The sequence below is a fragment of the Pyrus communis genome, chromosome 11 (genome assembly GCF_963583255.1).
Source record: "Pyrus communis chromosome 11, drPyrComm1.1, whole genome shotgun sequence".
Classification (NCBI taxonomy): domain Eukaryota; kingdom Viridiplantae; phylum Streptophyta; class Magnoliopsida; order Rosales; family Rosaceae; genus Pyrus; species Pyrus communis.
The window spans coordinates 19,097,337-19,168,890 of record NC_084813.1 but is presented as its reverse complement, the minus strand read 5'-3'; the positions used below and the strand labels follow the sequence as shown (position 1 = coordinate 19,168,890).

General features: G+C 39.3%; 6 protein-coding genes and 1 pseudogene across 6 annotated transcripts; 4 read left to right on the top strand and 3 right to left on the bottom strand.

Moving 5' to 3' along the window:
- Positions 1–7,073: 7,073 nt before the first annotated feature.
- Positions 7,074–8,033, bottom strand: LOC137709139 (3-hydroxy-3-methylglutaryl-coenzyme A reductase 2-like; annotated as a pseudogene).
- Positions 8,034–22,241: 14,208 nt separating this feature from the next.
- On the top strand, positions 22,242–22,889 carry LOC137709138 (uncharacterized). The gene has a single exon (XM_068448262.1). It carries the CDS (start codon positions 22,242–22,244, stop codon positions 22,887–22,889), a length of 648 nt encoding a protein of 215 aa, XP_068304363.1.
- A 5,124-nt stretch (positions 22,890–28,013) lies between these two features.
- Positions 28,014–29,117, top strand: LOC137708587 (nuclear transcription factor Y subunit B-3-like). The gene has a single exon (XM_068447700.1). The coding sequence runs from the start codon at positions 28,092–28,094 to the stop codon at positions 28,737–28,739; it is 648 nt and encodes a 215-aa protein (XP_068303801.1). The 5' UTR covers positions 28,014–28,091; the 3' UTR covers positions 28,740–29,117.
- A 1,334-nt stretch (positions 29,118–30,451) lies between these two features.
- LOC137709137 (putative FBD-associated F-box protein At5g56700) lies at positions 30,452–31,883 on the top strand. Its single transcript, XM_068448261.1, has 2 exons — positions 30,452–31,579; positions 31,686–31,883. The coding sequence occupies exons 1-2, from the start codon at positions 30,452–30,454 to the stop codon at positions 31,881–31,883; spliced, it is 1,326 nt and encodes a 441-aa protein (XP_068304362.1).
- Positions 31,884–35,068: 3,185 nt separating this feature from the next.
- Positions 35,069–37,670, top strand: LOC137708657 (fasciclin-like arabinogalactan protein 2). The gene is made up of 2 exons (XM_068447778.1): positions 35,069–35,687; positions 36,892–37,670. The coding sequence occupies exons 1-2, from the start codon at positions 35,169–35,171 to the stop codon at positions 37,546–37,548; spliced, it is 1,176 nt and encodes a 391-aa protein (XP_068303879.1). The 5' UTR covers positions 35,069–35,168; the 3' UTR covers positions 37,549–37,670.
- A 377-nt stretch (positions 37,671–38,047) lies between these two features.
- On the bottom strand, positions 38,048–40,210 carry LOC137708328 (thiohydroximate-O-sulfate sulfur/sulfate-lyase (nitrile-forming) NSP5-like). Its single transcript, XM_068447384.1, has 2 exons — positions 40,077–40,210; positions 38,048–39,182 (listed from the first exon to the last, which is right to left on the bottom strand). Exons 1-2 carry the CDS (start codon positions 40,104–40,106, stop codon positions 38,226–38,228), a joined length of 987 nt encoding a protein of 328 aa, XP_068303485.1. The 5' UTR covers positions 40,107–40,210; the 3' UTR covers positions 38,048–38,225.
- Positions 40,211–53,564: 13,354 nt separating this feature from the next.
- On the bottom strand, positions 53,565–57,101 carry LOC137708710 (nudix hydrolase 2-like). The gene is made up of 9 exons (XM_068447843.1): positions 56,856–57,101; positions 55,972–56,186; positions 55,804–55,869; positions 55,411–55,548; positions 54,805–54,882; positions 54,660–54,710; positions 54,535–54,569; positions 54,303–54,411; positions 53,565–54,143 (listed from the first exon to the last, which is right to left on the bottom strand). Exons 1-9 carry the CDS (start codon positions 57,013–57,015, stop codon positions 53,934–53,936), a joined length of 1,062 nt encoding a protein of 353 aa, XP_068303944.1. The 5' UTR covers positions 57,016–57,101; the 3' UTR covers positions 53,565–53,933.
- Between the last annotated feature and the right edge of the window lie 14,453 nt (positions 57,102–71,554).

Below are 71,554 nucleotides of genomic sequence, written 5' to 3'. Positions count from 1 at the left end.
CCAATTTCAACGCCATAAGGCCATTGGACCCCGATGATCTATTATGGATATAGTGAGCAACTTCAGCAGCAACCAGATAATTATCAGAGATCAAACGCCCCGGAATAAAAGCACTCTGAGTAGGCGCAATAATACATGGGAGAATAACTTTCAACCGATTCGCGAGAACCTTCGCCACAATCCTGTAAAAGACATTGCATAAACTAATAGGTCTTAACTATGTCAACTTCGTTGCATCCTTTGCCTTGGGGATTAACGTCACGTGAGTAAAATTAATTTTCCTCAAAAAATAACCCGAGAGGACCATGTTTCATATCGTCTTACACATATCCGCACCGACCACGCCCCCCCCCCCCCCCCCCCAAAATGTTTTTGATAAAATCTAGGAGAAATACCATCAGGGCCATGAGCTTTCGTTTGATGCATTTGAAAAACTGCACATTTAATCTATTCATCCGTGAAAGGGCTATAGAGCAAGGAGTTCATCTCCTCCGTTACCGATGGTAAGATGTACCCTAAGATCTTGTCAAGATTATGCACTCCATTAGAAGTAAAAAGCCAAGAGAAATAAGACACCACTATATCCTCCATCCTTCCTCGATCTCCATGCCAAACCCCATGATCATCCACCAAACCGTACAAACAGTTTTTTTTTTTTTTTGCCTCTGATTTGCCTTCTGATGAAAATATTTAGTATTCTGGTCCCCAAGTTTAACCCAATTCTCCTTCAACCATTGTCTCCAAAATTGCTCTTCTCATTCAAGTAATCGATTTAATCTGCCTATAAGTTCCTTTTTTTGCTCAATAGATTCCTTTGTAAAAGGGTGGTTTAAGAGAAATGTTAGCTTATCCTAAAATTTCCTAATCTCTCTCGGTCCTAACCTGGCATTACTACAAGCCCAGTTGGTTAACTGCATTTTTGTCCTTTTAATTTTCTCTATGACCTGGTACATTGGTGAACCATTCACGACATATTCTCACCTATTTCGTACCACTTCAACATACTCCTCATGCATATTCCAAAACTCCTCATAACGAAACTGCTTTCTCCCTTAAACTACCTTACGGCCAGACCAATTCAACACCACCGGTACATGATCGAACATGGATTTCTTCAAATGATACACACTGAACCGAGGAAACATGTCAACCCATTCCTGATTACCCAAAGCCCGATCTAGCCTCACCTTTATTCCACCTAAACCACGCAAAATTATTCCTAGAAAAGACAATATCAATAAACCGACAACTCTACACTGCATTACGAAACCCCTCCATCTATCTATCTTGTTGAACATTACCTTATTCCTGCTCATTAACTTGGAGAAATTCGTTGAAATCTTGTATACATAACCAAGGCTTGGAGTCACTATGGCAAAGAGACTGTAATAGCTGCTAATATTTATATTTATCAGCCGTAGCCAGAAAACCATAGAAAATTGTGAAACGCCAATAATCTAAGTCGTCTGGCACACCCACATCAAAATCAACATGTTCTGAGAATAAGACCGTAAACATAAATTTATTTCCTCTTTCCATAAAATGCACAAACATGTAGAGTTACCTCTACTATCAACTGTAAAACTATGATCAAATTTCAACTTTAAACGTAAATGGTCCATGTGATGAGAATTACTTTTGGTCTCACATAGGAACACTTTAGTGGGATCTTGACTAAAAATTAAGCGTTGAAGCGTATAAACTACACGAGGGTTCCCAAGCCCTCGACAGTTCCAACTTAAACAACTCATTGCTGATGGTAGGCTTGAGCTCTGTTAACCTCCACCGATAAACTGAATAACTCTAAACTGGGCACCACTTTCCTTCGAACACCTGGCCTTGACGCCATATCGTCCTCCTTTCGTACCAATCTTTTACCAAGTTCAGGCAACATTGCATCACCACCCTTATGGACATTGGCCTGCACGCTACTAGATTTCACTCCCCTCTCACCAGCTCGATACTTCCTACGATGTTTCTTCATCCTTCCCTTATGAAGATGCTCAATAATAGGCATTAAGTTAAGTAGGTCAGAGCCCAAGCCTGACACTTCCTATTGCGAACAGCCTTAGCCCACTCCAGTTTGTGCACATTCTATATTGTTCCCCTCACTATCCACTTGCTGGCCCATACCAACCTTATGTCCACCTAGAAGCCCATTAAACTCCTCCCCATGCGCATTAATTCTCTCTCTCTCCCCCCCCCCCAATTAAATTAAAGGATGGAACTGGAGAAATATCCCTACCCACAGTTGGTGGGTCATTCAAATTGACTCTAAATAACGTCAAACCACATCCTTCCTAATTTGTAGGAGTTGACTGTATTAAATAATGGCCAAATTGCCAATCATCACCTCATCAGGACTAACGGCAATATTCAAATCTAGCAGAATAATGGTTTCATTAATGCTATTATCCTTCTGCATATCTCTCTGCCATTCACCCACTGACCATGCCTCTATAGCTACTGGTGCACCTTCTTCCACCGAGTCATTACTAATCAAGCTTTCAACTTCCTCGACATGCACATGGGCTTTCATAGACCACCTATGCAATGACTCAAACCCAAAACGGTTACCTTGGGGGTGACGATAATCATCTCCCAAAATATCATTCTAGAACCAATGGCCATACGACTTCGAAATGCACTGCTTCTCCATATGACCAATAATCCCATATAAGAAACAAGTTATTGGCAATTTCTTATACCGCAAATTGACCCGAACCTCTATTCCCTGAATAGAGAGCAACAGACTTCGACGCAACGGTGCAACAATATTCAATGCAACTCTAATACGTAAAATACTACCAAATAGCTCCCCCTTCCTACTCTAATTGGTTAAGACATGATCTCCAATCTGATTCCCGATAACTTGTCCCATATGGCGAGTCATATACGAAAAAGGTAGTCCCTTGACCTGCACCCAGAACTCTTGAAACACCAGCGTAATACTTGTTGGATGTGCCAGGTTTCCTATCTCCGCCAACACCAGCAAGGCACCATCATATAGCCACGGCTATCCCTTTAGTACCATCATCCTTTCCCGTTGACTATCAAATCCAAAAGAGAATAACCCATCATCTAACTCGACTATCATAGCTCTTGTCTTAGGGCGCCAGAGATTTAACATTTGACGTTTGTGTAAACACGAAAAATTTCCTGAAACAAGAAACAAGAATACTGTGTACAAAATATATTTTTGTGTTTAATGATTTTGGGGTTACAATCTCTTTGTAATTTGATTCTCTGATTCTATCTTCGTAGGGTGTAGGTTTGTGGATGAGCTGTTGATCCAAAGGGCCGTCGGGGCTTGATCTAAGGATGAACAGTTGATGAATGGATCTTCAAGGGGCGTTGGGCTTGATCTTGAAGAATGGGTGTATGAGTTTGTTGAGGTTGTTGATCCAAAGGGCCGTTGGGGCTTGATCTTAGGATGAACGGATGATGAACACTTTCTTCAAGGGGCCGTCGGGGCTTGATCTTGAGTCGGTGGAAGTTCTTCAAGGGCCGTTGGGGCTTGACCTTGAAGGAGGATTTGACGAAGAACGAAGAGTGTTTTCTTGATCCTTCGGGATTTGCTTGAGAGCTTTAGAGTTTCAAGGCTTCAAGGTTTTGGTGTGATGTAAATTCCCTTCTTTTTTTCTTTTTTTTTTTCCTCCAAAATGAATGCCTTGGCTTCCTATTTATAGAATTCCAAAACTTGATTTTTGGATTTAAATAATCAGATGAAATAAATCATTTCTGCCAGGTATTGACACGTGTCCTATTTGATGACTTTTCCAATTTATTTCGATTTTTCGTTGAGTCACACACTACATGTAAAATTTATGTGACACGTGAGCGTTGAAATTTTAATTATTGGTCAACATTCATTTCACTGAAATTTCGATGTCTACAAATGCCCCCACTTCAAGGCGCGTCGTAGACATGTGCTTGTCACGTGTAGAAGATGTGTTTTGAAGTCCCTTAATGTAGATGTCAACCCAAGGGCCGTCGGGGCTTGATCTTGAATTGGGCTGGAAATTTCTTCAAGGGCCATCGAGGCTTGATCTTGAGTTCGACTGGAATATTTTCTGGTTTCCTCCAATCGTTGATTTTCCACAGGCTTAATCTTGAACTGGGCTGGAGGATTCTTTTGGTTTCCTCCAATCGTTGATTTTCCTTTGTGCTACTCTTGAACTGGGCAGCAGGATTCTTTTGGTCTCCTCTGAAGGTCTGAGCTTACTCCTTTTTTTTGTTTCTTTGTTCAATCTCTCCAATTCGTATTGAAGAGGGTTAGAGGATAGCTCAGCATATGCAGTTGTTGCTTGTCTCCACATGCTTCAATGTATCATTTTCACTTGCCTTACTTGCTCCCCTTTGCAGAAGTGGTCCCTTCTCTGGAAGTGTATCAACCGTTGAAGATGACTACTCGAGAGCAACGCTAGGTAAGCAACCAGGGAATAGATTCGAGGCAGTCAGTTCCAGATCGGAAGACTGACTCCAAGTGCCGGCTGATTGCTTCTTTCACTTTGCCATGCGAGTAAGAACAAGGACAAAGGAAAAGACAGGGAAAAAGCATGATATGAGATACCTTTGCTTTCGAGGAAGCAGCGAATGAATCAGCATATATATTTGTTGTGCTTGTCTCCACATGCTTCGATGTATCATTTTCACTTGCCTTACTTGCTCCCTTTGCAGAAGTGGTATTTCCTTATGCAGGTTTAGCATATTCTCTTGTAGTATTTGTCCTCTGATGCAGGAGTGGAATGCAAACCTTGCATTTGAATGGACCATCACTTCTTGGTGGCAGCGCAAGTTTGAGTGGAGGTTCCGACATATTGCTTTCTCTGTCATTGTCCTGGCAGGTGAGAACAAGGGCAAAGGAAAAGACAGGGAAAAAGCATGATATGAGATACCTTTGCTTTCGCCCTTGATGATATGAGATACTTTAGCTTTTGAAGAAGCAGCGAATGAATCAGCACATATATTTGTTGTGCTTGTCTCCACATGCTTCGATCTACCGTTTCCTCCTGCCTCATCTGTACTCCAGGCATCTGGTGTCTTCTTCGGGGAAGAAGAAAAAATTGAGTATTTCGAGAGGCTTTGCTGGGAGTGCGCCCTCAGAGGTGAGGAAGAGTTGGGCATTTTTTTTTTTTTTTTTGCAGGTCTGTCTTGCCATAAAAGATGAAGGTCGACATATATAGGGATAGCAAGTGGTGGTACTGTTCTTTTACCATTGTCGACAAAAGTTTTGATCCAGCAAATCAGAGTGATGACTCTTCGATTTCTGAACGAACGCCTCTTTGATTTCTGAGCTAGCGCCTCTTTGATTTCTGAAGAAACGCCTCTTCAATTTCTGAACGACAAGGAGTAGTGCGGATGTGGCTCTGTCAGAGATCTTTTGACAAAGTTGCACGCGTTTTCTGAAAAGCAGAGAAAGCGTCGCCAAACTTCACGCTTGTCGGCAAAAGTGTGTAGTTGCGATGATGACCTCCACGTGTTTTCAACTTTGTCAGAGATCTTTTGACAAAGTTGAATGCGTTTTCTGAAAAGCCGAGAGAGCGTCGCCGAACTTTACGCAGGAAATTCCGGTTTTTTTTTTAATCGGTGGTCGTGTCGCCTTGGCTTTTTATAGAGGTATCGATCACCTCTAACATGCACACTTTGAAGATTGCCCATTCTTGAAAATCGTCTCCGGCCCTTTGAGATTTAACTCCATCCACCCTTCTCTTTGAACACCTTTGAAAAATGGCTAACCCATCTAACCTTTGCTTAGATTTGAGTCTCAGCAGCGACCCGGTTGCGCCGCGTCAGGCTAAGGTATGGTGCCCGTCTTTCTTATCTTCTAATGGTCCTCTTACAGGTGAAGACTCCATGATGACGGATGCAACAACAGCTACGATAGTAGCTAGGAACCTCCTCACTCCTAAAGATAGTAGGCTGCTTTCAGGACGGTCCGATGAGTTGGCCGTTCAAGAGTCCCTAGCTCTCAGCGTTCAGTGTGCGAGCTCTGTGTCCAACATGGGCCAACGCCTACTTGCTCGCTCCCGTCAAGTTGAATCGTTGATGGCAGAGGTGGAAAATCTCAAGCAAGAGATCAAACAGCTTAAGTACGAGAATAGAAGTTTGCACGTGCTTGCAAATAACTATTCGACGGACATGAAGAGGAAGCTTGATGAGCTGCAAGAATCTGAAGGTCGGATTCAAAGTGACCGTCAAAGGTTTGCGGCTTATCTCCAGAGGCACATTTTTCCTGGGTCATCTAGCGTTCCACCAAGTATTGAGGCCTCGAATGATCTATCTTCGATGCCTCCTGCTTCGATGCCTCCCGCTCTGATGCCTCCCGCTCCTAGAGTTTTGCTAAATAATGGGGCTTCACGTGAACATCCTTTGTGAAAGTTCCATCTTTTTTTTTTTTTTTTTTTTTTGTATGCACTTGTAATTTCTCGGAGATCAATGGACATGCTTTATTTTATTCAGTGTATTGTGCTAAATACAGATAAAACATATACATCACCAAGATGTTTTTTTTTTTTTTTTTTTTTTTTTTTTTTTCACTTGATGCCGTCCATCATCATTCCCTTTTATTTTATTTTATTATTATTTTTTTTTCTTTTCTTTGCTTTTGGTGGTGCTAATCCACCAAGATTCCACCATTTCTTCTTCTTTCCAGACTGGCGTGTCCCTTTTTTTTTATTATTTTTTTTTTTTACCTTCATCATTGCTTCCCAACATCATCATTGCTTCCTCTTTTCCTTTTTCTTTTGACTTGCTAATAGTAGCATGCATCATTTTTTTTTTATTATTTTTTATTTATTTATATATATGGTGCTCTGCAAGGCTGGGTTTGTGGGTGAAAACCCAGGCCGAGTTCGAGAGAAGACGGAGGAGGAAGGGGTGTCCGTGTTGCTGAAGCTGATCGGTAGAAGGAGAGGGCTCGCAGAGGAGGACGAAGACGGACAGAGAGCTGGAGTCGAGCTTGGAGGTAGTGCAAAGCGTCGAGCTTCACGATCGGCTAGTCGTTTGACAGCGGTCGCTGAAGTTTTTCGCCGATTTTGACCACGGTGGCCGGAGTGAGGAGCTTGAGGTAGTTAGTGGATGCTGTTGCTGGCATGTGCATTGAAACCACCGAGAGCTCCAGCCATTGCAGACCCAGTAAGGTTCTTGAGCATGTTAAGTTCACAGAGGGACGCCACGTTGGTTTTCAACACCTTCTGCACCACATCGCCCTTGATCACAGCATCGCAGTCCACTGACTTGCCGCGACCTTCAATCCAGTTCACTGCAGCGGGCTTTTTGTCTGAGCAGTAGTTGCCCGAAATTCCAATCACATCCATGTCAGGGAAGTCATTCTGGAGGAAATCCAAAACGTTTTGCACACCTTTGGAGACCATGTTCATTCTCATAGCATCACCAGTGCTGCAGGTGAATCTCATGTACAAGTTCTTCCCAGCAATGGCACACTTAATTGTCTAAAGCCTACCGAATCTGCTCGACCTGTTGAAAACCGTGGACAAGGTGTCATAATTGTTGGGGTCTTCCAAGTAGAACTTCAACTCGGCAGCTCTCTTAGCAGAGTTGAACCTCACACAAGATGCTCTGGTCATCCTATCTCTCAGCAACACACTGGTGGCTCCGCCGGACAAGTTGATAGCTTTGCAGCCACGGTTGGTGCTGGCAACCAAGCAACCTTCGGTGGTGGCCATTAGCACAGAGAACTCTCTGCTGTCGAGCATAAGAGGCCCGACAATCCCAACCGGAATCTGAACATACCCAACTGGCATCTCGCAGCACTGACCCAAAATTGACTCGTAATCGAAACCCTCCAATGGAAGACCAGTGAGAGACTTCCCTGTAATCCACTGCAGCGTCTCGCGCCTGATAGCTGCCGCCCTTTTGCAATCTCCGAGCTTTGACTCCAGAGAGTACGAAGGGATGGTTCCTGCCACGACGGACTTGACCACCTCCTCATCTTCCTCCGTCAACGACTGGGTGGTGAAATCGCAGGAGGTGACGGCGAAGATGTCAAATGAGAAACAGATCTTCCCCATAATTGGATTGGGATTAGAGAGGGAGTGGCTTTCTTGGAGGACCCAGGAGGCCTTTGCTTTGGTTGATGTGCATCTTTGCTACTTCCCCTGCAGCCGCATGCAGCAGATCCCAGGTGGCCGGCTGCGACTGGGCGTTAGGGCTTCCGCGGCTCGAGCCCTGTCCGCATCCGTAACCGCTGTCGACTGGGGAGAACCAGAAGCGACCCAACCCTTTGGCTTCTTGGAGGCGAAAGCAAAGTCGGGGTACTTGAACTCGTCGTCGAGAGTGGAGCGAGCCATTTGGCGGGTCAACACAGTGAGGTAGTCTTCCTCGTCGCTCTCAGTCTCACTCGACTCGACCGGTGAAATGAAATCCGATGAAACCCCAAAAGTGCCGCCGTAAGGAAACTCAAACGGGAACAGAGCTTTCGGAGCATCAGTATCAAACCCATACCCGCCACTTTTATTGGTCTTTGAGTTGAGCTCCATGGCCGGTGCGTCGTCGTTTCTCCCCGGGTTGTGAAGGCCGCTGAAGCTGGTGTTCTGCTGGCGGAAAGCTGCGTTGTTGAGCCACGTCAAAGCTCCGGAGAGCGGTGGCTGGTCCTCCGCGAAGGAGTGGAAAGCCATTTCGTGAGGGGTCTGCTGCTGGTGGTGATGAAACGCCATTTTTTCGAGTTGAATTGTGAGAAATCAGAGAAAAGAGCTTAAAGCTTAAGGCTTTTTCAGTGCATATAAGAAAAGCACAGTTTGGGCTTTGAAAGCCGGGCCCGGGCCCGGGCCTGGTGGGAGAAGAAGCAAAGCTCCTTGCACAGCAAGCTCAAAACAATTGTGTGTTTGAGAAGGGATGGGCCTGGCATTTGGGTTCCTCTTTTTGTGGGTCTCAACTTCTGTTTTCTTTGATTTGGCACAAGTCTTAAGTGTAGAAGGACTCCTTCTAACATGTATACATTTTTTTTTTTTTTTTTTTTTTTATAAATTGGGAAGAAACTATGATTTAATTTTTTTATACAAAGAAAATTGCAATTTTTTTTTTATTTTTTTATACAGGTTCTCACTGCATTCATGGCTTTCCTTGTTGTTTTGACGGATTACCCAGGTTTACAATTGGTGGCGGCTTCTTGTGAATTTGCAATTGGTGACGAAGTGAGCAGGTCGTGGGTGCAACCGTGTTCTTTGCCTGGTGCTTGTTGCAGTACGTCACTTCTTACCGTGTGGTGCTGTGCAAAAGACTGTAGCGGGATTTCGTTGTGTAGTGCCTTTTGGTCACGGTTTTCCCTCGGTGGTGACGTTGGTGTGATGCTCACCCTTGTAATACGGCTTTGTAACCAAATCATTCCTTTAAAGAAATAAAGTGTTTGCATTCTTGAATTTGCTCTTTATTCTTCAAAGTGTTTGTGTTTTTTTTTTTTTTTCTTTTTCTGATGATGTGACTGTACTTGAAGTTTTGAAGTTTCAAGTTGCCTACGTACCCTTGGTTGAGGAGGGATCAAGTCATGACGTAGTTCAAATGAGTGATGGTTTTGATGATGATTTTGCCGTACACAGTTTATGCTCTTGCGGTCCAGGAGCGTGGTGTGTTTGCTTTAGGGGTAGTAGCGCTTCAAAAATCTGCCGTTGATGGGGCTGATCTTCAACCCGTCTTCTGCCATGATTAAGTAGGCGCCATTGGTGTAGATCTCTTGTATTACGTAGGGTCCATCCCACTTTGATGTGAACTTGCTTTTTGTCTTATGAGTTGTAATGATAGGCCTACGCAATGCCAGCACGAGATCTCCGGCTTGGAAAAACCTTGGGCGGACTTTCTTGTTGAATGCCTTGGATAACCGTGCTTGGTAGCATTCCAAGTGTTGTTGAGCTTCGAGCCTTTTCTCATCCAGTGCTTCCAACTCCTGAAGGCGCAACTTTGCATTTTCTTCATCAGTCAAGCCTTCTTGTATAGCCATCCTTAGTGAGGGGATTTGACTTTCGAGCGGTAGAACAGCTTCTACGCCATATACGAGAGAATAAGGTGTAGCTTGGGTAGGAGTCCTATGTGTAGTCTTATATGCCCAAAGTGCTTCACTTATTCTTTCATGCCAGTCTTTCTTTGTTCGGCCGATTACCTTTTTCAGGAGGTTGCACAGCGTCTTGTTGAATGCTTCCGCGAGGCCATTGGCCGGAGCATGATACATGGAAGACTTGTGCTGCTTGAACTTGTATTTGTCGCAAAGCTCGTCCACGAGTCGGTTGGAGAACTGCTTTCCGTTGTCAGTGATAATGTAGCGAGGCACCCCATATCGGTGGATGATATGCTCTTTGATGAAACGAACAACAGTTTCCTTCTTTACTTCCCTTAAAGGTATGGCTTCAGCCCACTTGGAGAAGTAATCTGTTGCAGCTAGGATGTAAGCTTCCCCCGCAGATGACTTTGGCGTAATTGGTCCTACAACGTCCAATCCCCATGCGTCGAACGGCCATGAAGCAATTGTAGGGTGTAATGGTTCAGGCGGTTGATGTATGAAGTTGGCGTGGAATTGGCAGGCTTGGCACCTTTTGGCGTGTTCCAGGCAGTCCTTCACCATGCTCGGCCAGTAGTAACCCATTCTTTTAAGCCGGAAATGTAGCTTTGGTCCAGACTGATGTGCCACACACACACCTGAATGTGCTTCTTCCATGGCTTGATTAACTTCTTCCTCACCTAGGCATCTTAGGAGCAGTCCTTCAAAAGAGCGTCGGTAGAGTGTTCCTTTGTAGTAAAGGAAGCGAGGTGCTCGTCGACGTATTTCAGAACGGTGTCTAAGATCATCTGGAAGCTTTTCGTGCTCTAAGTAGTCGATCAGCGGCTGTCTCCACTCTTCAGCATCGACTGGAAGTACTGAGATGACATTTGTATCATCTAGTGACATTTCATTAACGAGCGGAATCACCCATCTTTGGCAAACTGGCACGTCTGCAACTTCATCTTTTCCTAGTGTCATACTCGAGGCTAGATTGGCGAGAGCGTCTGCCATTTGATTTTCCTTTCTTGGCACATGTTCTAGTGTCACAGCTTCGAACTTTTGTAGCAGTTGGGTCGCTAGCCGGAAGTATGGGACGAGATCATTTTTCCTCACCTCATATTCAGTTAAGAGTTGATTGATTATGAGCTTGGAATCGCCATATACCTCAAGAGCTGTGATTTCCATGTTGATCGCCATTTGGAGCCCGATGATCAATGCTTGGTACTCAGCAACATTGTTGGAGCATAGCTCATTCAGTTGGAAGGAGTAAGGTAGTATTTGCCTTTGTGGCGACATGAATACTACTCCTGCCCCCGCTCCGTCTGCTCTTGCGGATCCGTCGAAAAACATCGTCCATGTCGGGAAGATGTCGATGTAGAACACCTCCTCGTCAGGCAAGTCGTCCGGGATTGGATGATCGGCAAGGAAGTCTGCTAGCGCTTGTCCCTTGACGGCTTTAGCTAGGACGTAGATGATCTTATATTGATTAAGAAGCAAAGCCCATTTAGCGAGTCGCCCTGTCAAGACTGGCTTAGTCATAACGTATTTGACAGGGTCGGCTTTAGCAACCAAGTGGATGGTGTAAGCATGCATGTAATGTCTGAGTTTCTGAATGGCAAACACCAAAGCGAGGCACATCTTTTCTATTGGGGAATAGTTCAACTCAGCGCCGGTGAGAGTTCGACTGAGGTAGTAAAGTGCTCTTTCTTTTTGGGATTCATTCTCTTGCGCCAAGAGTGCTCCGATTGAACTTTCCTGAGCAGCAATATACAATATGAGTGGTTTCCCGGGCACAGGTGCCCCCAGGACAGGTGGACTTGACAAATATTTCTTTATGCTTTCAAAAGCATTATGGCATGCTTTGTCCCATACGAATGGAACATCTTTCTTCATAAGGCGACTAAACGGTTGACAACGCCCTGCGAGGTTGGAGATGAAGCGTCTGATGAAGGCTAGCCGTCCTTGTAGACTTTTCAGCTCGTGCAGGTTTCTTGACTCGGGCATGCTTTGAATGGCCTTGATCTTTGATTGGTCTACTTCAATACCACGGTGCTTGACGATGAAGCCGAGGAATTTTCCAGAGGTGACGCCAAACGCACACTTTAACGGGTTCATCTTGAGGTTGTATTTTCGCAGCCTTTCAAACACTATTCACAGATCCTTCAAGTGGTCTGATCTTTTCTTCGTCTTAACCACCACATCATCTACGTAACATTCTACGTTTTTGTGTAGCATGTCATTGAAGATTTTCTGCATTACGCGTTGATACGTAGCTCCAACGTTCTTTAGACCAAAGGGCATCACCTTGTAGCAGTAGATACCTTTTGGAGTACGAAAGGCTGTTAGTTCCTCGTCTTCGAGGGCCATGCGAATTTGATTGTACCCAGAAGAGCCATCCATGAATGATAATGCCTCATGGCCAGTGGTTGCATCCACCATGATTTCAATGATTGGCAAGGGGAAGTCATCCTTTGGGCAAGCATCGTTGAGGTCCCGGAAGTCTACGCAAACACGTATTTGTCCTGATTTCTTAAGGACAATGACGATGTTGGAGATCCACTTGGGGTATTGCACTTCTCGAATAAAGCCTGCTTCGATTAGCTTGTCGATCTTGACCTCGATTTGTGGGATAAGCTCATATCGATAGCGTCTTTGAGTTTGCTTTATCGGTCGTGTTCCAAGCCTGACCGCAAGATGATGAACAGCGATGATAGGGTCTAGGCCGGGCATTTCTTTGTAGGTCCAGGAAAAGACGTCTTTGTACTCTAACAACAGCTGATAATACTCCTTTATCTCATCTGTACTTAATAATGCACTTACAAAGATAGGCTTTGGTTCCTTGCTTGTACCTAAGTTGAGTTCCTTGAGATCATCGACCGTGGCTTGCCCCCCATCTTCGAGCTATGGTGGTGCAGCAGTGACATCTTCCTCGGGGATTTCGTCTTCTTTACCTTTTTGAACCGTGATGTGGAAAACATCTTGGATCTCCTCTTCAGTGCTGTCTTCTCGAGCTTGTCGGCATAAGGATTGTCTGGTGTTCTGGGAGAGGCGTTCCTCGCAATCTTCATAGGCAGAAGCCTTGACCGAGTAATTGAAGAAGTCTTCTGGGAAGAGGTCGCACATTGTGATGGGGATGGACGATCTTTGTGTCGAAATTTCATTATCTCCAACACTTTCACATTGTTCTGGAGGTTGACAAGAGCTGTTTTCCCTCATTTCTGATTGGTGCACTTGTGGAGAAGTCATGTGTTTCTCGTGCAGTTTCTTCGGAGTGACATGAGTCCATCCTTCGATTTCACTTGACTTGGAGCATGCCCCCAATAGTCGAGGTGAAAACTTTGAGTCGAAAGAGCCAGAAGTGACTTCTTTCTTAGGGATTTCATCTTCAGTGCCGTTCTCTTGGGTTTGTTGGCATGAAGATTTGCCAGTGTGGACGATGATGCGCCTCCTTACCTTCAGTGGTCCTTTTGTGTCGACCTCTAGAATTGCTTGGCGCTTCATCCTTGAAGGAATCAAGCTTCGAACATCGTCTTTTTCTCCTAACCCATCGAGCTTTTCTTCCTTTGGTGTTGTCTTCCTCTTTCTAAAAGGCTTCTCATTATCTTCAAATCTTTCTGAAGCTGATCGTCGCAGAGGAGAGATAACTGTGTTGCTTTGTTTCTTAAGCTTTAACAACCTTTCAAAAACAGAGCTTTGGGATGTCGGCGCGTTAAGCCTCTTGAAGACAGAGGTTCGGTCTTGACCACCAATGCGATTAAGCACTGAAGTTCTGGAGCTTGAATGGCTCATCCTATCGAAGACGGACGTCCGAGGGGAGGGTTTAGGCTCTTCTTGGTCTTGTTCAATGCTCATGCTGACGTATTGAGTGCTAGTGTTTTTCGCTTTGTTTGAAATCATCACAGGTGCATTTGGTGTGAAACCAAGTCCGGCTTTGTTGTTGTCAACTCCGTAACCATGCTCCTTCAACTTCTTTTGAGTTTTGGTGAGGTTACGTTCTTCGTCATTGACAGTGTTTGAAACCTTCTTTCCAGCCACCGCAGAAGAAGCGAAGTCGTACCCGGCCTTTGACATGAGTTTGTAGGCGTTAGGGTCGAAACCTTCCTCGGTCCTCTTGGTTGGAAGAAAGCTTGATTCCACCTTCTTTGGTAGAGCTTTTATGAAGCCTTTGTGGTAGTCTTGCGACCTTAGCACCCCCTAGCTGTGTCAAAGGCAAAACTGCATTTGTCTTGAGCAACTTCACATTATCCGTGTGCCACTGTGTGTCGGCGTTTTCTTGTTCCAGTTTCGAATGGAGATTGACCATTCTTTCTTCTTGACATCGGGATATACTGAAATATGGGTGCGTTCGGTCCTTCTGACGGTATCTTACTCCCTTTGGTTGTTACAGGTTTAGCAAACTCGTCATCGTCTTTGCTTGAAGATGGCACAGTTTGCTCTTTTTGCTTTTTAGGCATGACTTGCCACTCCTGCTTTTTAGGTGCTGCTTTGCCCGTGGATCTGATATCTTCCGGAAGGGCTTCGGGTACCATGTCTTCATCCATGTAGAACTTGGCGTCTGCAAAGTGTGATTCGGCTTCGGTGAATGGCTTGGTATCACCTTGGATCACCTTCACTCCTTCTCGGTAAAATTTTAGGCATTGGTGAAGGGTGGACGGCACTACCCCATTTGCGTAGATCCAAGGTCTTCCTAAGAGCAAGCTGTAGGAAGTTCTTGCATCAATCACGTGGAATATCGTGCTTGATTTGAGCTTACCCATGGTCATCTCTACTCGGATCATGCCTATCGCCCTTTGTCCTCCTTGGTTAAAACCCTGGATCAGCAGACGGCTCAGGGATAGTTCATTCACCTTGATGCTGATTATGGTCATTGTTGATTTTGGCATGATGTTTATGGCCGACCCACCATCCACAAGCATGCGGTTGACTTTGTATTCCCTTATGTACCCGGAGACGAAGAGAGGACGGTTGTGAGGCTTTGATCCCAACAGTAGGTCTTCGTCAGCGAAGTTAATTACGTCATGGGTGGCACAACATGTGGCACATTCATGTGGCTGAAGCTTCGAGCATTCGTCGTTACTTTCTTGCACTTCGTGGTCGTCGGGACCTGCCAAGACTGCTGCTAGTGCTCTTCGCATATTTTTTGGCAATGGTAACGCTTCCTCGATGCTAAAGTGTGTTGGCAGACCTTCTCCAGGTGTAAGGGTCTTTTCTACCTCAGTGGCGATAGCTTTGCCTTTTAAGGGCTTTTCTATTTCTACTTCAACCATGTGACAGGCCACAGTAGTGCACTGTTGGAAAAAGTCATTCGGGAAGTATTCATGCAAGGAAACGGGAATGCGTGGCTCCTGCTCCGTAGGTTCCCCAGCATATGTTGTCTTATCATGCTTTATGTTTCTTTTAGGCTTCGCATTGTTGCGGCTGTGGTGATTTCTTCTTTGTTCCACCTTTGGCTGTACGACTCGTGGTCTTGGTTTCCTTGTCTTTTTGTAGGTTACCAACATCCATCCTTCTTCATCATCAGCATGTGCATCTTGGTCGCTTCTCTCCAGTGATGGTTGTGTAGGAGGTGCCGTGCAACTTGAGCATTCACGGGAATGGTCAGGTGTCGTTTGGAGAGGCACGGGATCAAACGATCCAAACGCAATTGTAGTGGCATGCGTTGCGGCCGTGTCCTCAAGGTCGAGCTCAATTTGCCCTTGTTGTGCTAGCTTCATGATGAGTTCTTTAAGAACGAAGCACTTGCCAACAGGATGGCTCACAATACGATGGTACTTGCAGTACCTAGGATCGTTTGTGCGATTCATTTCTTCAGGACGCTTGCATTCGGGTAGCTCAATCACCTTTTTTTCCAGCAAGTCATCTAACATGGCAGCCATGTCAGAGTCAGGAAAAGGGTACGTTTTCTGTTCCAACTCTCTCAAGGTGCTCTTGTATCTGTCTTGGGTGCGAGAAGGCTCACTTGTCTTTATCTCTTTCGCTTTCTTCTTGGATGAGATCTTGATGGGCGCTGAGGAGGTCTTGATGGGGGTAGTGTTGACGGTGAAAGCTTCCTTAGCGGGCTTCTTCCCGGTCTTGTCTACATTTGGGGCGAATACTTTATCCTTATTGAAGTTAGTAATCGGCTCTTTTTTCCCGTGATTAGCGATACTCAGCTCCATGTCGTGGGAACGAGTTGCTAGCTCTTCGAATGTTCTTGGTTTTATGCCTTGGAGGATGTAATGTAACCCCCAGTGCATGCCTTGAACGCACATCTCAATGGCAGAGGTTTCAGAAAGCCGATCTTTGCAATCCAGACTTAAGGAGCGCCATCTATTTATGTAGTCGACGACAGGTTCATCTCTCCACTGTTTCGTACTGGTCAGCTCTAGCATGCTTACAGTACGACGAGTGTTGTAGAAACGGTTGAGGAATTCCCTTTCTAGCTGGTCCCAACTGTTGATAGACTCAGGTTCGAGGTCAGTGTACCAGTCAAAAGCGTTACTTTTCAGCGAACGCACGAACTGTTTGACGAGGTAGTCTCCCTCTGTCCCAGCATTGTTGCAAGTTTCAATGAAATGGGCGACATGTTGCTTCAGTTTGCCTTTTCCATCGAACTGCATGAATTTTGGGGGCTGATAACCCCTTGGCATCTTCAAAGCATCAATCTTCTTGGAGTAAGGCTTTGAGTACAGTACGGAGTCATGCGAGCTTCCTTCGTACTGTGTCTTGATAGTGCTTGCGATCATCTCCTGTAGCTGCTGGATAGAGAGAGATCCCATGAATGCCGTTGCTTGGTCTAGCTTCGGCTTCTCTTCAACTTTCTCCGCTGGTGGCTCCTCTTCTTCGTCGACTTCTTTCTTTACTAGGCCAACATTTGGGTCGACTTTCACGTCGGGCAGCGCATCTAGTTGGTTGACAAGTGCGGCAATCTGCAAGTCCTTCTCTTCCACAGTCCGTGTGAGCTTTGCGATTGCTTCATTCATCTGAGCTAGCTGCTCCTCGATTGAAGTTGCTCCAGTGGTCATGACTTGCATGGTTGTACTGCCGCTCGAATCAGCGTCGGAGAGTAGGGACTCTGAGTATTTCCTCGGGCTTTCCCCCCTTGATGCCTTTAGCGAGGCTAGGGTGATCACAGGCTCGTACCTCAGGTGCTCTTGTTCCTTTGACAGAGTTAATGCAGGGGCGGAAGCTGCGGCAAAAAGATCTCTTGCCTTACTTCGGGTTATGATGCCCGAAATATCACCACTTGCGGCGATTATGTTCTTGTTCTTTGCTTTGATCGCAGGAACAGCTTGATCCTTTCTTGATGCCATTTGCGTTTTTCGATGATTTGAGGATAGAGATGAGAGGTAGAGATGTCCCACTGGGCGTGCCAAATTTGTAAACACGAAAACTTCCTGAAACAAGAAACAAGAATACGCGTACAAAATATATTTTTGCGTTTAATGATTTTGGGGTTACAATCTCTTTGTAATTTGATCCTCTGATTCTATCTTCGTAGGGTGTAGGTTTGTGGATGAGCTGTTGATCCAAAGGGCCGTCGGGGCTTGATCTAAGGATGAACAGTTGATGAATGGATCTTCAAGGGGCGTTGGGCTTGATCTTGAAGAATGGGTGTATGAGTTTGTTGAGGTTGTTGATCCAAAGGGCCGTTGGGGCTTGATCTTAGGATGAACGGATGATGAACACTTTCTTCAAGGGGCCATCGGGGCTTGATCTTGAGTCGGTGGAAGTTCTTCAAGGGCCGTTGGGGCTTGACCTTGAAGGAGGATTTGACGAAGAACGAAGAGTGTTTTCTTGATCCTTCGGGATTTGCTTGAGAGCTTTAGAGTTTCAAGGCTTCAAGGTTTTGGTGTGATGTAAATTCCCTTCTTTTTTTCTTTTTTTTTTTCCTCCAAAATGAATGCCTTGGCTTCCTATTTATAGAATTCCAAAACTTGATTTTTGGATTTAAATAATCAAATGAAATAAATCATTTCTGCCAGGTATTGACACGTGTCCTATTTGATGACTTTTCCAATTTATTTCGATTTTTCGTTGAGTCACACGCTACATGTAAAATTTATGTGACACGTGAGCGTTGAAATTTTAATTATTGGTCAACATTCATTTCACCGAAATTTCGATGTCTACAGTTTGAACTGTTCTTTGTTAAAGGCCTTTCGTGTAAGCATCTGCCCTACTATGAAGACCTTGTTGGTCTTGAGAAGAGTACTCTCATGATCATATATCACCACCACCCTCTATTCCTCAGTAGTGAGGGCCAACTTATCTACAAACTTCATCACCATATCCTCTATCACCCCAGTCACTACTTGCAAACTGCTTCGCCAGAAACCACAAACAAAGCCCCTAAAAAACCTTACTGCTCGAGAGAACATCCACCTTTGGTGTGCACAAAAGGCCTCTTTCACTGCCAATCGACCTAACTAACACTTAAATCACTAGAAAAATGACAGTCGACGCCGCAATACTTAACCCTAGCAAAACCCTAGAGAGCAATTTTTCTTTTTGTTGTTTTTAAGTATTCTTTTGGTACTAACATTTAGGTACGTTAATTGAATATATTACATACCGGCACTAAAATTTCGGGACATACATTTCGGTACTAACATTTAGGTACATTAATTGAGTTTTTCAAGTTTGAAGAATGTTAAATAAAATTAATAGATTAAAAAAACTTTTTGTGGTTGAAAAATAAATTAAATGTGTATATTAATAAATTTAAATATTTAATGGGAGACGTTGAATAAAATACACATTAATTAATCTAAATTAAGAACACATCAATGGACTATAATCAATATGTAATCTAACACCAAGTTTTTATTAAATTTCAATCTTCTTCAAGGATTAAAGTTAAAAAAAAACCCCTGATTCATATTACCATTTGTTAATTACCAAGAATTTTCATGCCACTTAAGGTACGACTGAACTTGGGCTGGAGGCACAACAAGATAGGCACATTAAGAACGGCGTCCATGTACCACCTCAACAACAATACAAATAATAAAATCGAACTAGAGAGAAGAACATGCCTTAGTTTATGGGTAAAATAAAGAAAGAAGTGTGCTATACTGCATGGTATGCACCCTATTTTACAAAAAAAATTTAGTGTGCTAGGAATACGGTATGCTACACTAAGTGTTATAGTAAAAGTGAGTGTAAGTATCCAACCACTTGTATTATGACACTTAGTGTACCGGGTCGTATTACCATCACATTAAAAAATATCTCCTCTTTTTCACAACGTTCTTGCAAGGAAATGTTGTGTGTTATCATTGTTCTAAAAATTTCCTAAGTGTTTAAAAATTAAGGAAGTGCGTCTAGACCCATCTAGGCTAGCGCCTAGGCCACCCCTAAACCCTTGCCGACCTCACATATTGGGTCTACCTCATATACAAAGTCAACGCCAATACATATTATGTCTACATCACATCAGCAAAGCATCAGGAGATTGAAGTCATGCATGCCGATCTGAGACATCCTTGCTGACCTCTAGATGACGTCACTGCCGAAGTCAACCTTCTAGAAGCTTGTCCGAGGAATTGTATGCCCAACTATTCATATGCAATGCTTGTAGTTCTCATTTGGAAGTTTTGTCAAACTCAGGAGGAGTATCCAGAAGTATACTCACTTGACTCTTATAGCGGTTCAAAGATTTCGCAACTAAGGTCATATCGTGGACCTCCAAGATATTGTGGTATCCCTAATGGTAAAGACATAACCATTTTGGGATGTGCCTTGTGCGAGTTTGATAAGTAACCAGCGTTAGCATAACAAACAAGGCAAACATCATTCCGAGGATCAGGGGAGCTGGATCAACTCAGGATGTGTTGGGATTAGCCCAAATCCACAGTACCTTCAGGGTAGTAGAAAAACGTCTTTAATACCAATTCAGTGGTTATGTGTAGGTGCGGTTCTGCATCTTTACTAATAGGTCAACAACGAAGGAGATGTCATGTCTAATGCAATGAGTTAAGTACAACCACTATTCTAAAAAACTCCGCCTAAGCGCTAGGCCCAATTAGTCCCTAGGCGTTTGAAAATTAAGAAAGTGCATCTAGACCCGCTTAGGCGTTCGCCTAGCCCACCTAGGCGCCTGCCTAGGTTGCGACTATGACTTAGACATAAAATTGATAACTTTCATTTTGCATTTTAATTTTTCAATAAAATGTAAGAGACTTGCTGAATACTTGGATGAACACTCATTATATGCTTATTCTCCATATTTTCAATATGTTCTAATACTTTATAATTTATATGTCATTTTAGTTTGCAATTCATGTATCCTAATATAATTATGTGTGTGTTTTTAAGTATAAATAGACACATATTTAATCAATATATAATAAATTTACTTAAATCCGCTTAGTTTGCTTAGGCCTTGCGTAGCAGTCTAGACGCTAGGCTTCAACCCCCTGTCCGACTGATGCTTAGCGTCTTTTAGAATCTTATGTGTTAAATTTACTTTTACATACCCTTTCAGTGAGACATGTCGATTGGTTTTAAAAGCCAAGGAACAAAGCCATGCGTTTTGGACACCTCCACTAAAGTCAGTAATACTTTTCTCTAACTTTAATTAGTTTATTTAATTTAATAAAATTAATTAAAACCCCCAATATTAGCACTGACCCGCTTAAATATACGTTTTATATCATTGCAGGAGATTTCTATTTAAATGTTTTCTATCCATTTACCATCAAGCTAGGAATTATCTACACACCACCTTTTCTTTTTTTTTTTCATTTTAATTTTCTTTAATGATGACTATGTGACCATGTCTTGTTGCTTTTGTCCCTCCATTTCTTAATTCGAAGGAATTCAATTGAGTTGGTTCAGAAATAACTGCCTGCGCATGCATGAAGCTTTAGAGATTGCATGGATGTCAGCTACTCTTTTAGGTTTGCATGTTATTGCCACTTTACAAGGCTGAAATTTGACTGAGGGGTCATAATTTGAGTGGGAGCTAGCTACTCTTCCTGTAAATTGCTTCCTAAGAAATAGTATTTGTTGATGATGGATCTCCAAGGAGACCAGCCATAGCTTTCAAAGGTATTGAAGTGTCAGAAAGTGTGAAAGCAATCTGCAGACAAGTGGGTCTTTTGAGTGAGCGTTATCAAGAAAAACAAATTTATCTTTAGAGGAGAAAATGAGCATTATCTTTACTGAAAGTCAGGTAGAGTACTTCTATTATTCATTAATCTTGGGGTTGATGAGTAGAAATGTTGAAGAAAGCTTAACAATAACATAAGCTAAATTACTAAATAATCTTTGGTTCACAGTTTTTTTTTTTTTTTCTTCTTATGATTTATCTTTCTTGTTTGTTAGATGGAAAGTGCCATGTGGTGAGCTCAGATGGGAGCACATGGTTTCCTCTCATTTCCAAGCTCTCAGACTGTGTAAACCAATACAGGGAAAAAACTATGTAGGTTTTGGGTTTTTCAAGAGAATCAGTTGCAGAGATAAACGCACTTGATTGGTGTGGTAGGTGTTAGAAAACACAGAAACCCAGTTTTTTAGGTTTAATTGGGGACTGTTGGGAACGGTGTATTGAGTCTGTGATGAGAGAACCCTTTAGTACAACTCCTCCATTTTATTTAATAATAAAATGCCTAATGTATTTGTTCTTCTCCTTACCTACTTGCTTCCTCATTGCAAACTAGTTAAATTAATTTAGCTGCGGCTTCCTCTTTCCTCAAATCTCAAAGCACAGCTTACAGCTTAATTAGTTACATATATACTTCCTCCTTCCTGTTCATGCTTTCTCAGACAACTATTTATCTGCAGTTTCTTCTTCAAATCCCCCATTCAGAACTTTCCTTTTTAGGTTTTTGTTAAAAATATTTGAGGAAACCTCAAAATTTTGAGCCTTTCATTTTTTTCCTGTTTTGATCATTTTTTTTTAATTACGAAAGAGGATTTCGAACTCTAGATCTCTAGCCTATTAATTTAACCTAGGGCTCTACCCACTTTTACCATTGGGCTACTCCTGTGGCTCTTTCATTTTGATTTTTACCTACTATTTTCTTGCTTATTCTGGAGTTGAAAACAGCAGACTACCACCTTTCTGCAATATATAATTTTGTTTCCAGAATTTACCCTTTAGTATTCTTCTCTAAATATCTCTACCAAACTTATATTTACTGTACAATATTCAAATCCAACGAAAAGGAAAGTTTTCTCTCCACTTACCCTAATTATTCCTTCCAATAATTACTTACTCAGGCTTGAGTAATTTGTGGAGTTGAAAATACTACTTGAAGATCAAATGGCTACTCCTTTGTGGTTCTTCAGATTCCCACCACCTTTGTTGCTTGTTCTTGCTCCATTCCTTGTATTGATTGGATTCATGGGATTTGGATTCCTCTCCATCTTCCTAGCATCTATGGTACTGGTTTTCTCGACCTTTTTTTTCCCATTTTCTAAGCAAAACCCTCTTCATCTGGTTGAGAATAAGTTAGTTGAAGAAAAACTGTTCATTCCTTGCTTGGAAGATGCAAAACATCAAAGTGCTACCCCACAAGAGAAGGATGCTGAAGAAGCACAACTGAGCTCACCGGATTTGATATCAGAAAGTGAATGCCTTGATCACTTATCAACCAGTGATGATTCTGAATTAGTTGACTGGTCGTTTGGAGACAGTGTGGCTCGGAGCCCAGATTTCTCAGACGGCTCCATTTCCGACGAGGATAGCCTCATCGAAATAGCCCTCCCGGGTGGATACTATGTCGGTCACAAGGAGCATGACTCAGTGGTTAACCTGCAGCAGAAAATGCCAGGTTTGTCCATTTTTAAGCAGCATACTATATTGGAGCTTTTGGCTGAGATGAATGAGATGAATGAGGAAGAAAATTTGTTCGAAATCGACTTATCCATGGGATCCATCAAGTGTTCAAGGTTTGAGATTGAAGCTTGAGAGTTACCTTCTTCTTCTTTTATTCAATTTTATGACCATTTTTATGTTTTTGATCCTCCATGGATTTGGTTGAAGATAAAGTTTACAACTTTACATTTCGCTTATGTGCAATTGGCTACTTTGTGTTATGATGTTGTGCACGGTAAGCTGCTTCTGCTTTTTGACAAGCTTTGGATTCCCACCAAAGCACTTGTACTATGGCCCTTTTCTTTTCTCCTACTGCACACTAATTAAAGACTAAAAGTTTAGTTGAAGGTCAAAAAAAAAATTATTTTGTTGGAATTCCACTTGCTTTTCCTTTTCTTCTCAACTTCTTTTTGCTGTCTATATATATGGCATCACTCGTCACGATTTTAGATCTCCTTTTATTCCTTTTGTGGATTCTGGAGGACATTTCAGGGTGAAGATTAATAAACCTTTTGTTAAATCAATATAAGTTAACTAGTCATTGAGTTGACTAGTAGCATCTATGCAATTACTGCATTAAGAATTATCAATTATAAACTGAATCTGATCTTCAGAGTGTATTACAAACTGGATCAGATCTTCAGACTAAGTATACTGTATTAATATAGTGAACACAAGTAAACTTGACAAAGTCAATTTCTTAGTTGCCACAAGCTGAAGTTGTTACACGAGAGGTACTGTAATGGGAGGAGAGCTCTTGCATATATTAATACGTAGTTGGGCTACTTCTTATATTGCTAATTAGTTTTATGATGGAACATCAACTTCATTAGATACTTGTGTGCACGAGATGTATATTTCTTTCTATCTATTTCTCTTCTTAGTTCACATATCCAAGTATACACCTCTTTGCACCTTGCTTTTAGAAGGTATTCACCAATTACCAACCCCCGCCCCCTCCCTTCCCCCTCCCCGGGAACTTATAAGGAGCTGTCAAACTCCCTAAACTTTAATTTTAGCCGATTGTCCTCTAAACTTTTATAATTGCCCAATTTCTCATACAAACTTTAATTTTAGTTGATTACCCAAAAAAAAAATACATAATTGGCCACTTTCTAGTAATGAGTTTGTTGAGATGAGTAATTACTTTTCTTATTTGAATTTAGGTCTTGAATTGAAATATCTCAGACGGTCATGTGAATCCAGTCACAAAGAAGGCTAATGAAATGGCATCACAACCCAACCTTTTGCTGAAAAAGTAAGACCATGAAGAAGATTCATAGTTATCTACATTAGGGATAAAATTCAAACAAAAAGTATACAGAGTGAACTAGCGGAAGAGAAGAAAAGAAAAAAAAATATGTTGTCCATATTAGGAATAAAATTACCTTTTTGCCCTCAGACAATTGTCATGTGTTGTGCATGTGACCAAGAGGGATGAAAAATTCCAAAATCCAACGCCCGGGGTGAATTGGTGAATTATAAATTAAAGTTCAGGGGATAACCGACTAAAATTAAAGTTATAGGGAAAAAAGCCAATCATATAAGTTCAGGTGGGGAAATTGGCTAAATTAAAGTGCAGGGAAAAAATTGGCTAAAATTAAAGTTCAAGGGAAAATTGACAGCTCTCACAAATTCATGGAAGAAATTCACAAACAGCTCTAGTTTTAATTGTGTTTCAAGTATTCTTGGATCAATACTCCTTCCTTTAAGAGAATAGAGGTGGGCACAAATTGGAATGAGCTCAAATTTGGAGGGACTGGACCAAACCCGTTTTGAAATGCAATAGGGGGCAGGGCGGGGCGAGGTGGGTATAGGGATTCCAAGTTTTGGAATCGGATCTAACCCAGCCCGTTTCAAACTAGCCAGTTCGAGATGGGTCCTCGAGTCCAATTACATCGTTTTTCTTCCCTCTTGTGCAGCTTTAAGGTCTCCCAAGAAACCCTTATGAACAATTTCTGTTACAAATTCAACAAAAGAACCAGTAAATTACATGACTTTGTCAAAGTGGACAAGTTTTCTGGGAATTTCTATTAGAAAACAAAATACTACAATATAATTTTGAAGCTCAAATAAACTATATGTTAGCACACTTCAACAATATTTCTTCTGTATCTCTACAATTGCAAATATCATCTTTTTAGAGCATCTCCAATGGGAGTCTTACTTATGAACTCCCATCACCAACTTTGAGGACTTATTTAGGGGTTTTAAAAGAATATTCGATTCCTTAAAAGAATATTGTCAGTAATGAAAAATCCTTATAGTATAATTCTTAAATGTAAGGACTGACATATTAAAAAATTATTGTTCATTTGTTGGAGTATTGTTGTCACATCTCGGCCCGGGATGTGGTGGGAGCCCGGGCCTCACCAACGCACTCTGATATTTAGGCACTCTTAGGTTTAAATTTATTCAAATTTTCCACATCACTACACTTTATGGCTTCGTCACTCTGATATTTAGGCACTCTTAGGTTTAAGTTTATTCAAATTTTCCACATCACTACATTTTATGGTTTCGTCACCTTCCAGTTGTCGGCCAGCACAGCTCGATTCGGAGTCTAACGGACATTCCGGGTCGGGGTGTGTAAGTTTGCTAATTGTCAAATCCCAACTCGTGCCCCCACTACATCCCAGGCTCGACTCCACCGTAGCACGATATCGTCCGCTTTAGGCCCTGACCACGCCTTCATGGTTTTGTTTCTGGGAACTCACACGAGAACTTCTCAGTGGGTCACTCATCATGGAATTGTTCTCGCGCGATCTCGCTTAACTTTGGAGTTTTGATGGAACCCAAAGCTAGTGAGCTCCCAAAATGCCTTATGCTAGGTAGAGATGAGAATATACATATAAGGCTTACAGGATCCTCACCCCTAAGTGATGTGGGATCTTACAATCCACCCTCCTTACGGGCCCGACGTCCTCGTCGGCACATTTCTGGTTAGGGATTGGCTCTGATACCAAATTGTCACATCTCGGCCCGGCCCCCCATCACATCCCCGACTTGACTCTGCCGTAGCACGATATTGTCCACTTTGGGCCCCGACCACGCCTTCACAGTTTTGTTTCTGGGAACTCACACAATAACTTTTCAGTGGGTCACCTATCATGGGATTGCTCTCGCGCGAACTCGCTTAACTTCGGAGTTCCGATGGAGCCCAAAGCCAGTGAACTCCCAAAAGGCCTCATGCTAGGTAGAGATGAGAATATACATATAAGGCTTACAGGATCCTCACCCTTGGGCGATGTGGGATCTTACAATTGTGACCATTAATAATAATTAAAAAGCTATCTCTACCATTAATTTTTCATGAGTTAATAAAATAAAAAGCTACAAGAGAAAATTAATGAGAAACTGTCCCATGTGGATGGGTTCAAAAAATAAGGAAAAACACATAAAGAGCAGTAGCATTCTCACTCAAAATTAATATGGAGTCCACTTTTTGAGTTCCTATATTAGTCTTTTTATTTGAGAATTTCTTTCAAGTATCAGGCATGTCCCTATATATTGAAATACTTTGAGGACTTTAATTCTGGCCCATTATAAGTTTTTTGTCTCTATATTTAGGGACTATACGGTTGTAAGGACTCCATTGGAGATACTCAAAATTAAATGGTTCTAACTCAGCAAAAGTCTTATTGAGCTCTAGTAATAAATGTTTTTTTTTTTTTTTTTAACACACGATATTATCTACTCTAAGAGGGAGGGGGATGAACTTAACCTCACAATGAGCTAGCAATAGTGTGGTTCAAATTCGTCTTTGGCAAAAATCAAACTTAAGATCACTTACAAATAAAAAAGAATTCCACTGGATTGTAGTAATAACTAACACATAGTAAAAAAGAGGCACGGATGCCCATATAGCACCTTGTCCAAAGTGATTCCTTCTCCATCTCCTGCTAAACTCAGATTAGAAGCTTTGGAGCCTTAGACCTACTTTATCCTATCCACATATATTTCTCAAATTGTTTTACCTTTTCTTTTCAATCTGAATTGTTCTTCATGTATTTTGTTATAAATTATTGCTTGTTATAAATAGGCCTCATCCATGCTAAAAGGGCTGGCTATCTGAGACTTAGAGCATCTCCAGCTATTTTGGGAAGGCAAAGACAAATGCAATGAAATTAATTATCTTTATTATTCACTCCAAACAATAATTGTCTTTGTACAAGTCCACTCGCTTGAGAAGAGGAATAGTAAGGGCCAAGATAATTACTATTCTTTTTATAGGTTCTACAGACCAAGTCATGTTGCTTCATTGGGGAGAAAAAAATCATAGATATCACGGTCATTAGAAGGAAGAACCGCCATCACAAATATATTTTTGTATGTTTTGTGCCTTGTAATTTTGTACTTGGTAAGTTTATTCTTTGAAAATAAAATTCCAGGATGAGAAGTGGGCTAAGCCTTACAATAGGCTAGCAATAATGTGATTTAAATTCGTCTTTGACGAGAATCGAGCCTTAAACTTCTCATTTACAAGTAAATTAGAATATCATTAGATCGTATACTAAATGCTAACATTTTGATGTTAATTACAACTTATAAGTGCGAATCGATTAGTTTTTAAATCAAATTCAGATAAAAAACAAACACATATTCAATCATAACATAGTTGAGAAACAATTAAAATTAAGAATTTTTCGAACGTTACTCTGTTCTTTAGTAAGTGATTGTCATACAAAATAAAGATAACTTGTGGAAATATTTTGTTGGCAAAATTGACATCTACACATGATTTTTAAATATTTAAATTTTTGTCAAACATCTACACATGATTTATGACATATATTGTCACGCCGGCCTTACATCTCCTCCTAGGGTTTTCTGTACTCTCAACAAACTGCCTGCTACGTTAGCATTAGCCACGGCTTTCACTAACGACTAAGAAAAGACCACGTCTGCGATCCGATAGATTCAACGGTATAGATCTTTTTTCTTTTTTGGGAAAAACAACGGTATAGATTTTTCAATCACTTTTAACTTTTTCGACTCGGCTACAGCCTGGAGCTAAAGCTGCAGCAGCCGCCTGAAGAATCTAAAAACAAACAGCAGCTTGCGTGTCAATTCCACATCCGTTCGATCAAAGCCCCACACCCTAATCCAACAACCCAAAACCCCCCACCTAACCCACAACTTATCGAGAAACAAACGGTCCAGAAAAGTCCACGTTTATCTTCCGGATTCGTTATTACCCCGCCAGATCCAACGGACCCCAACTTCTCCCTCTCTGTCCCGCCTCACCCCTACGACGAAGCCATCCGAGATTCCCAACCCCACGAAACTCCCGGAATGGCCGATTCGGATAACGACTCGGGAGGGCCCAACGACGTCAGCCACGGGCAGAGCGGGGAGTTGTCCGCGCGTGAGCAGGACCGCTTCCTGCCGATCGCGAACGTGAGCCGGATCATGAAGAAGGCGCTGCCGGCGAACGCAAAGATATCCAAGGACGCGAAGGAGACGCTGCAGGAGTGCGTGTCGGAGTTCATCAGTTTCGTCACTGGTGAGGCCTCCGACAAGTGCCAGAGGGAGAAGAGGAAGACGATCAACGGCGACGATTTGCTATGGGCGATGACCACGTTGGGGTTCGAGGAGTACGTGGAGCCGCTCAAGATTTATTTGCAAAAGTATCGGGAGATGGAGGGCGAGAAGAGCACCATGGGCGGCGGAGGTGGCGGCAGAGAGAAAGATAGTAGCAGCGGAGGTGGAGGCGCGGCGTCTGGTGGTGGCGGAGGCGGCGGTGTCAGCTCTGGGATAAGTGGTGGTGGGTATAATGGAGGGTATGGTGGAATGGTGATGATGGGTCAACATAATCATCATCAGGGACACATGTACGGTTCTGGTGGTGGGTATCAACAGCACCATATGGGAATGGGAGGTGGAGGGGTTGGGAAGAGTGGTGGTTCAAGTGGTGGTTGTGGAGCTTCAGTTGTCAGGTGATTCTCAGGTCAAGGTAGATGCTTTACGTTGTGGATTTAATTAAGGATGATGATGACAAACTTTTAGTCTTGATCTTAGTTCAGATGGTCAATTTTCTTGTGTTTTATCTGCTTGCGGAGAGAGACCTCTATGGAACGGAATTCATCGCCATCATGGAAGCCTGGGTCACTAAGGACGATGAACTAGTTCCATCTCTATGTACGCTTGTAAGTGTAACTGTGGCGAAGGAAAAGTATAGTGGAAGGCACAAATGTATTTAGCTAAAGCTAATTGAGGGAGAGATGAAGGTTAAGGTGGGTGTGTCTGTAATTGTATCATATCGTGAGCTGAACTTGTTTAATTTCATTGTTTTGACTCAATCACAAATCAGTTGTTGGATATTTGGTCCTTATAAATTCAAATCTGTTTTTAAAATTCATAATTGGAGTAATGATCTCTCATCTTTAACTCAGTTGAAGTAATGGTATCTTATTTTGACGATAGTTGTAAAAGAGTTGACGAAAATGATTATAGTTGCATATTTTGACGAGTTAAAGAACCCATAATTAAATGTTTTTAGTTGATGGACCATTACTCTAATTAAGCGAAATTGAAAAGATTATTACTACAATTTTCTCCTAAAATTTTTATAATGGCTTGGAGTATACCAAAAAAATTTCAAAATACACTGAAAAATCCCCAATGATTCATGGGATTTGCTTCTATGAAAGTGGGTTGTGTTTGTGTTCTTGGAGGAAAGGCTACTTTGAACCATGACCCAAATAGGCATTCTTGTTTACCAAATACAGAAACATCCTATATACTTGTTTCCACGGTGGATTATTTGGTGGCTGTACAAAGACATTGTGTCTCCTTCACTTGCTTGTCTTCCATATGGATGCCTCCACCAACCAAAACCCATGTGGAGCATGAATATATGAAGTTTAGGGTGACTTGCATGTACCTCAAACAATATTGGATGCATGACCTTGCCTATTTACGAAAAATTCAACTATGTTTCGGTATTCCAATGGATCCATGGGCCTTGTTTGTGCTTCTATTGTTAAAAACATGCGAACCCTGCTAGTAATGCTTCCAACTCATTTGTTCCGTACATCATGCTAATGTAGAAGTGATAGACGGAACAAATGGCCCATTTATTTGTAAATGGATGAGCTTGTCATGGGTAGCTTGAATCCTGTTCTTTTCGTGATCAACTAACTTTTAGTTTAGTGCCTCTTTTCATTTCAAAATTCAGACGGAAATGTTATATTAGTAACATATTTTTATTTATAGTGATTTCCATGCACTATTTGATTATTTTTTGTTATTAAATTAATTAAATTAAAGAAGAATCAAATGATAAAAATAAATAAAATGCAGAAAGAGAACAAAATGTATAAGAATCGTTTCTCTTTATTTAGGAATCAAAGTAACGTTCCGATGAATTAGACTTTTAAATTGGTTTTTTAAGTTGTTCAAGACATTTTACACCTTTCACCGAAGATGTTACAACTTTTGAACCCCCTAGCAAAATGGAGGAGCAAAACCAAAAGGTACAAGGTTTCGTATTCCTTCTGGGTCAAGGGTTTCTATTCCTTCTAGCTAAAGGATATTAATTCCTTAATGCTTATAAATGTTACCCTCTTTTAGTACCGTCGGCATTCACGCATGCATACGCAAAAGAGAGAAAAAAACCCCGCAACCCAAACTCCATCCTAACCAAAACAGTCATGGCCATCGTCAAGCCATTAGAGTTTCACTTACCTGACCTTGTCATCCAAAACATCATCCGAATCCTTCCCGCTAAATCCGCTGTACGGATGAGCTTTCTTTCTAAGCAATGGGACCACGCCTGGTGTTTGTGCTCCATATTAGATTTCGACGAGGGTAGTGATGACGAAAATCTTGATCATGATCAACACAGAAAGTTCATCAACATCTTGAAGAAGTACCTGGAACTCTTTGTGAAGGATGAGCAAAAGAAACATACATTAGATAAACTTAGGATTCGCATGACAGGGTACCTGTACAAAGAGGACGCCAAGATCGTAGATAAGTTGTTGACTTGCTCGTTTGAGAGAAACGTCAAAGAGTTAGACATAACCCTAGGTAGATTATTTCAGAGCGATTGGGACTGGAGGCACTACTACATCATATCTCGAATGAGTTTACTTGATGCAAAATCTTTAACTACTCTCAGTTTGAAGTACGTGAGAATAAAGAACATGGACATACATAATGAAGGGACTGTGCATATAAGCCTTCTTCCCTCTTTGAAAATTATGAGCCTCAAAACCGTGCGCTTTGAAAGTGATGCTCTATTTTTCTTAATTCAGGAGTGCCCTTCCATTGAGTACTTGTCATTAACTTCCTCCTATTTTGAAAAAGACGATAACATTAATCTTGTGAGTTCTAGTCTCAAGTTCTTGGAAGTTGAGCATTGCAATGCTCGGGTTATCGTAGTTTGGGATGCTCCGAATCTTGAATCTTTTACGTTCATTTCATTGAGCTTTTCGCTTCTTGAGAGTATAATGTTGTATGATTCCTACAACTTGAAGAATATCGATGTTCATGCTCAGCACCTAAAACGATTACATATATGGGGATGTCATGATAGTTTGAAAGCCACAATCACTGCTCCAAATCTAGCTTCTTTTGATTTCTCTGGTTATTTAAAGTCCAAAGTTTCTTTGATAGCTCCAAGTTTGAGGGAGACCACCATCTCACTGAACGAATTTTGGGACGAAGATTTACTCAACGCTTTCAACGGGCCATGGAAATATTTCCCTACACTGGCAGATTTTCTTAAAGAGTTTTCTTGCTCAGAAAATGTAACCCTCATTGTTTGCAATTTTAAGGTACGTACGTATCCGTTTTTGCTTTCATCAGTCTACGTTGTGCAGTTATATGTTGAAAATTTTCACATTTTGGATTTTTAATTTGTTGATTGTGAATTTGGTGTAGGTTGTAATCTTTCCAGATGAATTCAGACACACCTTCTCTTCGCCATTGCCTGGTCTCATAAAGTCCCTCCGGCTCATGGCGCTTAATCCTCCAAGAACTGAGACAGAATATTCTGACACGATAAACTCCTTGTGTTGGGTTGCTCCTTCTGCAGAGACAATTTTTCCACAGTTAGTTGATCCACTGGATGCTTTTTGACCCTATGTTTGGACGAGGATTTGCAAATACCAAGAGATTGAGGATATATTGTTAGAGATGAACTATAAATTTGACTTTTTTCAAGTAGTTATTTGTGAATCCATCTGCATCATATCCATTTATCTACTCAGTTTATATCCCTTTATATAATCTTTCTGTAGAGCATATATGACTAACTTAGTCTAAAATTCCTTGGTATGTCTGCCTTCACCATTCTTTTTTTTTTTTTTTTCTTTTTTTTTTTTTGGGATAAAAACATGAATTTCTCAACCCAAACAAATAAAACAAGAAGAAGAATAAGTAGAACTAACTTTGTAGTAAAATGGGATTGTATATAAATGCATGTAACTCGATTATAGTTGGGTGGCATCTTGGCATACATCAATGAAATAAGGTTGACTGGGCTCCGTAACCAAAATTTAGTGAGCATATATTCTTGTTATCTTCAAGTTGAAGACTTCTACGCTCAATTCTAGGCTATAGTTGGATAAAATTAAGTCCAAGCTAACTATATAAAGTTTTACCGCTCAAGATGAAACTTAGAAGACACAATATGTTGGAATATTATCTAATTTATTAACCCTAGTCCTAATATCTGTGACTTTACCAAACAAAAATTGCGTCATTGAAGGAGCCCTAGATCACTTTGTAGCAAGGATCTAAAAGACGTTAGACGTTATTCAGGCAGCAGGCTAGGGCCTAGAGTCTAGGCGGGACCTATGCGGATTCACGTAAATTTATTATATATTGTGTAAATGAGAATTGCTGCAACATGAAAGTTATTGATTTTCTGTCTAAATGAGAATTGTTGCAAAATGAAAGTTATCGATTTTGAGAATTGCACCCTAGGCGGGCACCTAAGCGGGTTTAGGTGTACTTTTTTAATTTTCAAACATCTAAGGACTAATTGGGATGGTGGTCAGCCGTCTAGCGCTTAAGCGACAATAGACGGAAAAATTTAAAACAATGCTTTCTAGTGTATATTTAACGACTTAGCAAGTTTTATGAAGTTTTGAAGAGTTTTATTAAAGCCTCTCTTGATTTTTCTTTTCCTGTGGCCTTTTCTTCTTCTAATAAATTTTAGAAAATTGGGCCTTCTAATTAACAATATCCTTGTATTAAAAAAGGTTATCAATAGCCAATGAATAATGGTTGAGTTGGTAAGGATTGTTTTCTTTGTTAGATAAATATTTAGATTCGAATCCCGTTGCCAACAATCCCTCTTGGTTAGTGATCTGTAAACCAAAAAAGGGCTAAGACCCCCTTTTAAATCCTCAAAGATTGCTGCACCCACTAAACAAGCAAATAATCACCTACCTTAAGTTCCTTTTTTCTGTATAGAAGTTCATTAATTTCATTCAATCTGCAGCTGAACAAGTTGAGTTAATATATTCATAGTGTCAGGATAAATTAAGTTAATATATATTCACACAAGAAATGGACCGTTGGAACATGGAAAATGCCAACAAAAGAAAATTAGTTTAACTTGTTAGAGAGAAGACAATGCCACCATTAAAAATATGAACAGCCTGGATCCAATACAAGTCTGAAAATAAAATGCCAACCATCATAATATTATTGAATTCTTTTTTATACATTTATTTATTTTGTGTATTTGCATTTTTTGTTAAGGAGATCAAGCATCGCTGTCCATGTAGTCCCTCAATTTCGTTCTTCAAACCAGTCTGGCTTTTCTGGAATACACTTCTGCCGACACATGTTAGCTTAATTTTATTCGTTTTTATTTGTTTTTTTTTGCTAATCAGGATTATTATATAGCTTAATCACCTCATGCATGAGCATAATTACTTGCTTGGCAGTATGCACGAGGACAATGATGTCGCCATTTTATCTGCTTTAAATTCTAATCAAAATTATCTTTTGACATCCCATTTGTTCAAATTTAGTGACCCATAGGCCATATAGGAAGCCAAAGTCCTTAATTATATTCAAATCTGTGTGATTAACCAGATTAATCTATGAAAATTATGTATCAACTAATTCAATCTTTTCTGTCTCTTACTAATTTATTCACCCCCCATCGCTTTCGTGTTTCAACCAATATGGTTCAATTACAGCTTCAAATCATTGACCTTTTTAGGAGCTTAAACATGCATTTGAGAGTTGACCCTCATTCTCTTGGCAATATTGTTGTTAAATCTGGTGTGTGGTAACCACTAGGTGATTTACCTTTTATCAAGAGAATGACTTACCTATATTTTTAGTATGTAACTGCGACATTTTAGACTGATAACACGATGCTAGTTATTCTAACTTTTTCGTCTAACATTACATTATTAACCCGAATGCCACGTATGTGTTCTTAGCTACGCATATGCAAGGCATGAGAGAAGAACTTTTATATAACAAAGATGTCATTATGATGGTATATTAAGTTAACCCTGCATTATTGTGTGTGAAATTTAAAATGCATGACAATACTTAATTGACTAAACATACCACCACAATTACATCTCTATTTTAAGTAAATTTTTCTCTAAAATGAATCAGTTATTACATGTGAGAGCATGAGCGGCTGATATTACCATAATTCTTTTTCTAGGGTAAAGTAAGAACTAATCTAGTGCCTTAATATATAGGGGCAGAGCTATGAAGTGACTAGGATGATCCTAGGCCCATCATGACATTTTTTTCACGCAGAAAAGTTGTGTTAAGCTTATGAATTTCAAGGTATTTTGTAGGCTCAGGGTCCCCAATCCAACTTTTTTACTTTAATTTCTTTCATCGAGTTTGATATGAGATTGGTGGCTCCTATAGAGTTCAAGCAATCTATTGCTTGTGAGCTTTAAGAATGACTTTGGTCTGGGAATCAATGGAGGGAGAAAGGAAGAAAGTCAGAGAGGCTTGGGGTTTAGGTTTAAAGAAGAGGATGATGAGGTCGACACCTTAATTACCAGACTCAAACAATGTTAGTCGGTTACTCACCATACAGCAGAGTAATTTTTGTAAGATCAGGAGAGCGTTTCAGATTGAGATATTTGGACCCCTCCTAGTTAAAATTCTAGTTCCGCCATTGCTAATATACAATCTCATAAACTTACAATTATATAAATGTAATTATCATCCCAAGGACCCACCACTACATCATATTCCCTCATCCCTACCTAAACCAAGCTGGCACCACTTTGACGGACCATATACACCACAATACAGCACTACAAGTCTACAACGCTACATGCTAATCACATATAACCACACATCTCCTTCTTTTCATTCCCCTTCTTTGCCCCTAAACCCACCTTCAATTCTCCTCTACCTTTCACGATGCAGAAACCACCAGCCCTCACAGCCACCCTAGCCCTCTTTGCCCTCTTCCTCTTCCTCCTATCCTCGTCGTCCCAAGCGCACAACATTACGCACATACTCGACCAGCACCCCTCCCTCTCCACCTTCAACCACTACCTCAGCCTCACCCACCTCGCCACCGAGATCAACCGCCGTCAGACCATCACTGTCCTCGCCCTCGACAATGCCGCCATGTCATCCCTCATTTCCAAAGGACTCTCGGTATACACCATTAAAAATGTGCTCTCCCTCCATGTCCTTGTTGATTACTTTGGCGCAAAGAAACTTCACCAGCTCACCCATGGCACCACCTTGGCTAGCAGCATGTTCCAAGCCACCGGGGTGGCGGCCGGGACCTCTGGGTACGTGAACATAACCAACCTCAAGGGCGGTAAAGTCGGCTTCGGAGCTGAAGACAATGGTGGGACACTCAATTCCTTCTATGTGAAGTCTGTGCTGGAGATGCCATACAACATCTCTGTCTTGCAAATCAGTCAGGTATGCATATTTTAACCCGAAATTTTATTATAATTATCCAAATTAACGCTATAACCCTAATGTTATGATAATTAGCAAGGGAAACCTAAAGTCAAAGAAAAGTATCAATTTTATTTTTCATATATGGGTTAATGTGTGATTTTTATTAATTAGGATGTTAAATAAGTCTTTTTGATCAATAGTTTAATTTGATAGTCTACTAAGATAATGTGTCAAGCCTCAAAGGGTCCACTTTTAAATTGATTGAAAATGTTTTTTTTCCGAAAAGATGCTTTTAAAATCAATCTTAATTAATGTCTGATGGTAAAGGCTAGACTATATGATTGTTTTTCATATTTAAAAAATAATAATAATTCAACCATTTCTTGAAATTTATATTCTTATTTGATATGAAGAAATACAAAAGTTCAAAATAATACACATTTAATTTTGTCCACTGGACATGCATGTACAGCTAGTGCCCATAAATAAGTATATAGAATTAGTCCAAATTATCGCCATCACTAAAAAAAGTTGAGATATACGAGTGCAAGGTGCCATGTTACTCCACCGACAAAAATCAGATTTTGAAAAAGAAAGGAAAAGAGAAAATATGTCCCTTGAAAATTAGAATATTTTGTGTTTGTTTGTTTGTTTTTTTTTTTTCCCCTCAACTTGTAGTTCATTAATGTCTATTTGTTTCTAAACACGGTCATATATCAACGACTTAATTTGAGAAAAAGGATTGAATCAAATTGTGTAAGTTAGTGGTTAAGATATTTACGAAGTTATCGATATTTTTTATTAAAATATTTTAAAAATTAAGAATTGATATTAAAATGTGTGGAATGTAAACTTCATTCTATATCGTTGAGGTATAAAAAAAATCAATGAATATCGATTATATTTACCGATTCACTACATAAATTTTGTCATAACGTGTTGCAGATTTCGAACTTTTGATTTTTTTTTTTTTTTTAGAAACTTTTGTCTAATTTCGATTATATTTGAATGGGTTAATATACTTATTCATTGCAAATTTCCATAATTCCGTTGAAGACAATCAATATCCGTATCGATATATCCATCGATATTTTTATAAATTTGTATATGTATATTGATATTTTAAACTCTTCTTTTGAACTAAATTTTATAGAAGAAAAAAAATTAGTTAAAATAAAAGTTGAGAGAAAAATAGGTTGACAATATAACATGAAACGTTCAGGCACTAACTTCTGCTGAAGCCGAGGCGCCAACTGCCGGACCAAGCCAGCTGAATCTAACGGCCATCATCTCAAAGCAAGGCTGCAAAGCCTTCGCCGACTTGCTCATCGCTGCCGGAGCCGACTCCACCTTCGAGACCAACATCGACGGCGGCTTGACGGTCTTCTGCCCGACGGACTCCGTCGTCAACGCCTTCCTCCCCAAGTATAAAAATCTAACGGCGTCCCAGAAGGTGTCGCTGCTGCTCTACCACGGTGTCCCCGTCTACCAGTCCCTCCAGGATCTCAAGTCCAACAACGGTCTCGTCAACACGCTCGCCACCGACAAGGCGAAGAAGTTCGAGTTCACGGTTCAGAACGACGGCGAGGTCGTAAGTTTGGAGACGCAGGTGGTGACGGCGAAGATCACGGGGACGGTGATTGATCAGGAGCCGTTGGTGGTTTATAAGGTGAACAAGGTTTTGCAGCCGACGGAACTGTTTAAGGCGACGGTGGCTCCCGCGCCGAAGGAGGTGGCGGCGGGGCCGGCTGATGCGCCGTCGGATGATACGCCGGCGGATCAGACGGCTGATAGTGAGAAGAATGGAGTTGCGGGATTGGACGGTGGGAGATTGGTCTCGGTTATTTTGAGTTTTTGTGTTGGGGTTTTGCTTATGTGATTGGTTTGGGAAGGGTATGTTTTGTGGGAAATTGAATTTTATTTTTTGTTTTTATTTTAATTTAATCCAGTGAATAATGAATTGTAAAGATGTATTGTGCTATACAATTATTTTGCATGTTATACCATTTAAATACAGACAGAATATTGTTGTGAAGAGTACTTAAGGTGTATAATGATTTGCACAATGAAGAAATTCACATATTAAAGATATTGTGTGGATGCAAATTTCATGTAACGTTAGATTGACAACTCTGATAATTTAATTGACGAACACCTATAAAGCCCTACAATCTAACCGAAGACTGCGAATCTGAACATCTATCGGTGTGGGATGAACTGGGAATTCTACAGAGATTACATTGGCACCAATTTTGGATATGTTTGAGTAGAAACAGTTTAAAACCACTTTCATGAAGAAACTTGTAGCTTAAGTAATGAAGAAAATTTACAAATACTCATGAGTCCATAGATTATTTCAAAACAAAAACAAAACCAAAAAGCCAAAAACAAAAATTACATTACCAAAGAAAAGAAGAAAAACGAAATACAACCTAATTCCCACAGACACAGAGTCATGTCTGTGTCTTATTACAAACAAACATAGATACCCAAACTCCATTTTTTACATGACATCAACATCATTACTCATATATACATCCCATGTCTATTCCCCAATCATTTACCATTTTCCAAATAAGGAGTGAAGAAATGAATATCACCAAGTCGATCATTAGTTGGTGAATTCCCACCATACACCAAAAGGCCTTCTTTCCCCTCCCACTCCCCACGGGCGAACGCACACCAACCGCGAGGCCCGGGATGATGGTCCGAGCCCAGGCCATCATCCCACCTCTTCCACAGCAATGTTTCAGTGTCCAATGCATAAACCTCAGCAGCAAATTTCCCAGCACCCAAGTGGCCCAAGTCACTTGGGTCCACTTCACCGCCGTATATGATTATATATTTACCAATTGCTACTGTAGAAAATACGCTCCGAGCTGTTGGTTTCTCGCCGCTTGTCTCAACTTGGGCCCACTTACCCTGGGCTGGATCAAAGATGTGTACATCATCCACTTCCTCTCCAGCAAAGCCATACACAACCCATATTTTCCCTTGGACCTCTAGCAGGCCCGGCCCACCCCTCCCCTTCAAACTGTCACCCGGATTTGGGTATTGTATCCACTTTTGATCAATGACATTGTAGGCCCAAAGATCATTGAGGCGGCCGGCGACACCACATCCACCGAATATGTATACATGACGGTCATTGGAGGCGACTGAGTGGTAACTCCGGTGAGGGGGCCCGGTGTCCCCACTTGAAATTAGAGTCCACTTGTTTGTGGATGTGTCAAATGAATAGAGCTCATTGAGTTCATTGTGTTCATAATCCCTACCTCCAAATACGTAAATAATTTCTCCAACAGCTACCAATGTCACACCAACACGTGGCGGTGGGACATCCCCGGTTCCTTCGATCACGGACCACGTCAACTCCTTGAGGTCAAACACGTGGAGCTTGTTGTCGACGGGGACACGTGGCGTGAATTCGCCTCCGAAAACATAGGCCTTCTGTCCTACTAGGGTAATGGCATGTGAGCTTCTTGCTCCAGGACCAGTCCCCTTTTGATCAAGCTGACACAGTGATACAGATTTACAAATGGATACAAGTAAGATAACTTTGTAATGAATAAAACTATTTGTTTCATATTTTCAAACTACATTTTTCAAATGATTTTTATGAAGGAAAAAATTGGACAAATGCAGAAGAAACTTTCAGTAGGTTCTGATGGATGTAACCAAGTAACTGGAAACAAACAAATAATATGTTAAAATTGTGGGGAAATGGAAGTCATGCTAGCAACAGAGTCACATTTTGCAACAAACAATATACCAATCGAGATCACACTACACGTTATAATCTGACGATGTAGAAGAGATTTTATCTTATCATTTGGGGTAATGAGTAAGACATTCATATGGGTGTTCAAACTTTTCTTATGTTGTGAATCTAAACATGTAAAGATTATACTTTAAACGCTCTTCGGGTCAACTAAAGTGGGTGATTGCAGGATAATAAGTTAGGATTAAGATAGGTGAAGAGTTTGATTCTCTTCCAAAGTAACCAAAAAGAGAGCATATCTACTTAAAAAAGCAACAAACGTCTGACTCAATCTGTAATTCAGATTATAGTTGTAACGTCTACATCAAATCATGGAGATTTTCAAGTGTTTTCATTGATTTTAAGGAAGATGGGAAAATCCAATGCAAGCTGAACATGTAAAAAGATCCAATCTTTAACCAAACAATCTAAACCCTAAACCCTAACAAAATTACAAAGGAGAAGAGAGAAATAAAATTAAAAAAATAAATATATATGCACCACAGAGTTTGGATAAGCATTTGATGATGAAATATAGTACAACTGCAATTAGGGTTTCATCAAATTTTGAGTAATTAATCCTTGAAATTAAGCTGATGATCTAAATTAAACAGAAGTTGAAAGGAAATTAGTGAAAGGGAACAGACCTTGATCCATTTGCCTTGCACCAGAGACATGGCTGGAGAACTCTATGTCACTGTGGAAACTCAGTTTTGGTGGTTTCTCAAATGCCTGGAGATCTGTTGGAACAGACCCTACCTTGTACACATATATATATAAATACACATACACACACACACACACACACATATATATATATATATATATATATATATTATCGAGACAATTTTTGTCGTTTCCAATTTGGTTCATATTACTTTAATATTCACGGTTTTAGCTCTGTAGTTGGTGCAGTTTGCAATCGAGTCCAAATATTAAATTATGTTGAACTTGAACATTAGATTCGAAGCTTCAAATAACATACAACTACCATATGTGAGGGCATTTTGTTCTCTCCACATTTGCAATCGACTCAAACCTTAATCATTTCGTTCTGTTTTTTTCTTAACAATTTTAGACTTGTAGGACTTAATTGCTAACTAAACAAAACAACAGGATTCAAATTCCGAAAACTAAAAGGACGGGGATCAAATTGGAAAATGGCTCCAGTTAGAGGACTAAAAATGTGATTTGACCTTGAGACTAAAGGCGTGGGATGCACCTTCTCATTTATATTTTAAGGAAGTGGATTTGGATGAAAAATCTGTTTTTTTGTGGTTGGAAAAGAATCAATTAATCAAACTACCTCGTATATTTAAATATTTTGTGAAATCAAATCTAACCTCCCCTGGAAGGACTTCTTATTTTCTTTTAACTTTTCTAGTGCAGTTTTATTTATTTATTTTTTATTTATTTATGACATCAATGTATTTTAGAACCATTGGAGGTAGAAGTTTAAGGTTCTATTTTCCAAATAAGAATGAATATTAAAAAAAGAAAAAGAAAAAAGAGTAGTGTAATGTCTACTTGTTGCACTATATGACATGTTATTTAATTTATGTTATCGAACTTTAATTTTGAAGAGATTATTCAGCATGCCTGGAACACAGGCGCACACGTTATATGTAGTATATAAGTATAAGGACACTTAAAAAGAGAAAAAAAGTAACGTTATAGAGACTAAATTTGTTAAATTAAATGATGTATCATCAATAACAAATGAGCATGTTAATCAACATTAATAATCAAATATCAACTTTCATGTCATTCAATTTACAAAATTTAGTCTACAAATTTAGTTTCACTAGCATTATTCAGAAGAAAAAAAAGAAAGAAAAAACCTCTCTTCACTTGTACATAATATCATATAGCGTACCGTCCCATAATCCAAGTATATAAAAAAATATCTCCAAACTTTGGAGTACGCACATCCGGTACGTCATAAGAGGAGAGGTGTTAGTGATTGGCCTAGAGGCAAAAGCATGGTGTCCCAATTATCTCACAATAAGTACTTAACCACGTGATGAACCTGTTTGCAAGTGCATTTAAACTTAGTTAAAAACATTTTATAAACCAATACTCATTAACAAAATTATAAGTCAAAAGAGTATCTCTAATGGGAGTCTCTACTTAGGGACTTTCACCACCACCTTTAAGGATTCATTTAGGAGCTTTAGAGGAATATTCGAGTTCCTAAAAGAATATTGTCTATAATGAAAATTCTTTATAGTATAATCCTTAAATATAGAGACTAAAATATTAAATAATCAGTATTCATTACATTGAAATATTGTAACCATTCATAAAAATAAAAAGCTATCTCGACCATTGATTTTTCAAGAATTATAAAAATGAAAAAAAAAACAAATGAGAAGTTGCCCCACTTGGGTGGGTTAAAAAAAACAAGGAAAAAAACATGAAGAGCAACATGATTCTCACTCAAAATAAATATGGAGTCCACTATTTGAGTTCCTATATGTAGTCCTCATTTTTTAAAAGTCTTTTGATGACACACCCCGTCCCGAAGGAGGGCATGCTGGCCGTCACGTGAGAGTGACGTAACCATTTGCACAGTTCGGAAGCTTTAAAATATACAACTTCTAAAATGAAACACCCGAAGGTGAGTTCTCATTTGGTCCATTCTGTCAGAACACCGTTGAATTTCCTCGTAGTCACCACACCTTTGCAATTCTTGAACCTGGAGGGGCGCAAAACCAAAATTGAGTGGGTCAGTAAAACAATTCTTTTCCAAATCCAAACACTTCTCAAAACTTTGTAACCCCTCTCCGTAAAACCTGTATACTTTCTCAGAAAATAAACATATATACGTATGTATAGATATGCCAGTCATGCTCCAAAGTATGCCATTCATGCTTGAGAATATGCCACATCAGAATCTCATAATAAATGTAAATGCTCAAGCATAACTCATATCAATATCATATAATCTGGCAGCCGAGAGTCACCTAACGTGACCTGTACGGCTGCATATAGAGCTCCATCTCAAACTCAATAACTGAATCTGCACAGGAGTCGGAACCACCTAACGTGGTCTGTACGACAGGCTTGGTGTAATATATATATATATATATATATGCTCTAGTGCTACGATCACGTGAAGCTGTGCGATAAATCGCGGGTCACCTACGAGTCGGAACCACCTAATGTGGTATGTACGACAGGCCTAGGCACCTAACTTGGATCCAAGGCGAGCATGCGGTGCGGGAGGTGAACATACACGTGAAGGCTATGCCCCTAACTCTGGGCGGGAGCACTAACACCGGGGGTGCAGATTATGAGCTCTCTAAGCATCTCAAGCTACTACTGAAATACAAACATGAATACCACTTACCTGGCACTTACCTGTGCGTCCACAGCACCAAATACACATATATAAATGTATGCCGCTACTAATGCATGTGATGATAGTATTTCAATCGTATTCCAAACGTATTTCATACGTATATCAAATGTATTTCAAATGTAGCTTACCTGGGCCTCCTCAGCACCATGCAACAGTATGTATAATTATGGTAATGCACATATTAAAATATGATGCATATATGACAGGATATTTAATTCGTATTTCTTTTAAAATACGTTTTCTGGGAAATACGTCAAGCATACATATATATATACTGAAAAGTAACTGCCCACTCACTGATCACATCGACGTCTTGTAGGTCCCTGAGCCTCCCCTAGATTGGTTACATTCTTCTTCTGTATAATTTTCACCTATACAAACAGTAACCAACTTGACGTTATTTAACGCACATACACCAAACATTCGTCCATAACTTTCTCATACGTTGCTCAATTTGGGTGTATGAATATACCACGGTGATCTACACGACGTCACGAACACGTGACAATTTTCAGAACTCAATTTGGAGCTCTCACGCGCCCCCACGCGCCCTGTTCACGCGCTGCCCACGCGCGCGTCTTCTTCCTCGCGTCGCCGGACTGGTTTCGCTGGAGGTGGGTGTTTTGCCGGAATTTCTGGGTAAATTTCAAAGTGTCATAACTTCTTCATTTCTTAACCATTTTCGACGTACTATATATCAAAATGAAGGTATTGACGAGACAAACACATCCATACCTGCCTTTACCTCTGACTCGGTGTGGATTCACCAGAAAAACCCTCGAAAGCTCCAGCCAAACTTTGAACTTGTCGTTCTCCGTGTTCCTACGTCCATTTTTCATGTAATTTATACCAAAATGAAGCCCTAATCATAATCTACCACGTTGGACTAGTTTTAGGGCCTAAAAACAACAGAATCAAACTTTTCCAAAAATACGAAAATTCGGCCGAACTTACAGTTCGTGATCCCGACGTCCAAATCCTTCAAACGAAGCACTCCGAGCTTCCTTAGGACCTCACCAAGCTTCCTACAAGCTTCAAAATCCCAAAAAACATCAAGTTTTACGTGTGCATGAACAGTGCACACGCACAGTGAAATTGAAATCCATGTTTTCCGAAGTGAAACTCACCTGAAATTGGTACCATCGTGTTCGTGTGGTCTTCAGAAGTACGATGGTGGTCTTAGATCCTTCGTTGGTATAGTTTTAGGGTGGTTTGTGGGTGGTCCGTGTGAGTTCGAAGGAGAGAGAGAGAAAACTGACAGAGAGAATGAGAGGTTTGTGAGGGAGGAGAGAGAGAGACAAGATGCAGAAATGGGGGAGAGATTTGAAGGATGTGGGGTTCCTACCCAATCCCCAAATCATCAAGTTATAACATATAAACCTAGTTCTAAATCTTAAATTTAAGTCCCTAAAACTAATGAATATTCCAATTAACATTAGTTTAGGAACTTCAGGTAAAAACCAATGCCAACTTTACGCCCCTTAGTCCCGTTTAAGGGCATCTTCGTAACTTCACGTCCTCGGAATTAAAAATTCCGGGACGGGTTGTGACAATCTTCCCTCCTTATAGAATTTCATCCCCGAAATTCCAACAACCAACTAAATCTATACTCATACAATAGCTTCGAGTAAATCTCTCTCATCCGATTCTCCTTCTCCCACGTAATTTCTTCCACTGACTACTTTCTTCACAAATTCTTTACCAATTACACTATCTTAATTCTCAATACATTCTTTTTCCAATCCAAAGTCGTCCTTGGTTCCTCAACCAGTCTAATCCTGATTAATTCTCAATAGTTGCACCGGAACTCCATGTGACGAATCTGCCACCTAGTGACAACGCATCGAAATATAATACATGATGCACCTTAGCCAATTCTGAAGACATCACCACTTGTATGCAACTTCATCGATTCCTTTAGTGGTCAAAAACGGTCTGATGTGTTTAAGACTTATTTTGTCTCCTTTCCAAATCTCACTATTTCTTTTCGTGAAGAAATTTCAAAAAAATGTTGAATCATGAAACACATCATGCTCTTACAATAACTCTGGAAGTAATTCAAGCAACTTCACCTACTCTTCGACGATCACATAAAGTCCGATGTACTTAGGACTTAATTTGCTTTCCTTTCCAAGCCGAATCATACTTTTCTAAAGTGAAAACTTCAAAATTATAAGATCATCTACGTTAAACACTCGATTAGTGACATGTTCAACTATTAATCTCTTTTGCCATTCCTGGCTACTCTCAGGTTAAACTTAATCACCTGAATAATTTGAGAAGACTCATCCATAGTTTCAGGGCCTACCAAAACTCTTTCGTGATCGAATCTTCTCTATCCAGAAGCATTTCTTCCACAAATCAGCAAAAATCGACACATTTCATGGTCCTTATGGCGTTACATCGGAAACTGCGCAACTAACATACTTAAGAAACTCAGCAGTTCCGTAACCCAAATCTCTTCTCCATAAAACATATAAGTACTGTTGCACTGTGGTTGTTACTCAACACTGGAGTAAATGTACTAACTTGGTACATTGATCAACCATCACTTCAAGTTCAATCATAACCATCCTATTCTCGAACTCAGCAATCTTTCTTTTTCCCTTCTTTCTTTGCCTTGGTTAATTCTTAATTTTCTTCGTTAACCATTTGAGTCTTGAGTACGACCTTACTAAAAAGACTTAACTTGAAAATTAGCAATTACAACTTCTTCTCAATCTTCCATTCTCAACTTTACTTCAGTTGATTTCCAATCCACAAGAAGACAATCTTGGCAAGCGTGCCAGACATTAATTCTTACCGCAGTCTTCTCACCAAGTGCATCAGCTAGAACAATTTTACGATCACCCTGGTCGTACAATCATGTTCATTAAACAATTCAATCCACCTTCGCTGCCTCATATCAAAATCCTTCCAAGTAATGGATATTGGAGACTTTTTGGATTCGTAAAAATCTTGCATTCTTACCAAATATAATGTCTTCATAACTTCACAGCAAGAATGGTAATCATGACTTCCAAATCACCAGTAGGGTAATTCATTTCATGAGGTTCCTTTTGTCGTGAAACGTATGTAATCACCCTAACATTTGCATCAACATGCATCCAATACCATTCAAGAAACATCACTAAAAATTTATGATTACCACTATTCTCTGGGAATACTAAAATACGTGCATGAGTGAGGAAATACTTCAGTTGTTGAATCCTTTGCTCACAATTTCCTTCCCACTCATACATAACCTCTTTTCTCAACAATCTCGTCAATGACAAAGCAATGACTGAAAAAAAAAAATCTTTCACAACCATCCAAGATAGTATGGTAAGCTAAGAAATTCCGAATCTCAATTACGGCTCGTGGTTATTCCAATTTCTCAATTCCTGCTGCCTTTTAAGGATTCACTTGAATACCTTCAGCAGATATAGCAAATCTTAGAATGCCACTTGATTCATTTAACTTTAGCATTTGCTAAACTTAGCATACAACCAACGTTCTAACAATCTTTACTTCACCGACTTAATATGTTTACATGCTCTGCTCTGGCTCAGAATGTACCAGAATATCGTCCATGAAAATGATAACAATTTATCAAGGCATTCCTGGAATACTTCATCCATCAACTTATGAAACAGCATGAGTATCCGCATAGCATCACCAAAATTTATAAAGACTATAACAAGTCCAGAAAACAATCTTAGGATCAACATCGCTCAAAATCTTCAATTGGTAATGGACAGACCTCAAGTCGATCTTTGAAATTACACAAATACCTCTGAGCTGATTCATTAAACATCAGTACACCATCATGGATAACGGTTCTCAATCGTTACCCGATTCCATGGTCTATAATCAATGGATAGTCTTTAAAGTCCATTTTCTTTTTCACCAACGAACTGGGCTCCTCAAAAGTGTTGTATTAGGTTGAATGAAACTTTTATCAACCAATTATTTCAACTAAATTTCCAATTCTCTTAACTCATCATGAACTAATCTCTAACATAAAATTTTATACCTGGAAACAAATCGATATTGATCTTCACATTTCTGCCTGAAGGCAATCCAGGTAAACTTTCAGGGAAAACATTGAAAAAGTGTCCAATCCCTTTTTCATTTTTCATATTAGTAGGAGCAACATTATGTAGTACCGCATAAGATGAGTACCCTTGTAACCTTCTGATAACAATCTATTTGCTCTCACAGCAATGTTAACGACCTAACTCAATCCACTTTGCCTGCCCACCAAAGTAATCTCTGATCAATCAAATCGATGGAAAGTAACTAAGTTCCCGTAGTAATCCATCTTGTCATGATTTAACGCCATTAAACTGTGCCTAAAATCACTTTCAGTTCCTCGATATCCCACAAAATAAAATTCACTGGCATAACTTTAACTTTCACCTTTATTGAACACCTTGAATAACACCAACTCATGTAGGTAACCTACTTGTTTACTTGCTTAACAGATCCAACCAATAAGTTATAAATATTACGGTCTGCAGTCCGCAATACAGATAAATCACTGTTGTCTCGATAAGTAAGCAACAATTTCTGAAGGTGTTACATTTCCATCTTACTCCACACAGGGATAATTACATATAAACACCTCAATCATGCTCCATCATCACTTTCTTTGGCAACATCATCCATAATACGAAATACATCAGCCAGAGTCAACTAGAATGACTTGTACGGCTGATTCTCTAGCTCAACTATTTATGCTAGCATATTAGCCAGAGTTACCTATAGTAACCTGTACGACTTACTCATCAATTCCTCATGTGTCAGCCGGATCCACCTTTCGTGGTCTGTTCGGCTGAACATTCAACTTATCAAACATCTTGGCACCCACAGTTCATATAACCCAAACTAATGATCCAAACACCTGCTGGACTGATATTGGTGGGTAATAACTAATTCTAGGGACAATTCATAACTCTATATCCCTTCTGTCTATACAAACACATTCACTGATTCCACACTTTCCAAAGTGTTTAGTCTTGTACCTGCTGCACAAGGTACATTTCCCTTACTCGAGTCACCTTGACTCTGAATCTGGAATTTCCAGTAAATCTATCACTTTGACTTTGACCAATGGCATTAAAACCTCAGTTGGAAGAATTAGCTCTAGCTTCACTTCTCTTGAAGCTCTGAATCTTTCTATATTATTGATATGACGAATCATTAACTTTATCGTCCTCTTTTGATTCCCATTCTTTTATCATTCTTCTTTACTCTCGCTGAACATGTTCTCAGAGTCCTCAAGGCTCAACAACATCTTGTATACTCCTGGTAAGAATTACAATGGATAGTGGTCACCCAAAATACCACTGCCTTATGCCACCCAGCCTAAAACAATATAACACTTCAATCAAAATAGCAGCAATATTCGAATGGGACGAGGCAAGTCTGAGAACTTTCTATAATACTCATTGATCGTCAGCTTTCCTTGTCTCACATTTGCAAATTCTTGCTTTCTACCATCATAAGATGCCGAAGAAATAATTCTTTTCTTTAAACAAGTCCTTAAACAATTCTCAATCGGCTGTTTCCTTCGGTGACAACGAATTATACTCCTGTTTCCACCAGGATACAAGTTCATAACTCAAACCAGGTAGTCGTCTCAACCCTTCTGTCAAAAGGAATATTCCTTTGACTTGCATAATCTAAAACATCTTTTCCAATTTGGTTAATCCATCACTTTGCTCCCTCAGGTTCATCATTTCATAAGGTGATTCAAATTCAACTCATAACCCATCTTAAAATGTCCCTTTTTGATAATATACTGAATCACCAAAATAATAGTTTCCCCTAGTAGCTAAATCAGGGAGACTAAGTTCCTCTAACTACGTGGTTTGCTACGAGGCGGTGTAGTTCTGACAGAATTCACTAGAACTTCTCAAGATGTCTAAGATTGAAACTAGGCTCTGATACCAACTGACACACCCCGTCCCGAAGGAGGGCATGCTGGCCGTCACGTGAGAGTGACGTAACCATTTGCACAGTTCGGAAGCTTTAAAATATACAACTTCTAAAATGAAACACCCGAAGGTGAGTTCTCATTTGGTCCATTCTGTCAGAACACCGTTGAATTTCCTCGTAGTCACCACACCTTTGCAATTCTTGAACCTGGAGGGGCGCAAAACCAAAATTGAGTGGGTCAGTAAAACAATTCTTTTCCAAATCCAAACACTTCTCAAAACTTTGTAACCCCTCTCCGTAAAACCTGTATACTTTCTCAGAAAATAAACATATATACGTATGTATAGATATGCCAGTCATGCTCCAAAGTATGTCATTCATGCTTGAGAATATGCCACATCAGAATCTCATAATAAATGTAAATGCTCAAGCATAACTCATATCAATATCATATAATCTGGCAGCCGAGAGTCACCTAACGTGACCTGTACGGCTGCATATAGAGCTCCATCTCAAACTCAATAACTGAATCTACACACGAGTCGGAACCACCTAACGTGGTCTGTACGACAGGCTTGGTGTAATATATATATATATATATGCTCTAGTGCTACGATCACGTGAAGCTGTGCGATAAATCGCGGGTCACCTACGAGTCGGAACCACCTAATGTGGTATGTACGACAGGCCTAGGCACCTAACTTGGATCCAAGGCGAGCATGCGGTGCGGGAGGTGAACATACACGTGAAGGCTATGCCCCTAACTCTGGGCGGGAGCACTAACACCGGGGGTGCAGATTATGAGCTCTCTAAGCATCTCAAGCTACTACTGAAATACAAACATGAATACCACTTACCTGGCACTTACCTGTGCGTCCACAACACCAAATACACATATATAAATGTATGCCGCTACTAATGCATGTGATGATAGTATTTTAATCGTATTCCAAACGTATTTCATACGTATATCAAATGTATTTCAAATGTAGCTTACCTGGGCCTCCTCAGCACCATGCAACAGTATGTATAATTATGGTAATGCACATATTAAAATATGATGCATATATGAAAGGATATTTAATTCGTATTTCTTTTAAAATACGTTTTCTGGGAAATACGTCAAGCATACGTATATATATATACTGAAAAGTAACTGCCCACTCACTGATCACATCGACGTCTCGTAGGTCCCTGAGCCTCCCCTAGATTGGTTACATTCTTCTTTTGTATAATTTTCACCTATACAAACAGTAACCAACTTGACGTTATTTAACGCACATACACCAAACATTCGTCCATAACTTTCTCATACGTTGCTCAATTTGGGTGTATGAATATACCACGGTGATCTACACGACGTCACGAACACGTGACAATTTTCAGAACTCAATTTGGAGCTCTCACGCGCCCCCACGCGCCCTGTTCACGCGCTGCCCACGCGCGGGTCTTCTTCCTCGCGTCGCCGGACTGGTTTCGCCGGAGGTGGGTGTTTTGCCGGAATTTCTGAGTAAATTTCAAAGTGTCATAACTTCTTCATTTCTTAACCATTTTCGACGTACTATATATCAAAACGAAGGTATTGACGAGACGAACACATCCATACCTGCCTTTACCTCTAACTCGGTGTGGATTCACCAGAAAAACCCTCGAAAGCTCCGGCCAAACTTTGAACTTGTCGTTCTCCGTGTTCCTACGTCCATTTTTCACGTAATTTATACCAAAATGAAGCCCTAATCATAATCTACCACGTTGGACTAGTTTTAGGGCCTAAAAAAAACGGAATCAAACTTTTCCAAAAATACGAAAATTCGGCCGAATTTTCGTATTTTTGGAAAAGTTTGATTCCTAAAAACTAAAACTAGTCCAACGTGGTAGATTATGATTAGGACCTCACCAAGCTTCCTACAAGCTTCAAAATCCCAAAAAACATCAAGTTTTACGTGTGCATGAACAGTGCACACGCACAGTGAAATTGAAATCCATGTTTTCCGAAGTGAAACTCACCTGAAATTGGTACCATCGTGTTTGTGTGGTCTTCAGGAGTACGATGGTGGTCTTAGATCCTTCGTTGGTATAGTTTTAGGGTGGTTTGTGGGTGGTCCGTGTGAGTTCGAAGGAGAGAGAGAGAGAGAGAGAGAACTAACAGAGAGAATGAGAGGTTTGTGAGGGAGGAGAGAGAGAGAGACAAGATGCAGAAATGGGGAAGAGATTTGAGGGATGTGGGGTTCCTACCCAATCCCCAAATCATCAAGTTATAACATATAAACCTAGTTCTAAGTCTTAAATTTAAGTCCCTAAAACTAATGAATATTCCAATTAACATTAGTTTAGGAACTTCAGGTAAAAACCAATGTCAACTTTACGCCCCTTAGTCCCGTTTAAGGGCATCTTTGTAACTTCACGTCCTCGGAATTAAAAATTCCGGGACGGGTTGTGACATTTGAGGTATCCAGCGAGTTCCTATATATTGAGATACTTTGAAGACTTCAATTCCATCCCATTGAAAGTCATTTGTCCCTATATTTAGAGACTATACGGTTGTAGGGACTCCATTTAGAGCAATTCCAGCGTGGGAACCCCCCCAGGCAATACACTATGCTATCCACCTAGTGAACAGTAACTGCCCTTAATGAACAGTAACCGCCTTTTGCATTTCCACCGTTGCACTTCAATAGACCTGGCAATAGACAATAAAATATTAGTATTTTTTTTATTTATAAAATAATACAAAATAATTTTATTTGTAATTTCGGATAAGATTTTTAATCACTCTTGTTGCGCCACGTGTCATAAAATCCGAAAAGACAATTATTGGTGATGGATTTCTGATAAGATTTTTAATCGTATTCATTGCGCCATGTGTCATTATCCAAAAATACAACTATTGGTGATGGATTTCCGATAAGATTATTAACCAATCATGTCGCGCCACATGTCATAATCTGTTTACAATCTTTGAGGATAGATTTCCATCAGATTTTTAACGAATGACGATATGCCACGTGACGTTATGTACAACCTAAAGTTGCTACACAATGCGGGATAAGAAATAATTATAATGTAAATTTTGGTATAGTACAAACAAATAAATAATATATTGTTACCTGATCCGCGTAATTTTCCCCACTTTGAATATTAGTACTAGCTTGTGCCAAGTGTCTCTCCACGTACTAAACAATTGGCTAAGTAATTTCCAACGACTAGACATCGATTCTTTGGTTCTTTTCCCACCCATTTTCTCAAGATAATTGGTATGAATAAGACTCCACATTTCTCGCAACTGCATCTCATTACCCATAAGTGAACTATGAGTAACTTTAACCCAGCTAGTACACAACGCAACATCTTCAAGAAGTGTCCAATTCGTACCTGCATCAGTCGTCATTTTGTTGAAAAAAAAAATGGATTGAAACTTTGAGAGAAAGATAGGAATGTGGTTGAAAGTAGTTGAGAAAATATGAAATTGTGGTGTAAGGTAGATGATAATGAGAAGGTATTTATAGAAAAGTTAAAACAATTTTTTACCAAAAATTTCAAATTTTTTTTCGGATTTTTATTCATTTTTTACAATTTGTTTATTTTTTTTATTCAACTAATTAATCTCTGCCGTGAGATTTAAAAAAAAAATTTGAATTCCAACACTCCAGATTGTGCCACGTGACACAACGGTAACATTTATGAATTTTAAAACTTTTTTTTAATTTATAAAGGAGAATAATATCAACCGTTGATCTCAGATTCAACGGTTGATATAAAATAAGATTTTTTTATTTTTTTACCGTTGCAAATCGGACGGTCCACATTATATAGCCGTTGAGATACAATGGACCATGGGAAGCCACGTGGCTTCCCAACTATAACTTTTTGAAACTGCGCCACGGGCCCCAAGGGTTGAAACTGTGTCTAGTGATGCGCCCCCACGCGTGGGTGAGATGCACGCGCCTGACAGAAAAAAGTAAAAAATTGGGCTGACGCCTGGATGACGCCAGCCCTGTGCTAGATCCACTTCGGACTCGTGAGCTGGCAATTCCTCACAGGCCTGGTGCTCAAGCCTCCACTGTCCCTCGGGCTCCCCATGCTGGAGTGTGCAGGCCGGGCTCTCGGGCCCTTTTTCCTAGCCTGTCCCCCGAGCAAACTCCCACGCTGGAGTTGCTCTTAGGGTCTCCATTTGAGATGCTCTAAAAACACTTGGAGAAACACCTAGATCTCTACTTTAGGTTTGTGTTAAATTTTTGGCTTAAATGTCAAATGGTCCTTGTGTTTAACCATTTAGTCAATATAATTCCCGTGTTCTAAATTTAGCCGTTTTAGTCCTTATGTTTTACACATTTAGTCAATGTAATTCATTCCATTATTTTAGTGTTAAAAATCAATTTCAAAACATTAAAACTTTAGTTATTTAAAGAAATAGACTCCAATTAAAAAATGATAACATTTTTGCCAAAAATAAATAAAAGTTCAATAAACTATCCAAAAAGCATCATAATTCATACCAAGAGGGGTACCGGAGAAGGGAAATCAGGGAACTGGTGCAGATTGATGCTATGAAGGTGGCACGGATGGGGGAGGGTGATCGATCGAATCTGTTTCCCACCCTATCGAGTGGATATCAACTGCTTTAGCATACGAGTTAGGCGCATTTAGTCCTGCTCTCAGAGGGAACCGTTGGGTGAAGATTTACGAGAGGGAAAGTGAGTGGTTGCTACGATAATTCACAGTGATAGGGGTGTTGCCTTGGGTGTGTTCGACGGTGATGGTGGTGTTGCTAGAAAGGACTACTTTGATCATAAGGACTTTTCCTTCCTACAGAAGCGCTTTTTCTAAAATCTGTTTTATTAGAAGCACGTCAAATCAGTTATGTAAGTTGTAAACTTGCAAATGGATCTCTATTATTCGTCAAAGGCAAGATACAACAAAAACAACTTGTATATTTTACATTGAAGCAAATAGCAAATGCAACATACAGTGTTGAGAACTCAAATCAATTAGCAAGTTCTTGAACTACAGTCCCAAGAGTAGTACAGCTTGCAGTAAAAAAAAAAAAAATGAATGTATATATCCTATCTGTGACTTAGAACACAAGTTATTTAGCATATCATTACATAACGCAAAGTAAATGACATCAATCTATACAGGAACCAATATTCAGATAGCTAGGAATCCACAGTAACTGTTGTTACAACTATATATGTTATTGGAGTAGAGGTCAAGGTTTCTACTGCGGATCACCGGTAGCCTGAATCTTTTCCATATCCCGTTTGTTATAGTACAGGTAGCTTTTTTTTCCAGAGGATGTAGTTGTACTCAGCGCAGTAAAACCGGCATAGTCCTTGTCTGATTTTGCCAAGCATATTTCTGCTACGTAGTCAAAGAGTTTGTTTTTCTTAACAAAGGGTTGAGCTGCATAGTCCCCAACTGGCATCCACTGAAAACAATCCCCAGAAAGTAACACATTAGAATAGCTTCGAATCATGTTAATGATACCTTGTAACACTTGGAAAATATGATCACATTACCGCCGAATAGTTTAAAGAAGATTAACGATTATACTCAATGATAGATTTTTTGTGCCCCAGGAAATTACCTGGGCTGCCTCAATCTCCAAGTTCTGCTTTTGGATGTCGAAGGATTTTGGGGTCAGCATGCAAACAAAGAACAAATCTGACTTTTGAAAGAATGACTTGTGGCCTTGCCTGTAGAGAGATGGAGAGGATATAAAGAGTTCTTTCTATAGAATTATTTGCATAATAGTAACCTGATGCATGGCTTGTATAAATTCATACAACACTTGTTTAATTGGAAGGCAAGTTTCTTACCTAAATGCTAAAACCTCCACGAACTCTGTATCAATCTGTAAAATAAAAACGGACGGTGTTTGATTTACATTAAGTTTGATAGCTTATGTATGATCGATACTATATTCAATCAGTTATATACTTACTCCTGTCTCTTCTTTGACCTCTCTAACTGCAGCTTTACAAATATCCTCACCCTGTCGATGGATAAATTTTTTAATCCATGAGGATAACATAATTGTAAATTAATTACTAAGTATTTGCTATAGTTGTGCTGGGGTTTTTACTCACCTCATTAACAGCCCCAGTTGGCAACTTCCACACACCTGTATTTCTGAATCTGCCACTGATCTCCTGAACCACAAGTATCTACCCGAGCGAACAATTTTAGTAGGCAAAGATAGAATGCGGCAATGCAAACATAATGTCGTTGGAAGAGGTTTCAACAGTAAGAAACTTACAGAATTACTTAGAATGATGTCAACGTGAACTATTAAGTGTTTTATCAGAAATATGACAACCAATCCTATTTTCTGATTTAGAACTTTTAAATTGTCTATGCAAATATGAAAGGAATATGCATCTTGCATGTATATTAAAAGAAATTTTCCTTTTAAGTTTTAGATTACGATGGATACCAGTACTCTCTCTCTCTGTGGTTATCTGATCTAAAAGCTAACAACCACCGCAGGAAAGTATATAAAAGGACCAAGTTACCGTTTAATAATCTCTTTTAAATAGCAGGTTTCAGATTGAGTGAACAATGTTAGAAACTGTTCACTATTTTCTCGTTAAACAGAAGATGAAAGGAAGATGTTAAAAGTTTGAACTTCAATTTTTACATGTCATGTATTGTTAAGAACACTAGGGAAACTAGATTCATCTGAGAAGGAATACCTCTCTCTTACTGTTCATGACAAAAGCGCCAATGCCTACTCGGTGTGAAGCATTTGCAGGAAGAGTGTCCTCAGTTTCGGGAATCCAACGTACAAGCATTAAATAATCCGATTCAGCATGGTGGTACCTAAATCCTTCCTGCACAAGTAACAAAAGAAGCTTGAGTGTCGTGGCCCCAGATATCAGGAACAAAACAGCTATACTTTTCCAGCCTGAGTGGTGCCGAATTGCGCGATTATGCTAATACCTTGTGTCATTTAAAAGAGTAAAGGATAGTTGATCAAGACAATAAGACAACTAGACAAGTTATATTCAGAACAGCCTCAAATAATTGATCAAAAATTCAATCTTTGAGGTGTTTCAGAAGAGATAGGCCAGTAGAATCTCTTGTACCTTAACTGCGGCATCAACAAGATTTGACCGTGCGATAGGCAATTTGATCCAAACGCCCCTCTTCCCCTACAAAATACAATAAAGTAAACAACCTTCAAATCATCAGCATCAAGTGAACACGAGACATATATAGTGAGATCGAATAAAATAAAAGTAACAATTACAAACCTTTTGCCTCCAATGCGATATGGAAGCTTGAAGCAAAGCAGCAAAAACCGCAGAATCCATAGGTTCGGTCATGTCAACAATAACTCCTCCATGTAAATCCTCAGTTGCAGTGAGTAACTCAACCTGTTCGACTTCATTTTCAGGCACGGCTTGTTTTGCAACGGAGGATGAATTCGTTGAAACCGACTTGGCTTGAATCAAGTGAGGAACTTTGTCTTTTGAATATGAAGAAATAAGTGAAAGTCACACATCAACATTTACTTCAACCATCCACCACAAATTCTTCAGAAATAAAACTCATACTTTACAATTGTTAGAAGACAGAAGGGATGACAAAAAGAAGTAGTTGCTCCAATAAAGACATTTCCATCAAACGCAATTTTTTTTTTCTTTTCTTAAAACAGCACTGCAACATTGCTATCATTGAAAGAGGTACAAGACGACGTTCAAGATGAAATTTTTAGTGTTAATAACAACTCCTTAATGTTAATAATTACTTCTAATCTCAATCCACATAAAAAGCTCTTCAATATCATTGAGTCAGATTATTCAGTAAGATATGGTTCGACCCTTTCTCATTCTTTTTGTTTGAATCTTGTTAAAGAAAGCGGGTAAGTTGATTTTTAAATAGGAAAACTAATGAAAAAAGTTTGATAACTTTGAGTTTTAGCGATAAGGATAAAATAAAAGATAAAGTGAATAATATCAATATTGACTTTTTAGTGTAAATATGTGGTTTTTCATTAAAATGAACGATATCGGAAACGATATCGGAAGCTTTTCGTTAAAGTTCACTTTTTAAACACTATTTGTCCACTCACATGATTTAGATTAGATAAAATATCACTCGAATAAAAAGAATATGAAATAAAATTGAAGCCTACCTTTGTGATCGCCAAGCAAGGATGGCGAGGAAGGTGAAAGTGTTCCAAAGCAAGGCCTCTTTGTTAATGGATGATGATGGGCTGCAACAGAAGCAGCATTGGTTGCAGAAGAAAGATATGGCACAAGCTTGGTGGTGGCTCTGAACCTCTGCATCAACATTTTGTTATTTGTGTGTGATTATGTACGTAATTAAGAATCTAAACGCCTGTTAATTAAGAATTTAAATGCGTGTTAGCAAGAGAAAGTTGATTGTTCTGTTCTCGCCTCTTAAGGGAAGCGAAGCGTTTTATATCTTATGCTTTGGCTGCTCAAAAGACAAGGTGAATTTTCCTTGGTGGCTGCTGCTGCAGCTTCTTTTGGGTTTGCGACTTTGAACGAGTATAGTCTTTGCTCTTTTTGGCACGGTATTTGGTAAATCTTTGTCAATTTCCAAGAGAGAAATATGATAGTTCAGATTAGAACACACGTGGCAAAGTGCCTGCATCTGCTCAGTGTTTTCTTGGCACTTGGTGTGTTCACATGCAAAGTGCCTGCATCTGCTCAGTGTTTTCCTGGCACTTGGTGTGTTCACTTGTGTAATTAATGATATCCCATAGTTGTCTTCAATGTAACATAAACTAATTAGCCAAAAAAAGGATATTCTAAGTTAATATATATAGACCCAGTAGGTTAAAAATGATGTGTCATCAATAAGAAATAAGCATGTTAATCAATATTTAAATAATAATTCAATTATCAATAATCACATTATTTGATTTACACAATTTAATTTAAATTTTTGATCTTCTTAGCATTATTCTCGTATAAATATTTGCGTACTCTAGAAAAATTAGAGTACTTATACGGAGATTATCTGATAATTTAGTGTTGAAACTTCAATGTAAATTCATCGTTGCATCTCGCAACATGGAAACATGAGAACAAGGCAAATAGTATGACTGATCAAAATACTCATTCAAATCAAAGTCAATTCTTGTGTCATGGTTTAAACATGTTTTGACACGTACCCCAGAAAAACACGTTTGGAAATACTTCGTGACTTCCATGCATGGTCAGGGATTGTAAGAGAAACCAACTACAAGTCAACAACAAACATATTTAAGGTTATTATTCACTTGGACTAGGCCCTCACACGAAATAAATACCCAATTGATTTAAGGTATACTAGTCCGGGTTGGTATTATTTGGTTTGGTTTTTCCATTAAACTGAGGTCGAACCAGTAGATAACGGTTAAGTAGCAGTATAGTTTGGTTCAATTGAGTTAAAATAGTATAGAAACCAAATCACTATTAGGCGGTACGCGCTTAAGGCAATTAGGTTATGAACACTTCTTTTTCCTACGGCTCTAGCTCAATTATAGTACAAAGTCATAATTTAGAGTTTCGTCTTTCATTTCGCATCATCATGTCTAAAAAAAAAAATAAAAAAATAAAAACCGGTGGCCGGGGTGGGTAACTTTGTCTGCCTAAGTTTCTTGAGAAGAAATGCTAAAAGAAAAAACCCAGCATCTGTTGAGAAATTTGATGTAAGAAGATTGGTATTTTCTACGCATCTTAATTTCCCATTCTATGATATCCATACGTGCATGTGACATTTGATATGGTTTCTGGTGGCTCAACCCAAATCACACACTTTTTTTATGTCCTTAATTTCTGTATAAATGTATGGCAATTTTGGACTTATAAATAAAAAGCTAACTATATGGGGCTGCCCAAGATGCTTGATATAAAGCTTCTCTAATTTTCTTTATCATTGTTTATATATTTGTACTTATTGTCACCAAATAAAGATAAGGACTTATATGGAATAGGTTCACAGTAATCATGGCATTTCATTCTAATAAAACAATGATATATGTAAGTTTTTCAACACATAAAATTGTATTATTGAATCGGGATGCCACGTGACAACGAACATATTTCATGTAAGTTGCTTCTCTAAATAAAACAAATTTATGTAACTAAAAGGAATTAAAAACAAATTTGGCTCAAATCAAATTCAACTCCAAACTGCCACGCCATAGGAGTACCTAAAGCCAAATGTTAGGAAGCCCCAACACGTACCAAGTTACCAACCAACTGAATCGGCTAGACATGCTAGATTCACAGGGTTTTAATCGTGCTCGAACTTCATCACGCGCTATTGAGCATGCCTGATCCATGTCAGGAAATTTGTTGTTCTGTCGACCAGCTGACATGACTACGCTTATCTTGACATGAATACGATGACTATTTTGTACTGAATGAATGCATCTATTCCTTGACTGAGTCTGTTTTGTTTTGATCACCATAATTAACTATTAACCATCTTATCTAAGTGCTTGATTAGCTGGACCTTGCTATTCATGCAGATACTCAGAACCGGTTTCTTCCATGCTGATCCTCATCCAGGAAATCTTGACATTGATGTGGATGAAACGCTAATCTATTACGATTTTGGTATGATGCCGGGAGAAACTGCTTGAACTTTTCGATTCTGTATGTGAGAAATATGCAAAAAAGGTGTTCTTTCTATGGCATAATCTAAAGGAAACCAATTAAAATATGAACATTAATTGTCTAATATTAATTATTCCTTTTCGCTTTGCTTAGCATATGATGGCTCGGAATCATGCATTTGAATTCATTAGGAACGATCAAAATATATGATCATGTCTGCGTTAGAATATGAGTATGAGAAAGAGAAGTTTTAGGGACCGGCTATAGGTATTCAGTTTGACGGAAAAGTCTTGTTGATAGGGGGAGTGCTAGTCCTTGAAAAACAAGGATTTTCTATAGCATTGAGATCAGTTCTTATGGCACAAGGAAACAAGTATCGTTTCCCATAGGGATTTTAATAGGGAATTCTATCTGTTAGGGAATAAGTATGTATAGATATAGATAGTCTCACTGAACACACGCTCATATTGAGACTTAAACCTATTTGTCAGTCAAGTTCTTGATTGTATGCGAGAGAGGAGAAGGTTCACTGAAAGCTTGGTGTCATGGCTTCAAGTTTTGGAACTGTTGCAGGTATGCTTCTCTTCTTGGTTCTATCATACACGAATTATGGTTAGTTCTTATTAGGTTTGTTGAGATTTAAGTTGCATACTAGCTTGGAATCAGTATTGCAGATGACTATCCTGCAAATCCAATTGGAGAGAATGATGAAATCAAAGAACTTTGAAGAACTTACTAATTATAGTAATAGCCATTTGAGTTTAAGTTTGTAACGGCTAGTTTTTCTTTCCTGTTTTAGAAACTTGCACAGTTGTTACTCTTATCTGTTAGAGTTGAACTATGACCTTCGATCTCTCCCAGGTGGAAGGATTATAGCCTCTGATGGCCTGAATGGCTAGAGATGTGTCCTTGCTCCTTGAAATGTAGGATCTGAGCAATGGACCAAGTTAGGGTGGTAACTTTGTATTTCCCTTTCTTCGATTTCACTACATAAAATATATACAACTTCTCTCTCTGTGTTCATCTCTCACCATTGTTATATGTCATAAAGCTTTGTTTTTTATCTGTCAACTACATGCCTGATACCATTTCAACATGGTATCAAAGCTTTGTGGTTGGATTCCAAAGAAGGGGCATGAACTGTGAGTGAAATTTATTTATTTATTAACTCAAAAAAGCTAAAGACTGCACCTTTGTTGAAATTTCTTGCTTGAATAGTTTAAGAGATGGTTGGTCCAAGTTCTTCCAATTGAGATTTACGGACTCCATAATTTAATGGCAACAACTATGACTTCTGGGCAATCAAGATGGAAACCATCCTCATAGCACATGATCTATGGAATGTGATTGAACTTGGGGTCCAGCAACAGACAAATCTTAGAGAAGATAAGATCAAGAATGACAAGGCATTGAGCCTCATCCAAGGAGCAATCTCAGATGAGCTTTTCCCACGCATCAGAAATGAGAAAACAGCAAAGGGTGCTTGGGAAATTTTGAGAAGAGAATTCAGAGGTGACAAAAAGATAAGAGCTGTTAAACTTCAAGTTATAAAGGTTAAGTTTAAATAATTGAGAATGTCTGATAGTGAAACTCTAGATGACTACTTGGCTAGGTTTTTTGAAATAGTAAATAACCTAAAATCTCTAGGTGAAGATGTGCCAGAACAAAGGGTTGTACAGAAACTATTGATGAGCCTAAGTAGAAGATACAAGTCTATAATATCCATCATAGAGGAAACTAGAGATCTAGACACCATTAGAGTTGAAGAAGTGCTAGCTTCTATCAAAGTTTATGATAAAAGAGAAGACTTACATAATGAAATAGAGAAATTCAATGGCATTGAGAGGGCTTTCAGTAGTCTCAAAGTTGGCAGCACTAGCAACAATGCAAGGACATACAAAGGGTCTCAAAACAAACAAAACAACAAATGGGGACAATACAAGAAAGGGAAAAACCGGTCTCAAAACTCATGCTAGAATAATCAAGGAAATGGGAACTGGAACAACAAATTCTCTACACAAAACAGGCAATCTGGTGGCAGTCAAAATGGAGTGAAACCCCAATGTCAAGTGTGTGAGAAATATCACTTTGGTGTGTGCAGATACAAATGAAAACCTCGGTTTACTAAGTGCAACAGATTTGGGCATTTAGCTAAGGACTGTGATTATAGCAAGTAAGTGGCAAACTATGCCATGGAAGAAGAAGTTATCACAGGAACAATGTTCTATATATACCATTCAACCTTAATAGCACAAAATCCCTTTGTGTGGTTTGTTAACAGTTCCTGCAGCAACCATATGACCTCTCAAAAGTCACTACTTATCAACCTTGACAGAATTGTGACATGTAAAGTTAAAATATGGACTAGAGACTTGGTGCAATCTACTAGAAAATGAACTCAGGTTGTTGAAACAAAGCATGGAAGAAGATACATTAATGAAGTATTATTAGTTCCTGTTTTAGATGCGAACTTGTTGAGTGTAGAGCAAATGATAGAGCATAGATACTATGTTCTATTTGGAGGTAATATGGTTGTGACTTTTTATGACAGCAACCTTGAAAATGTTGTGGCAAGAATAGTGATGATTGGGAACAAGTGATTTCCTCTAGCTTTGGAATCCATAAACTATGTGGCTAGAAAAGCTACAATTGAAGAAGATTCATGGAAGTGGCATAAAAGGCTAGGACACTTGAATTTTGATAGTATGAAAATGATGCAGAAAAAGGGTTTGGTCCTTGGCTTACTTGAACTTCAAGACAAGAAAGGAATATGTGAGAGTTGCATCTCAGGGAAGCAACATAAAAAGTCTTTTGGCAAAGAAGTAGCATGCATAGCAAGCTAGCCACTGAAACTGGTGCACTTAGATGTGTGTGGACCAATGAAGAATGAATTTATGGGAGGAAACAGATACTTCATCACATTCATTGATGATTTCTCTAGAATGTGCTGGGTGTATTTCCTCATGAACAAGTCTGATGTTTTCAATGTATTCAAGAAGTTCAAGGCTTTTGTGTAATTACAAAGTGGTTTTAAGTTAAAGAAGTTCATAAGTGACCGAGGGGGTGAATATACCTCACTTGAGTTTCAAGATTTCTACACAGACATAGGAATGGAAAGACAGCTGACTATTACTCAGCAAAATGGAGTTGCTGAGAGGAGAAATAAAACTATATGTGAAATAGGAAGATTCATGATGCTAGGAAAGAAGATCTCAATCAAGGTCTAAAACACTTAAGAGTGTTTGGATGCATACGTTATACCTTCATTCCATCTTAATTGAGACAGAAATTTGATGAGAAGGCTAGGAATGAAGTCTTTCTGGGTTATGGCAGCTATGAAAAAAGGCTATAGAGTTTATGATCTATTGTTTAACAAAATTGTTCTATCTAGGAGTGTTGTATTCACTAAAGATCAAACATGGAATTGGGAGATGAAGAAAATTAAGACAATCTCAATGCCTCTCAGTATTAAAACTAAAATTGCAGAATGTGAAACTTAAGCTGGATCACAAGAAGAATCTCATTTTGATGTTGCTCAAGACACTCAAGCAAGCTCAAGTCATTTTAGTACATCAATGAGTGATCCAGAATCAATAAGTCAAAATCCAACCCTAAGCTCAACTCATGTGAAGTTAGAAAGTATGGAAGATATATATGCAAGGTGTCATGTGTATAATTGAACCTCAGAACTATCATGAAGCTACACAAGATAAAGCATGGCAAGATGCAATGAATGCTGAAATTGAAATGATTGAGAATAATGCTGCATAGGAACTAGTTGAGAGACCTGCAAACAAGCCAGTTATTGGAGTTAAATAGGTGTTCAAAACCAAACTGAACTTGGATTTAACTATTCAAAAGCACAAAGCTAGGCTTGTGGCAAAAAGGTATGCAGCATTGACTATAATGAAACCTTTGCCCCAATGGCAAGGTTGGATACAATCAGGTCCCTCATTGCACTTATAGCACAAAATGGTTGGAAATTGTTGTAACTTGATGTGAAATTAGCCTTCTTCAATGGAGTGCTTGAGGATGAGGTCTACACTAAACACCTGAAGGTTTTGAATAATGAGTACAAGACACAAAGTCTATAAGCTAAAAAAGGCTCTATATGGTCTAAAGCAAGCTCTTAGAGCCTGATACAGTAAAATTGACAACTATCTCAGTTGCTAGAACTTCAAAACAAGTGCCAGTGAAGCCACCTTATACACCAAAACTGATGAAGAAGGGAAAATAATCATAGTTTCAATCTATGTTGATGATATCGTGTACACTGGCAATAATGATGTGCTAATCAATGAGTTTAAGAAGGAAATGATGCAGAGATATGAGATGTCAGACTTAGGACTTCTTCACCATTTATTGGGAATGGAAATACTACATTCTGGAAAATGAGTGTTTATTAGTCAAAGCAAGTATGCAAAGTCTTTACTTTTCAAGTTTGGACTTGAAGATTTGCAAGCCTGTGTCAATCTCCTTGCCCACTTGAGAAAATTTGAAAAAGGTTGATGGAAGTGAGCTAGCTAATGAAGCTCTATACAAAATGATAGTTGGCAGCCTGCTATACTAACAGCAACAAGGCCATATATAATGTTTGTTGCAAGTTTGTTATCAAGGTTCATAAATGGTCCCACAAAGAAACACATGGGAGTAGCCAAAAGAGTTCTGAGATACATTTGAGGAACATTTAGCTATGGCATTGAATTTGCAAGAAACAAGGATGCAATTCTAATTGGATTTTGTGACTCAGATTGGGCAAGTTTTGAAGATGACAGCATGAGTACTTTAAGGTATGCATTTAGTTTTGAGAGTGGATTATTCTCATGGGCCTTTGTGAAACAAAACACTGTTGTATTATCAACTGTTGAAAATGAGTATGTCTCAACAGTAGAAGCCACAGCTCAAGCTATTTGGTTAACATTTGTTCTTGATGATTTTGGTGAGCTACAACCTGATGCAACTTCATTATTCTATGATATGTCTGCAATATCTATGGTGAAGAATCCTGTGTTCCATCAAAGAACAAGACACATCAACAGGAAATACCACTTCATAAGGGAAGCATTACAAGAAGTTGCAATTGATGTAAAGTATTGCAGAAGTGAAGAGCAGCTTGCAGACATTTATACAAAAGCCTTGCCAAAAGAAAGATTTAATTATCTGAGATTAAAGCTTGGAGTGAAGCTAGTAGGCAACTTAGGAGAGGTTGTTGAGATTTAAGCTACATACTAACTTGGAATCAGCATTGCATATGACTATCCTGCAAATCCAATTAGAGAGAAATATGAAATCGAAGAACCTTGAAGAACTTACTAGTTATATTAATAGCCGTTAGAGTTTAAGTTTGTAACAGCTAGTTTTTCTTTCCTATTTTAGAAACTTGCATATATGTTACTCTTATTTACTAGAGTTGTACTGTGACCTTCGATCTCTCCCAAGTGGAAGGATCATAGCCTCCGATAGCCTGAATGGCTGGAGATGTGTCTTTACTCCCTGAGATGTAGGATATGAGCAATGGACCAAGTTAGGGTTATAACTTTGTATTTCCCTTTCTTCGATTTCACTACAGAAAATATGTACAACTTCTTTCTCTGTGTGTGTTCATCTCTCACCATTGTTATCTGTCATAAAGCTTTGTTTTTTATCTGTCAACCACATGTCTGATACCATTTCAACAAGGTTTTGGTTCATGTTTTAATCTTGTTTAGTGATTTAACTCTAACAGTCTGGCCTTGTTGCAAATGTTTAATCTCACAAAATCCACTTGCAGGTTATGCAATGCTTCATATATCTTGGAGCACTTCAGCCTACCAGAGATTTTTAATCTATATGCACCATCTATGTACTCATTATACTTTTTAAAGGGAAAAGTCACTTGATAAAGTGATTTCCAGAAACATTTGGTGCTCTTTTTCTCACTCTTTCTAACCCTAATCTCTTGGTACAGAGGTCCGTTCAATAGTTTTTAAACAATTTGTTCAGCTAGACACTAGATCAGTCACAAACGTTATCTGCAATTGGAGAGGTATGCATATACTGTTATGTACAGTTCTTGTTAACTTGTCTTATTTGTTACACTATTACGTGCTATTAAAGAAGATGTCTAGTAGCACCACGGGTAACCAAGCTACTGGTTTTAGCTCTTATAAAAAGGGCTAGAAAAAGGGTAAAATAGTAGAAACAGGTTCTGTCAAACAATGAGATTGATTGCAATTTCATTACAGAATGATGTCCTGGTTACTAGTGCCACTGCGTTGATGAAGATGTCGAGTCATTTTATGTTTTCATTCTAAATATTCTCTTTTTAATGTAAGTTATTGACAAGGATTTTCTTAATCGTAGGATTTATTTGCAATAGCACAAGATCAGCCCTTCCGATTTCCATCCACGTTTACTTTTGTCCTAAGGGCATTTTCAACCCTGGAAGGTACAACATTAAAACTTTAAAATCTTGATTTTATGTTCTCCCAAGTTCAAATGAATTTTGTTTTCAATTCAACGACATTATCTGATGAGCATAAGTTAATATGTGTTCAGGTATAGGCTATATTCTTGATAAAGATTTTTCATTTGTGAAGATTGATGCACCATATGCTCAGGTTAACAACTATAAATTACTATTTTGTGCGTAACGAATTTCGTATTTTCCTTAGCAATGGTTTAGAAGTACATTGCTTGATATTATACGCTATATGCAGGAGCTTTTAGATTTAAGACAGAATGAGCGTAAAGGGAGACAACTTATGAATGAAATAAGGAAACAAGCTGATGATGTACTACAACCTAACTCTCTTTCCTTGCTTTAGTTCTTTGTTCTGGTTTCTGTTGTGCTAGGACAACACCAAACTAATTGGAACCAACTCAAGCTAACCCACATGAAATATATCAAGTGAAATACAAGGAAAAAAAAATAGAAAAAGACATCAACCATTTTAACGAGGTTCCTTAAACGTCAGTGTAACTAGAATACATTATCGGAGCAGTAGGAGTTCACCGAATAATCCATTATCAACCAAACGGGAGTGTTTACAAAGTGCTCGGCAATCTCACAACCCAAAATCCCAATACGCCTAATAGCTCTCCTTCACCAAAGAAACAAATAGAGAAGAAAATAAAGTGAATAATTTCTTCTCTATACAAAGCTCAATGCTAATACAACAACTACAACTTTGATGGAGTGATTGTTAACAAATGAGAAAAACTACTCTTCCTCATTCTCACAAGTGGGGTTGCGGCACCTTTTTTCTTCTTTCTTTTTTTTTTCTGCTGGTCTACATTAAACAAAGGCAGCAACTGCTGCCTTATAAAGAACCCTAGCCACTCCGTGGCTTTCAAATGGGCCAAATAAAAAGGCCCCTTAAATGAGCAGTTGGGCCTACAAACAAAGGCCCATTATAATTTGCCCATAATTCAACAATCTCCACCTTGACCAAATTCCCGAAAGAACAATGACAAGCCAAATCAACATAACCAACAATCAACATAAAACCACTCCCGAAAGTAGCAAGAGAATAACTCACGCCGAGCCAAAATGCTCCAAAACTCCTACTGCTCAACACCTTCTTCAAATGGGAAAAATGTGAGCCAAGTTCAAGTAATGAACAAACTTGGCTACACTAACAACCTTCGTCAATATATCAGCCGGGTTGTCTTTAGTTGGAATTTTCTGGCGAATAATCCCATTTTCACCGACAACTTCACGAACAAAGTGATAAAGCACATCTATGTGTTTGGTCCTTGCATGATGAACATGATACTTAGCCAAATAAATGGCACTCTGACTATCACAATGCACCTTCACCTACTTCTAATCAACCCCCAAATCTCTAATAAGTCTATATATCCAAATGGTCTCCTTTATAGCTTCAGCAACTACCATATATTCAGCCTCTATAGTAGACAAGGCAACAGATGACTGCAAAATTGACCTCTAACAAACTGGCCTTTTAGCCATAGTAAATACATAGTCTATAGTAGGCTTCCTTTTATCCAAGTCACCTGCATAATTAGAATCAACATAACCAATTGCAAAGTTGCCAATGCCAGAGTCATCCCCCTCGAAGCATAAACCAACATCTTGAGGACCATGGAGATACCTCAATATCTACTTAGCTGCATGCCAATGCTCTTTACCAGGATTGTGCATATATCGACTGCATAAGCAATATCACGTCTAGAGCATACTATTGCATACATCAAACTACCAACCAAATTTGCATATGGTATATTTTTCATTTACAACTTCTCTTTATCAGTTTTAGGACATTGTAGATAACTCAATTTAAAATGAGGAGTCAAAGGCGTCTAATCAGTTTGGTTGAATCATGAACTCCAAATTTCCGAATCAACTTCTCAAGGTATTGTCTTTGATTCAAGCACACCAAACCCTTTTCTTTATATCTATTGATCTCCATTCCAAGGATTTTCGTTTCACCTAGATCCTTCATCTCAAACTCATTCTTCATTTGCTTCTTCAATTTCTCAATCTCTTCGACATTCTTTGAGGCAATTAACATATCATCGACATATACCAACAAAAAAATGAAAGACCCATCTTGCAACTTCTTGAAGTACACACAATGATTATATTGACTTCTAGAATAATTTTGGCCTCTCATAAATTTATCAAACCTCAAATACCATTGTCTTGGAGATTGCTTCCAACCATAAAGTGATTTCTTCAACTTGCAAAACAAATTCTCCTTCATTTTCACTTTGTACCCATCCGGTTGACACATGTAGATCTCTTCATTCAAATCACCATGTAGAAAAACCGTCTTACATCAAGTTGCATAAGCTCAATATCATATTGTGCAACAAGAGCTAACATAATGTAAATTGATGAGTGCTTCACCACCGGAGAAAAGATTTCATCGTAGTCAATGCCCTCCCTTTGTGCATACCCTTTAGCAACTAATCTTGCTTTAAATCTCACATTGCTTTTCTCATCAATGCATTCCTTCTGGGCATACACCCATTTGCAACCGATAGCTTTTTTACCCTTAGGCAATTTAACTAACTCCCAAGTCTTGTTCTTCAAGAGAGAATTTATCTCGTCACCCATGGCATTGCACCACTTCTCATTTTCTTCACTCTCAATGGCTTCCACAAAATTGGATGGAATCTCATCAGTGATAATAGGAAAAGCAAAAGCAACATAATCACTATACCGAGTTGGCTTAGTAATATGTCTTTTTCCTCTGCTCTTGGCAATAAACTCTTAAGGTGAAACTTGCTCTTTATCTTGATAAGAGTCTTCAACTTCAACTTCTTCAACATTCTCGTGGTCTCCTACTTCTTCACTTGTAGTGGCTTTGACATCAGTGGAAATAAGATCTGAAGTACTAGAGTCAACTTTCTCAAGCTCCATCTGTTTGACATCTTTCACATTCTTTTCAAAGTCTTTGAACATACTTTCTTCGTTAAATGTCACATCTCTATTGATCACAAGTTTCTTCATCTTTGGGCACCACAACTTGTAACCTTTGACACCACTACTAAAACCAAGAAAGATAGCCTTTTTGGCTCTAGGATCAAGTTTATTTTCAGTTACATGAAAATAAGCAAGTGAACCAAAAATACGAATATAGTCATAATCAGAATAAGGTTTTCCAGTCTATACCTCCATTGGTGTCTTACCCTGAACAACAACTGAGGGTAACCAGTTGATGATGTGACATTTATAAGTAACTACCTCTGCCCAAAATGACTTGCTCAAACCCGACTGAGACAACATATATCTAACCTTCTCAAGCAAGGTTCAATTCAATCTTTATGCAACTCCATTTTGTTGTGGAGTTCCCCTGACACTGAAATGCCTCACAATCCCTTCCTTTTTGTAAACTTTAAGGAAATGGTCCGATGTGTATTCTCCACCATTATCCGATCTCAAAATTTTAATTTTCCTCCCAGTCTAGTTCTCAACCATTTTCTTCCAACCAAAAAAAATTCTTGACACCTCACTTTTATGCTTCATAGTATAGACCCATGACCTTCTAGAATAATCATCATCAAAGGTCGCGAACCAATGTCTATCACTCAAAAAGGAAGTCTTTGTAGGACCCCAAACATCCGACTACATATAATCAAGAATGCCCTTCTTCTGATGTACTGCAATACCAAACTTCACTTTAGTTTGCTTCTCCAAGACACAATGCTCGCAGAAATCAAGCTTACAAGTCGTGGCACTTTTTAGAAGACCTTGTTTCACAAGCCCTTGTAGAGCTCTCTCATCGGCATAGCCTAATCTCATATGTCACAGTCTAGTAGTATTTGAATTAGATGTGCCTATATTTTCTGAGACTAGACGCTTCACCTCTCACAATGCTTCCTTGCAATAATTACAAATGACCACATCAAGGAGCTTTCATCACAACAAGTGCAAGATAAGTAACTTTTAATGTCTTCCAATCTGAATGAAACCTGAAGCCCTTGGATTCTAAAGTGCCCAAAGAAATAAGATTTTTCTTCAAATTCAATACATACTGAACACCTGTCAACTCCTTAACCATACCATTATGCAACTTCAAACGAACTGTACCAATCCCTTTTGTTGTACAAGGATTGTCACCTCCTATTAAAACGACACCACCATCAAACTCTTTCAAGCTTGAAAACCAATCCTTGTGAGAAGTCATATGACGAGTACAACCCGTATCCAACACCCACTTAGTAGCACAATCAAATTATGATGAAGCGGTTAAAGCAAAATCAGAAAAATCAGTTTCAAGCTCAGCAACATTAGCTTCAGAACTCACTTTGCCTTTGGTCTTCAACCTAGGACAATCTTTCTTGCAATGGCCCCTATTATGACAAAAAGCACATTCATCCATTTCCAAGCTTTTTCTACCTTTAGAATTTCCTCTAGGTCGAGACTGTGATTTTTTCTTACTAAAGAAGAATCTCTTCTATGATGATCTACCTCTAACAAATAAAGCTTCAGAGGTACTATTAAGATTCTTATCTCTATGCCTCATTTCATAATTCATCCAGGCATTTGATACATCTTTAAATTCACAATTTCTTTACCATGCATAATAGTGGTAACAAAATGCTCATAAGAGTCCGGCAAGGAATTCAACAATATTAAGGCCTTATCCAAATTCATCAAATCGGCAATTAACTTATTAAAAGCATCAAGGTGTCTAATCATTTTTGTACCTTCTTTGTATTGGAAGCGGTAAAGCTTTTTCTTCAAGTGTAGCCGATTCTCTGCACTCTTTGTCATGTACTTATCTCCTAATTTTTGCCACAACACATTTGTCAATGTCTCCTGCATCACAAAATACTTCTAAGTTTTTGCAAGACACAACCAAATTGTGGAGCAAGCCCATAAATTTAATTTCTCCCATTCTGACTTTGACATAGCTTCTGGCTTATCGCCCAAAGCGGCAAGTAGATCTTGTTAAGCCAACACATCCTTGACCTCACATCGCCACATCCCAAAGTTGTTTGTGCCATCAAAATTTTCCACTTCAAACTTTGCATTTTGCACCGTAGTTCTTGCAAACCCTGAGTTGCTTCCAAAAGGATTTTCATCTTGCCCATCTGACATCTTTAGCTACTAGACGGTACCCAAGAGCAACCAGTGCTCTGATACCAATTGTTGTGCTAGGATAGCACCAAACCAATTGGAACCAACTCAAGTTAACCCACAAGAAATATATCAAATGAAATGCAAGAACAAAAATAGAAAAAGACACCAAGATTTTAACAAGGTTCTTCAACAGTCAGTGTAACTGTTGTACATCCTTGGAGCAGTAGGAGTTCACCCAATAATCCACTATCAACCAAATGGGAGTGTTTATAAAGTGTTTGGCAATCTCACAACCCAGTACGCTCAATAGCTCTCATTCACCAAAGAAACAAATAGAGAAAAAAAATAAAGTAAATAATTTCCTCTCTATACAAAGCTCAAAGCTAATACAACAATTATAACTTCCTCCTCCTTACAAATGGGGCTGGGGTACCTTTTTTTTTTTTTTTTTTTTTTTTTCTGCTGCTCCACATTAAACAAAGGCAGCCGCTGCTACCTTACAAAGAACCCTAGCCACCCCGTGGCTTTTTCAAATGGGACAAATAAAAAGACCCCTTAAATGGGCAGTTGGGCCTACAAACAAAGGCCCACTATAATTTGGCTTGGTTTAGTAAATAAATTTGATTAGTTTGATTTCCAGTTCCGGAAAATAGTAAAACCAAAATGTTTATCAGTATTGGCCCTAAGTGTACTTGTGCATGTAAATTTATGCTAGAAGCTATG

What these genes read in the sequence shown, in the direction of transcription:
- LOC137709138 (XM_068448262.1), top strand. Translation starts at nt 22,242, where the DNA reads ATGGCTACTCCTTTGTGGTTCTTCAGATTCCCACCACCTTTGTTGCTT.
- LOC137708587 (XM_068447700.1), top strand. Translation starts at nt 28,092, where the DNA reads ATGGCCGATTCGGATAACGACTCGGGAGGGCCCAACGACGTCAGCCAC.
- LOC137709137 (XM_068448261.1), top strand. Translation starts at nt 30,452, where the DNA reads ATGGCCATCGTCAAGCCATTAGAGTTTCACTTACCTGACCTTGTCATC. An exon ending in TCATTGTTTGCAATTTTAAG is followed by an intron (nt 31,580 to 31,685) that starts GTACGTACGTAT and finishes AATTTGGTGTAG; the next exon opens with GTTGTAATCTTTCCAGATGA.
- LOC137708657 (XM_068447778.1), top strand. Translation starts at nt 35,169, where the DNA reads ATGCAGAAACCACCAGCCCTCACAGCCACCCTAGCCCTCTTTGCCCTC. An exon ending in CTGTCTTGCAAATCAGTCAG is followed by an intron (nt 35,688 to 36,891) that starts GTATGCATATTT and finishes TGAAACGTTCAG; the next exon opens with GCACTAACTTCTGCTGAAGC.
- LOC137708328 (XM_068447384.1), bottom strand. Translation starts at nt 40,106, where the DNA reads ATGTCTCTGGTGCAAGGCAAATGGATCAAG. An exon ending in TGCAAGGCAAATGGATCAAG is followed by an intron (nt 39,183 to 40,076) that starts GTCTGTTCCCTT and finishes TCACTGTGTCAG; the next exon opens with CTTGATCAAAAGGGGACTGG.
- LOC137708710 (XM_068447843.1), bottom strand. Translation starts at nt 57,015, where the DNA reads ATGTTGATGCAGAGGTTCAGAGCCACCACCAAGCTTGTGCCATATCTT. An exon ending in GTGGAGGTTTTAGCATTTAG is followed by an intron (nt 54,412 to 54,534) that starts GTAAGAAACTTG and finishes ATCTCTCTACAG; the next exon opens with GCAAGGCCACAAGTCATTCT. An exon ending in TGGAGATTGAGGCAGCCCAG is followed by an intron (nt 54,144 to 54,302) that starts GTAATTTCCTGG and finishes GATTGTTTTCAG; the next exon opens with TGGATGCCAGTTGGGGACTA.